Source organism: Lucilia sericata, unplaced genomic scaffold (assembly GCF_015586225.1).
Source record: "Lucilia sericata isolate MDLA Ls3-8-SP2 unplaced genomic scaffold, ASM1558622v1 Contig001325F_arrow, whole genome shotgun sequence".
NCBI lineage: Eukaryota > Metazoa > Arthropoda > Insecta > Diptera > Calliphoridae > Lucilia > Lucilia sericata.
Genome location: NW_023995270.1, coordinates 5 through 72,093, shown reverse-complemented (window position 1 = coordinate 72,093; position 72,089 = coordinate 5). Strand labels below are relative to the sequence as shown.

Genomic DNA, 72,089 nt, shown 5'->3' with positions numbered 1-72,089 from the left:
ATGGGTTTAAAGAAATTTAAATTTTACAAAATTAACATATGAATGCATGAGTGAATGAATGAAAAAATAAGCGTAACATATAATCAAATTTTTCTAACAAGCTCCAGGAATATACGTACGTATTTTATTTAAGAAGAAAAAGGTGAAATGTTTCATTCATTATTCACTTCATTCTTTTTCTTTTTTTTTTTTTTTTGTTAGAGGGTTGCTTATGAAACTCCTTTAAACATTTGCGACTTTAAAAACTGGTGGTAAAAATCAAAAGTCTTTTTAATACTTGCTACTCAGTTGTTACTTCATTTGAACAAAATTTATCAAGATGTAATGAAAAAATTCCTACAGTTCAAATTAATTGTGTATGATTTTTCGATTTTCCCCCTTTATTTCTTTATACGATTTGTATGAGCTATAAAACACTTTAAATTCAATTCATATTGATGGCACACATTTATGGAAATTTGTTTTAAAATTTATAGCCTTCTGTAAGAACTACGACGCATTTGCCATAATTGTTCAATTGTGTGCAAATAATTATTGTAGTTAAAAGTCAATCATTTTCTAATAACAATATAGTAAAGATCAGATGCTGCGATTTGACAATATAATATGCGCATTATGTGTGCTATCTATAAATTCATTTAGAAATCGATTAAAATAAATAAATGTGTTAGCAGAGAAGTTTTATCAGAAATTTACTAGATTTATTATAATAAATCTGGTAGTAGTTTTATAAGGCCTCTTTCGAAACTTTTTATAAAAGTTCAAAACAACTGAGTTTAATATATGGTTCTTAATTTTATAACAGACCTACAATTGGATATACATATGTATGTAGGTATCTGGTACATTTTATCACACAGATATCATTATTTTCAAAAATTTGTTCAGATGTTTTAACAAATCAGAGTACCTATAGGAGAGTATACAACTATTGCCGTCCTAACTATTTGGATATCAGTCGTTCATGAGGCCCCTATAAAATGAATCGATTAACATTCATTTTTAATCGAACGGCATCACATATTCTTGTCAAATCTTTTTACACTAATATTGATTTAAAGACTCATTTCCGAAAAATCATATTATACTCTTCCTTTTAGGATCAATACAAAACAGAACAGCTTATTTCATATGTGTAAAAATTAACCAATTATTGGTTAAAACCCATCCGGGAATTTTAAATTTTGTTGGCGAGACGTCTTGGGTTTACATCCACGCAGATGGGATGTCCTCTGCTGAATCGGCAACAGCACCTAGAGACGTAATCGGTAGACTAAAATACGAATCAACGAACAAATAGGCCGAGGACTTGTTCTAACTCACAGAGAACACACTGTGGTAAATCTGGTATGAACAGAGTAAACCCTGAACATGCTCGAACAAGGAATTCAATGGTATCACATGTATAAGATACCTTCCATCTATCGCCACTGAACCCAGCACACTTCTCATTCATGCGACACAGTCATTGAGAAAAACATACGACACACTTAGTCTAGATATAAGGATGACTGAGGCGCGCATATCCCTACATCCACCCGGTATCATATACACTTGACACTAATTCATTTCCAAATCTTAATCCCACAGTCACTCCTCTATGGGGTATATGTTGTCTCGGCAACAGCACCGAACTTATCCAGAATTATAGACTTTTACCGTGCATCAGTCTTTTAACCGACATTCTCTTCCAACGAATTAGGGTTTAAACCACAGCAACCACATGCACTCCGAAAAGACCTCTCCTATATCCGCGACAAGGCAAAGACCTAAAGTCTGCGCTGTGGACTACCGGTTCACGTGGTACCAGATTATGTGGCTTTCTTTTTTTCCCGGCAGACAAGAGCATCTCTTTTCTTCGGATTGCAATAACACAAAGATGATTTAGGATTATCAAGGTAACATGCCCCGGGATCTATTTCGTTGAAGTTGAGCCGTTACTACTAATCGTTAAAGTCCCCAGATTTAATTCACCGTTTTTTTGCGGTCATATTAGACAATCTTAAAGAGATCTAGAGACTGGACTTATCATAGAATATTTCCGAGCCAGTATCCGTGATATCCTAAAACAGTTTGAGTATATTTAAAATGTAATTCCATTAATTAGTTTCAATATACTTAAGCCCTTTTTAGATGAAAATTGTATTTTTGAAAGGAACTTTTTATAGGAACAATGGTCTAATTAAGACCGATATTCACAAAATGTACCGAACTTATCCAGAATTATAGACTTTTACCGTGCATCAGTCTTTTAACCGACATTCTCTTCCAGCGAATTTGGGTTTAAACAGCACATGCACCCCGAAGAGACCTCTCCTATATCCGAGACAAGGCAAAGACCTAAAGTCTGCGCTGTGGGCTACATGTCCAATCATTCCAAGAAACGTCTGAGAATACATTCGATCATCACCTGTTTGCAGTCCCGGCAGACCAGATAAGGTAACATGCCCAGTGGGTTCATCTATTTCATTGAAGTTGAGCCATTACATTAATGGTTAAAGTTTCGAGATTTAATTCTCCGGTTTTTTTTTAATGTGATTCCATTAATTAGTTCCAATATATTTAAGCCCTTTTTGGGTGAAAATTATATTTTTGAAAGGAACTTTTTGTAGGAACAAGGGTCTAATTAGGACCGATATTCACAAAATTTACGTGAACTCCATATTTATTTAAAAGTTTACATAAATATCTTTATATGTATCATAAGTGAATAATGACCGTTCAAATCATTAACTAAAGGGCACTTTCTATGTGTAGCATTACGAAAATATGTGTGGGAATAGTTGAAATTATGGATCAATTTCAGCATTGTCCTTAAAATAGAAGATATTGTACTAAATTTCGTCAATTATCTTCAAAATTTCCGTCCTCAGTTGGATAACAAGGTACAGACGATCGGACTAAGACCTATATATATTTCTATGAACTACAAACATTACCACAAAGTCACAATACCCTCCCTACTATAGTGGTGTAGGGCAGGGGTCGGCAAACTACGGCTCGCGAGCCAAAGGCGGCTCTTTGGATGTGGAGCTGTGGCTCTTTAGTTTCATAAACACTTTCTTATTTTATAAAAAAACATTTATATATTTTAAAATATTTCGGAATTGATTAACGAGCAGTGTTTGTTAAAATTAACAAAACAATTCGCAAACGTTTCTACAATATACACAACTTTTCATCTTTGTTTAATCGTTCTGTACGTAAGCAAAATAAAGCAAATTCTTTTTGGGCGAGAAAGAACGAAAACAAAACAATTAGTTTTCAGTCATTTCCTTGCTTTTATTTACCCTTGTGCCATTTAGAATTGGTACTGGATCTCTAGAAATGCAGTTGATCAATTTAAAAAGTAAAGCTTTGGTTGTGGAAAATTGTCAAAGTTTAAAAGACAGTTGATAGAGTTATGTAAAAGCCAACTAACAATTGAAAGTTTAGAGTCGTTTGTGAAACTTTAAACAACAAGTTGTGATCCAAAGTTTTTAAAGCCATATAAACCTATCTCTCCCACTGAATTTGTTCCATGTATAAGGTAGTATTGTAAGAAAATGTTTAATTCTTTAAATGTTTAATTGAAAAGTTCACTATAAACGAATGGGGCATCATGAGCGCTCCTATGAAGATAAGATGTAAATCATGATCATACATTCCGAAATTTTTATGTTTTTCGAATTAAAACATATTTTTTGGAAATTGAAAGTATCGTAATTAATTAATTAATAATGTGGAGAGTTTGGATACAGTTAAATACTAAAAAACTTGAAAACCTCAATATTTAAATATTGCATGTTTTAGAAACGTTTTACAGTGATCTATAAAAGATTTATATATTTTGCTACTGTTAAGTCAATTATGATCGTTAGTCATTTTCTGAAAAGGACCTTATATTGGGGTTGGTAAAATATGGTTCGATGTCCGCAATACATCACAATATAATTTCTGCATGCATAAAAAAACTTTATCTTGATTGCCGCCAAATTAATATATTACTTTATGCTGTATTATCTGCGTCATCAATTTTCGTTATTTTTACATTTCCTGATATGCTTCGAAAAGTCTTTTAAATTATAGCACTGTCGCCCTACTCTAATAAACTTCTATATTTTTATAAAACGAGTGTTTAAAAAATGCATTCGAATACACATAAAAATTCAAAAAGTATTTGTAGTCAAAAATCTATAAGAAAGATTCCTTGCATAATGTCCTGTAGATAATTAAATCAAAAATTATGTTTTTGAAGTGAATTCAAAAAGTATTTCGTCATATGAAATCCAAAAAGCCCTAAGTTACATTGAACAAATTTTTTAGGAGAAGCAAAAACCCGTTTTGCTTACGGAGATATGAAACATACGCCCTTGACAATTTGTTTTTTTCTTAAACCCAAAAGAGCGTAAGTTACATTAAAAATAGTAAGTTTTAACATTTTCAACTAAATTCAAATCTGGTTTTGTTGGTCAAATAGGCCGAAAAAATCATAAAGCTTCTTTGTTTTTATAAAGATTTTCGGGAATTGGAATTTTTCTTTGAAAAAATTCTAAAACTGTTAAAATAATCTCTATATTACAAGGATTCGCTAAAAGTGCCATTTTTGTTTAATTTGACTTATAACATTAAACAGTTTCGAAGTTAAAAATTTAAAAGAATTTTAAAATTTTCATGAATTTTAAGGTAATTTTAGAACATAACCTTTTAAAATTTCTTCGATAGGGACGCTGATTTTAATTGTGGGAGTGTAAAATTTAGCAGGAACATGTATTTTGATACGGTGCGTCATAATCAATCAAAAAGTCGATTTTGATTTTTTTGTAACTTTGGATTTCATATGACGATTTGTAAAGTTTTAATAAACAAAAATTTTGTGGCTCTTTTAAAACACATGTTTTGTAAACTGTAAATTTTGGCTCTTCCAACTCAAAAGTTTGCCGACCCCTGGTGTAGGGTATTAAAACATAATATCATAATTGGTGTCCCTTTCCATCTATTATTAAATTTGACAGCCTTGAATACCTAGTTGTCAAACTTGTTTCATTAATAAAATTAAATAAAAATCAACACGCAATAACTAAAATAAAGATTATAACAGACGATACTGGAACACTCCATAAAATAGGAAATAAATACAAGGAAAATCTTGAATTAATCTGACAGGACACTTCAATAGAAATCATAATGCGTGTACAACAAAAGATCAAAAAGATGTTTTTCTTTTTTTTGAAAAACTTGAAACTATTAAAAAAGCAAATAAAGAGATGAAGTGTGAAACTGGTATTGTTGTCCATTAATTACACACACATACAAATGAAAGGACTAAAGACACATGAAAAAACGCAATTAGTAGTTGATGAAATACTAACAGCAACAACCACAAAAAAACGTTGTAATAAAAATAATAAAAAAGGCACGTACGAATCAAAATAAGGACTAGGGAAATGTAAAGGTGTTCACAGGATTGACAAGTTTTGTTAATAACTTGATTAGAGATTAAATGCGTTCGCCCAAGTTGTTCTTGCTATAAATTCATTATAATTAAATAGGAAAATTTCAAGGGTTTCATATGAGGCTGGTCGGGCTAAAAACCCAAAATATTTTTACGCAAAAACTTAACACACAAAGTTAAATGTTTCTATGGTTTTTTATTTGGTTCATTTTGCGTATTTGGTATTAATGCACTCAAGCATATAGTTAATCGTTCATTTAACGGTGCGTTCGGACAAAAATGGAACTTAGGAATAATAATATAAAAAGGATAATATTACATACAAATAATGTTCCCTTATAACAAATAATATTCTTCTTTTTCTGTTAATTTTAGTTTTTTATGATGTGACTATCCATTACACTTCACTAAAGATGACCAAACTGAATGCTACCACCACCACCGCCGCCACTACCACCATCAACACATCACGACCACATTTGTTCGATTTTGAAAATGTACTTGGGTCATTTTGTCGGCCAGTCAGTTGCTCGGTGGTTTATCCTTCAATATCCCATCAATAGAGTAAAACATCAACAACAACATCATCATAATCATCAGCATCGTCGTAAAACTACTATAACAATAATAATTGTAAAAACATTCAATCAGCGGGTAAAAAAAGAATGAAAACATAAAGAGATTTTAATTTTTTGATTATTTGTTGCTACTTTCATCACATACGCTTAAATTCACATATTCTATCAACATTTTTGTATTGATATCGAAAACACACACACTCCTGAATGGAGAAGGGAGGGGTGGCTAAGCGGTCCAATGTAACTGATGACCGACCAGTCAGTCGATAATGTTTGAAATTTTTAGTGTGATTGCATTAGGGTGGATCCGTTGTATGGAATTAAACTTAAGTAGTGAATTTGAAGAGCTCATTTCAAAAGTTCAAATCTTTTAAAAAACAATAATTTAACTTTTACTTAAACTCCGTAGTCTAGTCTATAGTCTAGTCTATAGTCTAGTCTATAGTCTAGTCTATAGTCTAGTCTATAGTCTAGTCTATAGTCTAGTCTATAGTGTAGTCTATAGTCTAGTCTATAGTCTAGTCTATAGTCTAGTCTATAGTCTAGTCTATAGTGTAGTCTATAGTCTAGTCTATAGTCTAGTCTATAGTCTAGTCTATAGTCTAGTCTATAGTCTAGTCTATAGTCTAGCTATAGTGTAGTCTATAGTCTAGTCTATAGTCTAGTCTATAGTCTAGTCTATAGTCTAGTCTATAGTCTAGTCTATAGGCCTAGTCTATAGTCTAGTCTATAGTCTAGTCTATAGTCTAGTCTATAGTCTAGTCTATAGTCTAGTCTATAGTCTAGTCTATAGACTAGTCTATAGTCTAGTCTATAGTCTAGTCTATAGTCTAGTCTATAGTCTAGTTATAGTCTAGTCCTATAGTCTAGTCTATAGTCTAGTCTATAGTCTAGTCTATAGTTAGTCTATAGTCTAGTCTAGTCTATCTATAGTCTAGTCTATAGTCTAGTCTATAGTCTAGTCTATAGTCTAGTCTATAGTCTAGTCTATAGTCTAGTCTATAGTCTAGTCTATAGTCTAGTCTATAGTCTAGTCTATAGTCTAGTCTATAGTCTAGTCTAGTCTAGTCTATAGTCTAGTCTATAGTCTAGTCTATAGTCTAGTCTATAGTCTAGTCTATAGTCTAGTCTAAGTCTAGCTATAGTGTAGCTATAGTCTAGTCTATAGTCTAGTCTATAGTCTAGCTATAGTGTATAGTCTAGTCTATAGTCTAGTCTATAGTCTAGCTATAGTGTAGTCTATAGTCTAGTCTATAGTCTAGTCTATAGTCTAGTCTATAGTCTAGTCTATAGTCTAGTCTATAGTCTAGTCTATAGACTAGTCTATAGTCTAGTCTATAGTCTAGTCTATAGTCTAGTCTATAGTCTAGTCTATAGTCTAGTCTATAGTCTAGTCTATAGTCTAGTCTATAGTCTAGTCTATAGTCTAGTCTATAGTCTAGTCTATAGACTAGTCTATAGTCTAGTCTATAGTCTAGTCTATAGTCTAGTCTATAGTCTAGTCTATAGTCTAGTCTATAGTCTAGTCTATAGTCTAGTCTATAGTCTAGTCTATAGTGTAGTCTATAGTCTAGTCTATAGTGTAGTCTATACTCTAGTGTATAATCTAGTCTAGTCTTGTCTAGTCTATAGTCTACAGAAAATCAAACTTCATGTGACAGGCTATGTTTCTTATTTACTCTCTCCAGAAAAATCTACCACCCTAATGCACTTACACATATTTAACATTAAAAACGTGTGTGTCCGTTTTGACAAAACAAAAAAAAAAAAAACTAAATCCCCTTGAGATCTTGTCTTGTTTTCTATTTGGTTTGTTGGCTAAATCGGTAATCAATGAACTACTCCTCTTTATTGTTAAGCAGGAAGAGACCAACAAGCGGGCAGCAAAATAAAATGGGAAACCCTTGGTCACTTGCGCTTAGCATAATGCTTCAAATAATACAAAATAATGCGAATATTTTATTTTGCTTCATAAGGGATTTGAATCGTAAAAAAATTTTGAAGTCTATGATGTGCTGTTATAGAGTTGATTAAATAATGATGAACTTTACTGATGAAGACGACTAGACGAGATGAGCGTATTAATGCAGATGATTTTTTGTGTGACTTTACGTATTGATTTCTCTTAAATTGTCGTAATTTTGATAGATTTCCGTTTTAGTTTTCCTTCTGTGTTTTTCTTTTTTATTATGCATGATGGAAAACACGTTTGTTGGACAGATTTAAACGATAATTAAAGTTAATCATGTGAAAATTGTATGTAGGATATTTTTTGCTTAATTTTTTTTTAGCAATGATTTTGGTTACATGAATCTTTTTTATTTTTTTTAGCTTAAGGAGATTTCTTTTGTTAATATCTCAATATGTGTTTGACAGGTCATTGTTGTCCGACAATAATGACATTTATGTAGAACAATGAATAGGAAATTAAATATGTTAATCGGATGAGAATTTCATTAAATCACAACACAGTTTTTGAAATGCATTACTAACGAATAAAGTAGGCAGAAGTGAGTAATAATAAAATTTTCTAAAGAATTGAGCAGCGCTGAATCCGAGTATGATCTCAGTAGGGTGTGGTGTAGGGTATAAATGCCATAATTGAACTAAAAATACTTTATAACGTCTCATAAAGGACCATCATGGCCATATTAGATTCTGCTTACCTCAATCCTCTATAATAGCATACTTTGGACTCTGGGTTAAAAATTTGTCGGCCTGTGTTATTAAAACTAGCGATATCTGATTGGCCTTTAGGTTAAAGAAATTTAAATTTGATAGAGGCATTTTCTCCCCTACATATCGTTTACCAGTTGATACAAAAAGATACCGAAGAAAAAGAAAACTCAGAGATTAAACTAAAGACAGCCGATATGTGACATATGACTCAGTCAGGTCACTCTACCATGCCCAATAGTCTGGCAGAAATTTCGGACAGTATTATATATTTATATTTACATATTTATTTTGACAAAAACTTTTCCCTATTGATCCAATACAATCCAAATGTGGTGAAATCGATCTTTCGTTATGGATCTGAAAAGATCTATACTGACAGCTCCAAAACAAAAAATGGAGATGGCTGAAGCTTTATGGAATAGAAATTTCCTTAAAACTTCTCGACCAGTGAAGTGTTCTGTAGGATAAACTATCAGCCATTAAGCGGGATGCTAACATGCTTAGGTTCTACTGGATATAGGCATATATTCGAATTTACACCGACTGCCAAGCCGCCCTAAGGGGCTGTAAATGACGTTTCTATAACATCACATATGGTTCGGGAAACCCTTAACGAGATGGAGAAACATTCCACAATAGAACTGTTTTTGATTTTATGTTTATGTTTGTTTATATCTGATAATACCATTGCGGACCGAATATATATACTTTCTGCCATATACCGCTATCTAGATGGTCAATTCGTGATTAACTCTACGAGCTTGTGCAATCCAGGTGGTCAACTGAGGCTACTTGTAGAATGATGAAGATTTTGTGGCCATCATATAACCAAAGATCAAGCCTTGCTATAGAAATCACAACTACGGAATGCGTGAAAGACTTTTGGTCATCCTGCTAAAAGGTTGAAACTACCAAGCTGAAGAGAAGAATTCAGATTAAAGGATGCACTGATTAAATTAATTTGAGGTAAAATCCGAAATGAGGTAAAATCCGAATAATCGTCCAAAAACATGTAAACAGAGTAATTTAGTTCGAAGTGCATTAATACACTGACTGTTATCATAAAGGGATTAACTTGATGGACCCAGGTGAGTCTTTGGTGATGTGATGACATGGACAAACTGCTTAGCTATATTGACCCTTAATATTTCGAAAGGACAAAGTCTTTAAAAGTACATGGACAAACTGCTTACCTATCTTTACCCTAAATATTCCGAAAGGACAAAGTCCTTAAAAGTGCATGATGCTCTAGCATTTGAAAAATTACAATAAATTACATGCAATATTTAATAAGAAATATGTAGTTTTATCATGTTTCCCATCATTTCACAATTCCATTTCCCCCCTACGAATATTTCATTAAACTATCTAAAAAATTCTCACCTCTTACCTTGAAATAAGTAATATTCCTTTTATAAGTATAATTTCACATACCACTTCACCACAACTATTTGCACTTTCATTTATTAAATTCATAAATTTCCCTAATGAATAATCAACAGACAAGTAATTTTCTTCCTCCCCTCTCCACTATTCATTAAGATTTCTAGCAATATAAAATCAAACTTTAAATGACACTGTCATTACCTTATCAAAGTCATCATCGACATTGTCGTCATCCTCGTAATCGTCAACAATAGTGAAAACAAATAAAAATGTCTCATAAATAGTAACAAGTACGAGTCGAGTATCAGTTGGTAGAAAAAAAATATTTAATAACATTTTCTACGGCAAAACTTCTAAGTACTAGATAAACATTAGAGCTACAAAGAATCTTTAGCAAATACTACGTACATATAACGTGCTGGAGAAAAGCAACATATTGCCAAAATTGTTGTTTCATCTTTACATCACACATCCTTCCATCCCACATGACATTGTGATGTGATGAGAAGATGACTAAGCAAAGCGTTATGGCTTTAGGCTTAAATTAAACTCCACTAAAATGCCATGAAAACATTCATTCAAGAGCAAATAAGTAGTTTGGTCTAAAGACAAAAAAAAAAAATATGATGACAAACAAAATTTTTTTGTTTGCAGCAAATGTTTGCTAAAATCTAACAAAGTCTGGAGGGAAAGAAATGTTTATTTAGAATTTTCTATTTGTTGAGGGGTGTCAAGGAGTAAGATCATATAATTATAAAAATTTTGATAATACTTATTTTACTCAGAAAAAATTCTTTGTCTTTCAAGATCTGGATTGTCTTTAGATTTATGTCAATAACATTTTCTAATCAAATTTGTTAAAAGTACCGGATGGTTCCCTTGGCTCTATGGGAATAATAAGACGTCCCAAATATTTAATAGTGTGTTGGAATGTTCTCGATAATTTCGATTAAGAAAGTATATTTATGACAGTCTAAATAACGAAATTTTTCAATACGTTATTCCGAACTTGAGATACCCTTTATTCTAAGCATTTCTCGTAGGTTATCCTCCAGCGATTTTCCTAGTTGCTAAGGCAGGATCATGCATTATTGTTTTATATGTCGAATTTTGGTGGCACCTACTTCAAATTTACGATGCGTTTAACTCATATAGAGCGCCAAACTGGTTTGGGTCTCACTCAGGAGGTGCGTCAGTGTTTCTTATATAAAGTAGAGGTATAATCTGCGGAACCCTCAAAAGAAAAAGAAACCGACGAGAAGTTGCTAAATAGTTGAATGTGATCTAGTACTAGAACCTAGAACGGATTGTTGCAAACTATAATAGATTTTTATGGTATATTAAGTCGTTAAGTGCTAGAGATCGGTCTCCTTGGCTGCTAGGGATAATCGCGTATTAAGTAGTGAACATTGTGGATGTCGACCTGGACAAGAGCTAGAAAATATTATGCAAACATAAACAAATTCAAAACTTTACTTCAAATCTCCTAATGGACTCTAATTTTCCACCTGGAATATCGGGTACTATAAATGAAGCGAAATTGGAGGAAGTGGTGGCTAACACGGAAATAGTTATTACAACTGGCGTGGTTAATAGTTATTACAACTGGCGTGGTCCATCAAAAGCTTTGCGCCCTATAAAGCTGTAGGACCGGCTGGCAATTTCCCGGCACTTTTGCAAAGGGAGGCGGGGCTGGTTTCCGTACATCTGTCAAAGATTGGCAGGATGCAAGGGTAATATTTATACCCAAACCAGGAAAACCTAGCTATGCGACACCTAAGTCCTATCGACCGATAAGTCTTAAGTCCTTCCTACTTAAAATCTTGGAACGGATAGTCGATAGTATGGTTAAAAGCAGTATACCAGACACAAATTTAAAATATAAGCAGCATGCTTATGTAAAGGTAAGATCGGTAGAAACGACGTTGAATGAAGTTGTCCATTATATAGGTGAATCCTTCGAAAGCAAACTGTATACACTGTCGGTATGTATTGACATCGAAGGCGCCTTCAATAACGTACACACTGTTACTCTTATCCATTCCTTAGACCAGTTTTATGTTGAGCGGGTGCTCCGTAACTGGATCAACTACATGCCAAGGACCAGATGGATAAGCAGCGAGATGTACGAGATGTTTTCTGAACATTGCAAAATAATATACTCAGTGAACAATTTTTTTTTCATGAACAGGAACGCACAACAGTCTCGATAGAGTCCTAGGTGTATTTCATCGGATTTGGTGTACTATACATCCTTCTATCAACCTAACGTAACTTATACCTATATGAATTTCTATCGCTTTTCATTGCCGTATATTGCGACCTGGACATGTCAGAAGTATTTTTAATGCAAATTGAATATGTATATAGGTCTGCTCTCGTTAGGGTCACCTCATAGGATCTTTGTGGTTCTACCCATGGTTTCATTATTCCAAGAGACATTAAGAGTTTCTCTCACCTATAATTTTATTTTTGACCACGTTGCGTCTAATGGTTTTGCGTTCGTCAGGTTAACTAACTCGAGCTTCCTTCACTTTAAAGCTATAACATTCGCTCTTTTATTGGCGACTGCTCCCGAGTGGCCTGGTACCCATGTGATGTGAACCTTACCTCCGGGCGAGTATTCGGTTAGACCTTTTTTACAATCCAATCTTAGATTTTACTTTATCATCTGATATCGCCCTAATAGCCTTCTGGCTGTCGGCAAATTAATTCATTCCTTTAAGTAATGTCATAAATTTAAGAGATTTTTCTAAATAAACTAACAAAAAAATAGCATACTTTATATAGAATTTACCGTCTAAATGCAATTTGCAAAATAAAATAGCAAGAAAAAAATACAACTTGAAAATTGTATATATAAAACTTATAATGAGAGGGAGGAATTTACGCAAGAGTCGGGGGATGTTGTAATTGTCTCTGTCAAGTCATTCAAACAGTTCAGTTCATACATTAGTTCCTTCAGTCAGTCACTAGCGAATACTGTAATGAATTTAATGTAATGAAACAAAAAGGAAAAATGTACATTCGCTGCTAGCTGTTCACTACTCAAAAAGGAGGTAACAAAGTCAATAATAATGAAAATGATGAGAGGACGATGATGCCGAATGATGATAATCAACACATAGTAGTTTGTTGTACAGATTGTGTAGGCGTTTATCAACAACAACAACAACAGAAATTATGAACTTCAGCAAAAGGGGGAAAATGCTGCAGCGACAGGGTTTCATTTACAAAACAAAAACAACACAAATGAATAGGAATTATGATAGACCATCATATTTCCCATGATGAGCATGACATTGCTCGTATTGGCGAGTGTAATGAATTGTACTACCAACAGTTTTACTTTTGCTGAATGACTGACTGACAGACATACTGCCTAGCTGGCTCTCGAGCATATTAATTGCCAAAAATGAAATTTATTTCATTCATTAATGTTACGGATATGCCATGCAAAATGTCAAGTAATCAACTACATCCTGCACAAGGTCCTTTTACTTTCCAAAACTGACATTTAATTTCAATTCTCAACTATAGTCCATGATGTTGTTGTCGTCATCATCAGCATCATCATCATCGTCGTAGTTAATTCCATATTCATGTTGTTTTTATTAAAACACATAAATACTCGCAAGTTAAATACTTCTACTAGTTTTGTATAGTTGCCCATTTTTCTTTAATTCACTCCATTCCTGTTACTGTCAATGCTGTATCATGTCAGTCATTTAACTGAGTGACTGACTGTGTGTTTTGTTTTTGTTTGCATTAAGTAGCATAAAGTAGGAAACATAAATGACAGCAGGAATTTCCGCTGTGGTGACTGAAAAACATGTATGTATGTGTATGAAACAATAAGGACATTAAACAATAACTTTAATAAATTGTATGCAAGAAAGGATATTTACTTCATGTAGTGACTGTAAAGGAATCATGGTGATAAAAATATGAAATTGGATACATTTTGTTTATATTTAGGTGACAATTTTTGTAAAGACTCGAAAGAAACTGATATTCCAAAGAAACTTCATTTTCCTGTACTTCTGATAAAGCATGGATAACTCCCCAAATTAGGAGAAGTTTCCAATGTACGGTTTATGGACAGTTTTATGTAAGCAAATGGAGAGTCTACGCTTCCTCAGAAAGCAAACTAGGTACAAGAACAACAATTGAAGCTGTAATTGTGGATGTTTTCTTGCATCTGCTCCAATATTGTTATGAAATTTTCAGGGGTTTAAGCCGAATGGCATTAAATCATGACGAATAAATCATCAATATTAATATGAGCATCAGGACTATTTTTGGAAGAGGGCTAATATGAGTTCAATTATGAAATTATAGTTTTTTAGACAAATCCTAACTTTTGAACTATTTACTTGTTTTTCTATAAGAGGAGTTTATGAAGGTATGGTCAATTAAGAACCGATTGTCATAAAGTTTGGTAGAGATTTTGCTTTTATAACTTTTTTTTCAAGTTTATATGCCAACTGAAGAATGAATTTTCCATATAATGTTTTGTGCGGTCCATTGGCCAATCGACCATGAATGGGTGTGTTCTTGATGATAGACGTGTATTAAGTAAAAATATAAGGGTATTGGATAGGAGTTCCCTAATTTCAAAGGAACACATTCCATTATAGTAAAACAGTGAAATACACGCCACGTTGCGACGGTGCTCCTGTGAATCAATAGAGTTTAATACCCTACTGTCACCGATAAGTATCATCGCCCTCTCCTGTACGCGGTCGAGTAGCTTCAAAATATACTTCGAAACTCCAGCTCATATTGAGAGTTGTATTACATTTTCGGTCGTATATACACCACTTATAGTAAGAAGTTCAGATGGAGTGAAGTACGTCTTACACCATTTCAAAAAACCCAGACCTTTGTATGGTTCTTGTGACACTTGGAAAATGTGTTTAGTTTAGCGGACATCACACTGTATTTTCATGCTCAGAACATCACGAGTTTTCGATTCCTTAATATTTACACAGTCCATAAATATAGATGGAACAACAATATATGTCATACGTTTATGTTTTAAAAAACAACATAGAGTCTTCAGGGAGTTAAAATCTACTCTGTTAACACGACCCCTTTCAGAGATTTATTCTTATTCAATCAATTGTAGGCCAAGCCCTCAAGAGATTCGGGCAATAAGGCGCAATATGAATAAATCGCTCAATCACGACTCCGCAAAAATCTGTGAATCCCATCTATAACAACTCGTATAGTGCTTGAATATTGAAAATCTTGTGATTGAGCGATTCATTCATATTGCGTCTTATTGCTCCAATCTCTAGTGGGCCAAGCCCTACAATTGAATGAATAAGAATAAAAGATATTGCTGTCATCGGCAAAAGAGCAGATAGAGTTGGAACTTTGACATAGAAGGTCATTTCTGAAGATAAGAAATAGGCTAGGGCAAAAAACAGAACCTTACGGTACTCCTGAATTATTCTTTAACTTGCTCGATGAGATCCCATCTATAACAACTCGTATAGTGCTTGAATATTGAAAATCTTGTGATTGAGCCATTCATTTCTATTGCGCCTTATTGCCCCAATCCCTATATGAACAAGAATGCTGTCATCGGCAAAAGTGCAGATATAGTTCGAAGTTTGACATAGAAGGTCATTTATGAAGATAAGATATGGGCTGAATTATTCTTGAACTCGTTTGATGAGATCGTGTGATTGATATCCCCGTTATGAAGAACAGAGAGTTCTGCATTTATCGGGTTATTTCCTTTTCCCTTCCCTCTTCTTCTTTGTTCAATATTATAGTCCATGTTATGATATCAAATTGTTTCTTGAAGTCTATGAACAGTAGGCATTGGGGAGTATGCCATTCTAGGGATTGTTGTATTATAATGCGCGGGGTCTACCTGGTCTACCCAGCTCCTGTTTAGCCGGAAACTTGTCTGTAGATTGTTCTGTATATTATCTTGAAACCTTCCCTTGATTATAAATACTGGTATCTTATATGTATATTGTGTTAAGCAGAGAAATTCCTATCCAGTTGTTTAAAAATATTTTTAGCTGAAAACAGTTCAAGATTCAGAAAACATTCTATACCTTAAAATTTTCAATCTACGATTTGCGGTGATTTTTAAATAAAAAAAACTATTTGGACTGTGAACTTGGTATTTCATACTTAAATGAGACGATATTCCATGTAAGTTTTACCGTTTTTTACATGAAAAAAAAAAAAACAATTATGCCTTAAACCACAATTATCGCATATGAAAGTATGTAATTTAATATGAAGTACCAGCCTTCCATTTAACATTAATAATACTGGAAATCGTACAGCAAACAATCCCTTAAAGAATAATGTTTTTTAACAAAAAATTTACAAAAATATGTTTTTTTAACCTAATGACATCAGCAGTTACTAGCACAAACATAACAAGTAAGAGTGTTATATTCGGCTATGCCGAATCTTATATACCCACCATCAAACCTCGTTTGACTCGAATGAAACTTACTTATGTCGAATTTCATCTATATACTCGTATATTTAGGCCAGTTATAAGCGTTAAAGTAATTTTCTGAAGGGGACCTTATATAGGGGGGTAAGGTCAATTATGGGTCGATCCTCTTAAAATTTGGTAGACAGAATTTGGTTCGTATTAAATTTATTTGTGTCGGATTTCATGACTACACTCGTATTTTTAAACCATTAATGAGCGTTGCAGTCATTTTCTGAAGGGGACCTTATATGGGGGGTAGGGTCAATCATGGACCGATCCTCATAAAATTTTTTAGATAGTTTTTTACTAGTATGAAACTTACTTATGTCGAATTTCATCTATATACTAGTATTTTTAAGCCGGTAATGAGTGTTAAAGTCATTTTGTGAAGGGAACCTTATATGGGGGGTAGGGTCAATTATGGACCGATCCTCATAAAATTTTGGATCATAAGAAACTTACTTATGTCGAATTTCATAGCTATATTCGTATTTTTAAACAAGTTATGGCTGTTAATGCTACTTTTGGAGGGGCCACTTGTATGGGGTCTATCCGAAAACGTTAATCGATATTGCCCATTTTCAATACCAAACAAACCTTACCTATAAGAAATATTTCTGTGAAATTTCAACCCTCTAGCTCTTTCCATTCGGACTCTATCGTGCTTTCAACAGACAGACAGACGGACGGACAGACGGACAGACATGGCTAGATCGTCTTAGAATTTATTGAGGACCCAGAATATATATACTTTTGTGGGTCTGTGACCAATATTTCGATGTGTTACAAACGGAATGACAAAATCAATATACCCCCCATCTTTTTTGATGGTGTGTATAAAAATGGACAAAAGACCGACCACTGACACAACTACCAACCACCAGCATTGCGAAATATAAGAAAAATAGATCAAAACTCATGTTACATGTATGAAGTTATTGTTCATATCTGAACGAGTAAATTCTACTTGTATGATTCAATAATAAATGGTTGGTCACATGACCAATTTAATACGGACAATGGATGAATGGGAGAACAAATCAAATAAAGAAAAAAAAAAATTAACCATAAAAATCAAAACTATTACCGCAACCGATGAAGAAACAACGGAATACAAAACCCTATACGAACCCACAAATACTTACTCTAACAGGAGAACTGCAAAATAAACACAACAACAATAGTTCTTGCAATAATAACAACAATAATATAGAATTTGAAAGGTTTCATTTTAATTTTTATTAAAAATAGACAACCGAGAAATGTTAACGATTTCAATAGGCATGTGGTGTTTTTTGATTGAATTTTTGTAAGTTTTGTATTGTCCGAAAAAGAAAGACTGAAACCTCTGCAATTATTTAAGAAATGATTTAACAAAGAATACAAATAATTTCCCTTGGAGTTAGAAGAAGAACTTCAAACTTTATTTAGGTTTAATCAATTAATTTTAAGCATGTGTGTATTCTCTTAATAAGTTACAAAGATATTTTAACACATCTATATATTTAAGCTCCATATAACTCTTATCCCTTTTTCCTTCTCTCCCTCTTCTTTTTTTAAATTTTCATTTCCTTCAAATATGTTTCCAAAATTAATCCTAGTGTTGTTATACATATTGTATGAAAAATATTGACCACTTCAATATGTCAACAAGGAATCCAATTTGAACAAAAGTAACAATTGCAAAAGGACATGTTGCTTTTGGGTTGGTCCTTTTATTTGTTTGTTCAATCCTTAGAAATGATTTTGTTGTTGTTTGTGGTCAAATAGAAAATAGACATGAAATACAATAATATTCCTGGTCGTTGTTGTATTTATTTTAGCATTTAAGATTTATTGTTGAAATTTGGGTAATTTATTATTACAAATATTTGCGATTTATTTTCTTTTCTTTAAATTGTATGTTTTGGATTTTGTTAGCAGCAGATCTGTGAAATCTTACGTAATGTCCAGAATTTTGTATGGTTTTAAAAGTTTGTTTTAATATAAATTGGTTGGTATGGTTTTGATGGATGTTTGCTGATGAAATGTATTGCAGTAAAGATGAACAATATGGAAGGCTTCTTTAGTTAGCTGTTAAATAAATTCGATTTCTGTTTGTCCATCATTTTAATTGTCTACATTATATGGTTAGGCTTTAAAAATTCGACTATGTCCAATTTTGTCATATATCGATATTAATGTGAACATCAGGGCGATTTACTAAAGAGTTCATTTATGGGACTCTGGGTCGATCATGAACCGATCTTCAGTATTCAAGAGAGTGAGTAATTTTTTCTTGATTTTAAACGTTTTATTAAGAACCACCCAACACAAACTTAACTCCCAAAGTAATTCGAAAAGTAAGTAGAATTCGAAGGAAAGACTACTTCCTTTTCTACTACAAGATGTCCCAAAAGAATTCCTTTATTTTTTGGCTGCTGAGTTGAGTTATTTATAGAACTATTTATGAAAAAATTAACAAATAAAAAGTCGACACGGACAGGGGTTGCACTTGTAACCTTTCGTCTGCTATTATAATAAAGTACATTTTTGTCACTATAAAAACTATCGAGCTTTATGTACCAATGAAGTACGAAAAAGTTCCTACTTTTGGATTCTCATTTACTCATATACACATTAGAATATCCCGAGGGACAGTCTTTGTAAGAATTCCATATAGGAATAGCTCTCAATCGATGCTTATTATTTTACTGAACACAAGAAAAGTAAATAATATTTTTTTTGGAACAGTCTGGACGCTGATAGGGAACTGAGCCTCTTGTCAATTTGTATACCCTTCACCTTCGTGAGGTTTTAAGTTTGTTTTAAAATGTCTGTCCATCTGTCCGTCCGTCTTCTACCCGGGGGCATTTTGTCTTGGTGAAATCTCCATCTTGGTGTTATTGCAATATCCCGGGGAAAAGAGGTGCTACCAATACCTCTAGTCTGCCGGGACTATAAACTGGTGATGATCAAATGTATCCTCGGTCTTTCTTTGGAATGATTTGACATGGGGTCTAACCAGAGCACCATATAATCTAGCACTACGGGTAGCCCACAGGTCTTGTCCTGGCTGGTCAGTTGGCTGTGGTTTAAACGCAAATTCGCGGGGACAGAATGTTGGTTTAAGGACTAATATATCCAAATGCCATATATATCTGAATTCTCTTTACAGTGCTGTTGCCATCTCAACAGATGTCACTGGGTGATGTGATAGGGCAACTTATGCTGGATTCCTGAACCTGTTGAGTATCTCTTACTCTTCGCGTAGTAGGGCGTTGAGTATCTCTTACTCTTCCCTTAGTAGTATCACTGAGGAATTTTCAGTGACACTTGGCAACTACCAAGTGCCATTCCGTGGATCGTTCTTTATGGTCTGAGAGTGGGACTGATGTAAGTTGGTGAACGATCGGGAAATATCCTCAGCCCGTATTGATTTAGTAGGCCTTTTACTTCAGGGAAGTTATCGGTGCTGTTGTCATCTCAACAGGATGCATATTGTTTCATGCTACGCGACTTATGGTTGAGGCCCACCTCTCAACTATTGGGTTCGAATTGACGGCAATTATTGGGATCGAATTGACTTTGGAAATTCCTACATCCTTTGTCAAATTATCTCGACATACAGAGGGATCCTGATTTGTTGGCTGGGTATTTCGGACTACCAAATATGTCTCTAGGTGCCGTTGCCGAATCAACAGGGCCATTTCAGTAGTGTGGTTGCGCGGGCTTTAAGAGGTTAAGGAATGCACTGGAATGGGCCTTTATTTTATGAGGATTGCATTTTAAGTAATGCAATCGTTCATGTCATCTAGAGGGTGTTCAACTTCCGGTATACAGGAAGTTTGATTCAGATTTCACCTGATGTTGGGGTTGTCGCCAATTCTATTAACTTTAGACCAGTGATTGCTTTTTTCCTTGGCGGGGTATGCATTGGGATTGATCTCATGCTGCCTATCATTCCGCAACTGTGCTACAATGGCAAGAGATGAGATAGCTCGAGTACTTCAGCAAAGTGCTTGCACATGGACCGTCACAGCCATGTACAAAAATTGCCACCTGAGTCCTTCATAGAAGGATTCAGGGACACGTGGTAGACCGTTCTAAAGTGTACCCAGTGGGTGAAAAAGACCATCAAGGCAAAAATAAGAAATAAGGCCCTCAAGACAGGTGTTTACGTTAAGCACTTAGACATCTTGTCTGTCTGTCCGTCTGTGTGTCTGTTGAAATCGATTTTCTGAAGACCTCAGATATCTTCGTATTTTTGGATGTGTTTCGGTTTTATTGCTTTGTATATTTTGTTTTTTTTTTTTGTGTTTTTGTTTGCAAATATAAAACTCTTACTTGATTTTTATTTTTCTCAAATTTACTACCTTAATACGCATCGTTTGAGAGGTATTCTGAAAACGTCAAAACCTTCCATTATATATATTCTCATTCAATCGTGAAATCTTTTTCAATCTTTTAAATGAAGTACTTTTTCAATTGTACAATTATGGACATTAAAGTTATGTTCTATTGGGTGTCTTGTATAAGGGCTGAAGTCAAATATGAACATGGTTAGATCGTTTTAAAATCGAATAAACACATAGAGGATGATGCAATACTAAAAACTTACAAAGCTATAGGAAAGGAAGCTATCGGATCTGAAAGCAGAAACAAAACTACATAGTTAGTGAGTTAGTTAGTTAGTTAGTTAGTTAGTTAGTTAGTTAGTTAGTTAGTTAGTGTTAGTTAGTTAGTTAGTTAGTTAGTTAGTTTGTTAGTAGTAGTTAGTTAGTTAGTTAGTTAGTTAGTTAGTTAGTTAGTTAGTTAGTTAGTTAGTTAGTTAGTTAGTTAGTTAGTTAGTTAGTTAGTTAGTTAGTTAGTTAGTTAGTAGTTAGTTAGTTAGTTAGTTAGTTAGTAGTTAGTTAGTTAGTTAGTTAGTTAGTTAGTTAGTTAGTTAGTTAGTTAGTTAGTTAGTTAGTAGTTAGTTAGTTAGTTAGTTAGTTAGTTAGTTAGGTAGTTTTAGTAGTTAGTTAGTTAGTTAGTTAGTTAGTTAGTTAGTTAGTTAGTTAGTTAGTTAGTTAGTTAGTTAGTTAGTTAGTTAGTTAGTTAGTTAGTTAGTTAGTTAGTTAGTTAGTTAGTTAGTTAGTTAGTTAGTTAGTTAGTTAGTTAGTAGTTAGTTAGTTAGTTAGTTAGTTAGTTAGTTAGTTAGTTAGTTAGTTAGTTAGTAGTTAGTTAGTTAGTTAGTTAGTTAGTAGTTAGTTAGTTAGTTAGTTAGTAGTTAGTTAGTTAGTTAGTTAGTGTTAGTTAGTTAGTTAGTTAGTTAGTTAGTTAGTTAGTTAGTTAGTTAGTTAGTTAGTTAGTTAGTTAGTTAGTTAGTTAGTTAGTTAGTTAGTTAGTTAGTAGTAGTTAGTTAGTTAGGTTAGTTAGTAGTTAGTTAGTTAGTTAGTTAGTTAGTTAGTAGTTAGTTAGTTAGTTAGTTAGTTAGTTAGTTAGTTAGTTAGTTAGTTAGTTAGTTAGGTTAGTTAGTTAGTTAGTTAGTTAGTTAGTTAGTTAGTTAGTTAGTTAGTTAGTTAGTTAGTTAGTTAGTAGTTAGTTAGTTAGTTAGTTAGTTAGTTAGTTAGTTAGTTAGTTAGTTAGTTAGTTACTAGTTAGTTAGTTAGTTAGTTAGTTTTTGCATTTTAATCCCTTACTTTTCAATGTAAGTTTTTATTGATCAATTAAATTCTCAAATTTAAAAATCTCGCAAGATAATTATTTAAAAGTTTTATTGATTTTTTCTATGCTGGCTCTACGATTAACTTCCAAAACTACAAAATTCTTAGGTTAATTATGAAAATTTGTTTCCTTTTCCCTAAAGTTTGTCCATAATTAAGAGACATACAATATAGAACTTCCTAAACTTATATAATAAATAAGAATAATATTGATAAATAGTCGACAATTCGAAGAATTAAATGAACACAACAAATACTCCCTCCTACAAATAAATTATTTAAGTTAAATACTTTTTCTACTTCATTAGAGACGTTGCCCAGTGAAGAGTACCACTCAGTCAGTCTATTTCTAACATTATACAACTAGAGATGTGATTATATTGATTAATGAAAGCAATTATCGAATGTGAACAGTTTTGTGATTTCATTCATTTATTCTTTCTTACGAAAATTGTTAAAGGAATTTTATTAATGAGAAACAAATTTTGCACTAAGCGGCATGAAAATAAACTTGATTAAAACACACACAAAAAAAGGTCTCTAAGTAGTGGGAGGTTTTTCGTCTTCCCTTCCAGCAATTTTTTTTTAAAGATACTAGTGTTAGAAAGTGATTTTATGTTTGTGGTTTTTCTTTTCTTTATGACTTGACGTTGTCAGGTTGTTAAAGACAAATGCCTTGGGAGGCGTTTGATGCAACACATGTATGCTGCTACATGTGTGGTTTGTTTTCTAAATCCGCTTGACCAACCCACTCACTCACTTTCACATTCAGTCTAATGGGTATTAAGAGGGTTTAAAGAAGGGTTGTTAAGTGGTTTAAATACATCTTCATGTGTATTATGTGCGTGGTACAGTTGTGACATTCAGCTTTAAGGCATTCGACAAGTTTCCCTTTGCTACTTAGTAAACAAGTATTGAATGACAAATAAATAAACCAGCTATATTTGAAAGATATCAGGATGATGAAACCAGTATGCCAAACTAATCAAAACACATTATAGAATTTTATACATAAAATTCAGTAGTTTTGTTGCGAATGTTGACGAAATCAAATCCTCTAATATAAACCTATGGTTATTAAGGGTTATCTGTTATATAGCTAAATGTTAGTATTTATCTCCTTGTAGTGTTCGTAAAATGTGGGGTGGGATGGCCTTCTCAAATGTTTTAATTTGGTTACTCAACAGCTTTTAGCTTAAGCATTTAGCTGGCCAACCTTTTTGCTATGAAATGTTGCCCTGGCTTTTTATAATGAAATTAATAACCTTGGCAATAGTTGCTGTTGGAAATTCATTATTCATTCCCTTCTTCCATTAGAAATTTTATTAATTTCACTAATAATTCAAACTAATTACCCAGATTTGAAACATTTGGTGTTAAAATGATTTGTTAAATTTTTTGTTAACCTTCTTTTTACTTCCTTTTTTTTATTTGGTTATTAAACAGAATGTGGTGTAAAGTATGGTCCTTAATTATATTAAAATATAAATTTAATTGTATTGAAGGTTTTTTTTCAGTCACCCCTTTTTTAAGATACATATATTTCAAAATTTGTCATAAAATTTTAGCTCTTTTGTCCTTATTGCAGACAAGTTTATACACTTAGCAAAATTTGTTAAACAAAGTCGAATTATGCAACGTGCAACATACACATGAAAGAATAGATATTATTAAAACTGAAGTGCACATTAAATCTAGGGCCGTATTGGATTGTAAGAAAGCTTTAACTGAATATTCTCCCAGAGCTAAGGTTTACATCATATGGGTACCAGGCCACTCAAGAGTAGTCGGCAACGAAAGGGCGAATGTAATAGCTTTAAAGGGAAGTTAACCTGACAAACGCAAAACCATTCAACGCAACAAAAGCTGAATTAAAACAAGTAAGAAAGTATAGTCGGGCGTGGCCGACCATATGATACCCTACACCAGTTATGAATATTAAATGTGATTTATTTTTCATAATAAAGCATTTATCTTCAATATTCCCTTGTTCCGATACATTTAAGCATTTTATGGATGTAAAACTAATTTTCTGAAAGAGGCTTTATATGGGGGCTAGGGGCAAATATGGACCAAGCCCGATACAATTTTGTGAATATATTTATATTTACATAACATTTAAGTAATTTTCTGAAGGGGACTTTGTATGGGAGCTAGGGTCAAATTGGGCCCGATCTTTATGAAATTTGGCAGGGTCATCAAGACTTCTATAAAAATTAGTTGTGCCGTATTTTATCGATATATCTGTATATTTTACATAATTATGAGCTCAGAAGCCCTTTTCGGGGGGTTCAGTTCTATGGGGGCTAGATGAAATAATCGACCGATTTTAACCATTTTCAATAGGCTTCGTCCTTGAAAATTGCGACCTATACCTTGCGCACAAGGTTTACATGGACAGCCAGCCAGCCAGACGGACGGACATAGCTTAATCGATTCAGTATCGATTGGTATACTTTAAGGTGGGTCTAGGAGGAATATTTTTGTATGTTACAAACATTAGCACAAATCCAATATACCTTCCCCACTAAAGTGGTGTAGGGTATAAATATGGGTGAGAGAAGCCCATAAGGCTTCTTGGAATAATGGGTAGAACCACAAAGATCCTATGGCAAGTCTTAAGTTAGTATGATAGTATGTATTCTGAGTGGACACACAGGATTACGAGACATCTATTGATACAAAATTGGCCGTGCGGATTCAGACGAATGTAGAGCATGTGGAGAGGACAGTGAAACTCTGGAGCACTTTCTTTACCACTGTCTGGCATTCGTCGAAGTTAGATCCAAGTATATCGGAAGTGATGTTATTCCAGAAAAACATTTCCTGACTAACACTGATTGGAAAATTCTTAGGAATTACGTCCAGGAAACTGAGTTTCTGAACATTGAAAAATAATATACTCAGTGAACAAATTTTTTTTCAAGTAAAGGAGCACACAACAGCCCCTATAGTGACCTAGGTGTATTTCTTCGCATTTTATGTACTATACGTCCTCCTATCAACGTAAAACTGCACAAATAAAAACTATCTTTTTGGGATTTCCATATCGGGTAAATCTCCTTGAAGTTTCAAAATATATGTATGCTGTTATAATCAAATGAGATATCAACAGCTTCTCTTTCAACAGGTCAGTTTTTCGGATAGAGGGTGGTAATAAACAATTTTCCTCTCCCAGCTATGATTTCTCCTCAAATGAGGAAGTACAGATTACCTACCACCAATAAATAATGAGGGAGTTCTTCCAAACAAAAAACAAACCATGGAAAGAACAAATATTTATAGTAACTCTGCAGGGACTAAATAACCAAGTACCGGCGACAAGTGTTAATCTGCTTGTGAGTCCTGTTTCGGTGTCATTCTCCACTTGCGAGCAAAGACTGCTACAGAAGTGGGTGCTTTTGGCGGATAATGAGCCAACTGTACAGCATTCCATTTGCAAAGAGATGGATGTATTCAGTGGGATCTCTGCTTTTAAATGCAGATGATGGCTCCTACTCTGAATCCTCTGATGATAATAACAACATCATTACATCTAATCTCAACAAGGATGAAGTAGATCGAATGTTGGAGGAGGTGAGTAACAGCATAGCTAAGCTGTAGACACAGAGGTATAAGATAACGAAGATGCTCCAGAAAGTCATAAAGAATCAATCCCAGAACACTTCTAAATATATATCGGATTCCCTCTCGATTTGTGAGGCATATGCTCCAAAATGAGTTAAAGACTGAGAGCAAATCTAAGAAGAGAAAGTTTACCCTGTCGTCTAATATACCTACTGTCAATGACATACATATCTCAGGAGTCTCTAGTGAGAATCCAGCGAGTAAGGGAAACAAAGGTGATCATGTCAGCCAAAATAAACCTTGTAGCTAAGTGTGTTTGTAAAGAACCCTCTACAAACTCAAAATATCAAAGTAGCCAAAAGAAGAAACCGGAACAATCTTTTTTGACGACTCACCACTACCCCATTGTGTTTGTTACACGCAGGTGGCAATTTACGTATATTGATGTTCCGGTCCAGTATACGTAAACATTGCTCAAGTACTTGAGGTATCAAATCTCTGAGCATTGCTGCCCCGTTATTTAACTTCCGAGATGTAAAACATCACTTCCGTTTACAACCACGCAGATGGGATGGAGTTGTTGAGTTGGCAATAGCACCTAGAAACGTAACCTGTAGACCGAAGTACGAATCCATCAAATAAACCGAAACTTTGTTCTTACTCACAGTGACAAACTGTGGTAATTCTGGTATGAACAGAGTTTACTCTGAACATACCTGGTATCACTTGTATATAAGATACCTTTCATACATCAACATTCGACCCATCACACTTCTCATTCATCCGACACACTCATAAGGGAACAACATACGACACACTTATACTTGGTATATGGGTGAGCAAGGCCCGTATATCCCTACATTCATCCTGTATCATATACAATTGACACCAACTCATTTCCAACGCTTAGTCCCACAGTCACTCCTCTGTGCGGTATCTGTTGTCTTCGGCAACAGAACCGAACTTATCCCGAAATATAGACTTTACCTTACATCAGTCCTTTAACCACTACTTCCTCTCCCCGCGAATTTGGGTTTAAACCACAGCCACTACGTGCATCCCGAAGGAACCTCGACTAACTGACCAGCCAGGACAAGTCCTGCGGGCAACTGGCCACCCGTAGTACCAGATTATGTGGTTCTGTGGTTAGACCCCATGTCAAATCATGCCAAGGACTAGCCTCCTCGTCGGTAAAGTAACGTCGCCAGTTTATAGTCCCGGCAGACTGGAGGTACTGGTAGCACCTCTTTACCCCGGAATTGCAATACACCAAGATGGGATCTATCATCAAGAAACATGCCCAGGGGCCGGTGATTAAAATCAACCTTGAAACTCCGAATAAGCTAGACGCTGAAAAGGAAAAAATGCCGCAATCATATGTCAAAGTAACTAAAAGGAAAATAATAAAGAACTTGAGCAGCGATTGGCATCTTTATGAAAGTTTCCCTCTTACCTGGGACATACTAATATTAATTCGATGTTTATCCCGAGAAATACTTATATTGTAAAGTAATAAGTAAAAAAGCTAATGAATCCGGTTTCACTACTTACTCATTGGTATTTTAACTCATTATTTGAACAAGGTGATGTCAACGGAGGCAAGTACAAGTGCTTAGCACGCTCGCTTACAAATAGGAAGTTAAAGAAGTACTTACTAAGCTCGCTTACAAAGAGGTAGTTGAGTAAGCCGTTTTGTTTTTTTTAATAAGAAGAGCCAGCGAGTATACGTACCAGGGACTTCGTGTTTGTTCTACTCACTGCGCCACAGCTTACTTACGCGTCAAATAATGGGTTTTAAAACCAAAAACAATAAAACAGAACAAACAAAATGGCAAATCCGAAAAAAGGTCATTATTAGACTCCTTATAAGTAATGTAGATGGTATGTAGTTGTCATTAAAAAGTATGTTGTTGAGTAAGTACAAAGCATTACTAGGTTTTTGTTAGAATTGTACTTTTATTTTCAAAAAACCACTTTTAATAAACTATATTTTCTCACAGTGTCCTTCACTTAGCACTTTCACTTATTTAGCATTTTTATATTTTGGAAAAAAAAACTAAAATAAACTATTATTTTTAATACAATCACATCTTAAAATAACAAATAAAAATACATTTTTTATACAAAAAAAACTCTCCCTCAAAATAATTTGGTAAAAAAAAAAACGAACGAAAAGAAATCCATTTTCTTTATGAGGTGATAAAATTTTATGGATGCAATTTGTAGTTTTTATACATACATATGTACTATTTTCTGTTATTTGACTATAACCAAGTAATAGTGTATGTCTGGTTAAAAGGATTTGAAAACATTTAAAATGTATTAGAAATGTCATATCAACACATGTGTTTTTATTTAGATTTTGGGTGAAAATTGTTATTGTCACATTAGTGACAAAAAAATTATATGCATTTTGTTGATTATAGAGGTTTACTTTGTCATGAGGACATAAAAGTAATAAATAGAATATTTATTATAATATTAAGTAGATTAAATGGAAATAATAAGAATTTTCCATAAAAGGGAAAACTTAAAGTATTCTTTAACAAAGATTGGACTTACACTTTAAAAAAGTTTTAAAATTTAAGTATTCTAAACAAATTTGTTTAGTATTAATAGTTAAAAATTTATAAAATTGTCAGTCATTATGTTTTCTAAATTGAATTAATAATTTTCCCACCACTTGCTTTAGGAAAATCTCTGGTTGTTTAAAATTTAAAAATACTTCAGGCATAAACATCAAATTAATATTTTGGTTGCTACTTTAACTTCAAATTTTCCATGACAAATAATTGAAATCAATCAAAATTTAAACTCTGTCAAACCTAAACTCCCAAAATGAAAAAAAACTAATCAAAATTCAATTTGTCAGAAGTGTTACAAAAGAAAAGCGCCTGAGATGAGAAAAACAAGATAATGAGGGATAAAAAATAGACTTGTATTTTTTTCATTAACTCATTAAAAAATCAAAATTCTTAAATGAGGCGCAAAATAGCATAAAAACAAAACTACAGACGACAGCATTTGAGGACACACCAACGGCAATTTCTCATCAAGTCAAGCGAGTAGCAAAATACAATTTTTTTCAATTTTATTATTACTTTTAAGGGCAGACAATTGATGAATCAATTTTTGCAAAAAAAAAAAGATTTTGCCACAATGACAATTGAAAAATCTGTGGGCTTAAAACCAAAATGTGAACACACAAAACCCTGGGATTTGCAATGTTTGCAAACAAAATGACACACGGCGGAAATTTTTCTTTTTTATAAATATTTTCTTAGTCTAACGAAACCAGTAGAATGTTTTTTGTTTAAATTAGCAACGCACGGGTATTGCAAAAATTTTAACACGGAAGGAAAACAAAAAATATAAAAAACTGGCAGCCAGTTAGATAGACGTAAATTTGAGGTGGTGCGTGTTTTGTTTAGCAATTTTTCAATGGGATTTATTAGGACAAACAATAACAACATCAACATGAAAATAAATTGCCAACAAACATTGCAAACGTTTATGGTACAGTATTGTCAACAGGATGGGAATTTTGGCGTTTTATTAGGGAGAGAGTGAAAAAAGACAGTTAAAAATAGTAAATACTTTACACAGGTGCGTAGTATTTAAGGGGGGAATAGTGACTAACTAATTAACTAACGAACTAACGAAATAACTAACTAACTAACTAACTAACTACTAACTAACTAACTAACTAACTAACAACTAACTAACTAACTAACTAACTAACTAACTAACTAACTAAACTAACTAACTAACTAACTAACTAACTAACTAACTAACTAACTAACTAACTAACTAACTAACTAACTAACTACTAACTAACTAACTAACTAACTAACTAACTAACTAACTAACTAACTAACTAACTAACTAACTAACTAACTAACTAACTACTAACTAACTAACTAACTAACTAACTAACTAACTAACTAACTAACTAACTAACTAACTAACTAACTAACTAACTAACTAACTAACTAACTAACTAACTAACTAACTAACTAACTAACTAACTAACTAACTAACTAACTAACTAACTAACTAACTAACTAACTAACTAACTAACTAACTAACTAACTACTAACTAACTAACTAACTAACTAACTACTAACTAACTAACTAACTAACTAACTAACTAACTAACTAACTAACTAACTAACTAACTAACTAACTAACTAACTAACTAACTAACTAACTAACTAACTACTAACTAACTACTAACTAACTAACTAACTAACTAACTAACTAACTAACTAACTAACTAACTAACTAACTAACTAACTAACTACTAACTAACCAACTAACTAACTAACTAACTAACTAACTAACTAACTAACTAACTAACTAACTAACTAACTAACTAACTAACTAACTAACTACTAACTAACTAACTAACTAACTAACTAACTAACTAACTAACTAACTAACTAACTAACTAATTACTACTAACTACTACTACTATCCAACTAACTAACTAATCTATCTATCTATCTATTAATCTATCTATTTATCTATCTATCTATCTATCTATCTATCTATCTATCTATCTATCTATCTATCTATCTATCTATCTATCTATCTATCTATCTATCTATCTATCTATCTATCTAGCTATCTATCTATCTATCTATCTATCTATCTATCTATCTATCTATCTATCTATCTATCTATCTATCTATCTATCTATCTATCTATCTATCTATCTATCTATCTATCTATCTATCTATCTATCTATCTATCTATCTATCGATCTATCTATCTATCTATCTATCTATCTATCTATCTATCTATCTATCTATCTATCTATCTATCTATCTATCTATCTATCTATCTATCTATCTATCTATCTATCTATCTATCTATCTATCTATCTATCTATCTATCTATCTATCTATCTATCTATCTATCTATCTATCTATCTATCTATCTATCTATCTATCTATCTATCTTCTATCTACTATCTATCTATCTATCTATCTATCTATCTATCTATCTATCTATCTATCTATCTATCTATCTATCTATCTATCTATCTACTATCTATCTATCTATCTATCTATCTATCTATCTATCTATCTATCTATCTATCTATCTATCTATCTATCTATCTATCTATCTATCTTCTATCTATCTATCTATCTATCTATCTATCTATCTATCTATCTATCTATCTATCTATCTATCTATCTATCTATCTATCTATCTGTCTGCCTGCCTGTCTGTCTGTCTGTCTGTCTGTCTGTCTGTCTGTCTGATAGATTTTTAAACTTACATAAATAACGTGATCCATTTTGTATACTACAACTCGTTTAATACACTTTCATCTTTAAAAACTACGCTACTGCTCTTTGTTAACACAAAATATTACTGCGGTTTAAATATTTCCTTCAATGTTGTATGATTAACTCTGCTTTTTCCACTTTTTCCCAAAAACACTTCATTTTTAAATTGTAGTTGACGTTTTTTTGTCGTACATTCTTAAAAATATAAATTACAAAAGAAAAACAATAACTCATAGACTCTCCTCCCTCTTAGTAAATATATATATAGAGTACATATTCCCAATTGCCATTATTAACAATGTCGTTATTATACCTTCTGTGCAGAATAAATATCTATCTGCAATGTATTGAATTTTTTTATGCTGAAAATATTTATGAAAAATTGGCCACGTATGTAACTGATACTCAGCGAATCTAGCTATTTTGTGTTTTATTTTTCCTTTGTTTACTATTATAATCTAATGGAATTATGTTTGGAAATTGGTTTTCAAAACCTTTTCAAAATCATACAAAAATTATATGTAACCCTCGAAAATGCACACACACACACACTCACACAATATAATCGCAGCAATTTAAAATGTAAAATCAAAGTAAATCAATTGGCTTTTTCGAAATAAATATGTAGAAATGTATATGAAATGTTTTAAATTTCATAGAAGAGGGGTGGAATAGAATGTACTGCCACTATATAGAGAGTATAAATGAAAATTTAAATTTTTCCTAAAACTGAAAAATCCCGCACGTTTTTCAACTTGAAATTATGGTAATAAATCACATTATAGTCATATTTATAAATATACAGACATTAACTAACAGATACAGATACAATTTCGCTCACATATGACTATTTTGAAATGTATATTTATACTCTATATGTGCCTGAAAATGTCACTTTAAAGTCCCTTAATAAAGAAATTTAAATAAATTTTCAATTTAATTTTGTAATGTTTAGTTTAACAATTTAAAATATTCTAAACATTTGCAAAAGTTATAAATCTATAAGATGTAAATTACTTACTCGAGTGTGTAGTTGTGTAATTTACACATTTACACATTTACACTATTGTTTCATTTTCTCTTGTTTGCTAATGTTGAGAGGATCCTTTTGTATCCTTGTGTATTTTATTACTTAATTCGTTGTGGATTTTAAAATTGTTTGAAAAAAGAAAACCGCAACAATGATTTTATTTGTTTTTTATGTTAATTTTAGTGTTTTTTAAACTATAAAATGTGTCATCATATATCATGGAGAATATTTATGATACACAGGTTAAAATTATGAGCGCGAATGTGAAATCGTGAAGCTGTGATTTTACCTAGTACTTTCATAAGTTTTGGTACAATGCTTTTTCAAAAAAGTAAAATCATATTTTATATATATTCCGAGTAATTATAGATAGCGGAGTCGATTTAGCCATGTCCGTATGTCTGTGTGTGTTAGAATTCAGATGACCCGAGATATCTACAAGATCCGAATCTTCGGTCCATATATGTATATAAAGAATATATGAGTAAAAATCCGAGATAAACTCCACAAATTTCCTAAAAAAATTGCTTTGACAAACTGGAAAATAAAACAACAACAGCAACAATATGGTATATTTTTATACCCTACAGTCAGGAGGGTATTATGCTTTTGTGCTGATGTTTGTAACACTCAAAAATATTGGTCCTGCACCTACGCCTGTCTGTCTGTCTGTGTGTCCATGTCATCTTTATGCTCACGCTACAGGTCGCTATTTTCAAGATTATTTGATGAAATTTGGCACATACTTTTCTTTTGACCCGAGGACAACCGTACACCCCGAATATGGCTTTTATGCTCATAGTTACATATGTTAAATGTTCTAGTATCTCAACAAAAATCGGCACAACTTAGTTTTATACAAGTCTATATAATACAGCCGATTTTCGTAATGACCGGGCCTAATTTGACCCTAGCCCATGTCATTCCGTTTGTAACACATCGAAATATTGGTCATAGATCTACAAAAGTAAATATATTCTGGGTCCTTATTAAATTCTAAGACGATCTAGCCATGTCTTTCCCTATGTCCGTCCGTCTGTCTGTCTGTTGAAAGCACGATAGAGTCCGAACGGAACGAGCGAGATTGAAATTTTCCTCAAATATTCTCTATAGGTAAGGTTTGTTTGGTATTGAAAATGGGCTATATTGGTTCACGTTTTCGGATAGCCCCCATACAAGTGGACCCCCTGAAAAACAGCTTTAACGGTCATATCTGTTTTAAAAGAACGAGTATGGCGATGAAATTCGACATAAATATCTTTTATGTATTAAACTTTATGTGTATCGGTCCATAATTGACCCTACTCCCCATATAAGGTCCCCTACAAAAAAGTACTTAAACGATCACTACTGGCTTAAAAATACGAGTAAAGCGATTAAATTCTAGTAAGTTCCTTGCGAACCAACATCTCTTAGCCAAATTTTATGTGGATCGGTCCATAATTGATCTTACCCCCCTATAAGATCCCCTTCAGATAATTTATTTAATGATCATTACTGCCTTGAAAGTACGAGTAAGTAAGTAAGTTTCTTACGAGCCAGAACATCTGTACTGACTTTTATGAGAATCTGAATATGATTGACCCCCGTATAAGCTCCCCTTCAGAAAATGACTTTAAAGCTCATTACTGGCATAAAATTACCAAAAAAAAAAAACGATGAAATTCGACACACATATGTTTTATACGAGTTAAAATCTCTCTACCAAATGTATTGAGGATCGGCCCATAAGAAAATTACTTTAAAGATCATTGATGGTTTGATGGTGAGTGTATGAGATTCGGCACAACCGAATATAACACTCAAATTAAATGCTTTGTTATTAAAAAAAAAAATCCACATTTTTAACATACTCACCGGTGTAGGCTATGCCCGACTATACTTTCATATTTGTTTTAAATTTAATTTAAACGACCCTTTTGCACGGACTTACATTATTAAGGGTCGATCCTTTGGTCAATTGCTACTGTGATTTAAATATTTAGTAGATTTATGCTGAATAGTATTATTACATATCTACTATATAAATATGAAAGTCAGCTTAATTTCAGACTTGGGTTAAAAATGGACCAAGCGCTATGGAATTTAAAAAAAGTTTTAAATATATAATTTTGTTGAAATTTATAGTACTACTATAATTTTTGAACGATTTATGTATAAAAAAAATATTTTATGTAAGAAAGGTTATATGGATCAATTATGAACCAATCTTTAACCGATCCGATACTTATTTGAGAGAGATTGTGAGACTTAAAGGGATCTTATATTGGGTCTTGGGTAAAATATGTACCGATATACGACGTACTAAACATTATTGTATAGTTATATGGGTCAATCAAGAACCGATCCTTAACCGAACCGATACTTAGTAAAAAGAGCTTATGGAACTTAAGGGGACCTTTTATCAAGATTGCTGTATAATCTATATAAATACAAATATGTTAGTGGTATTCTTGGCTAGGAGAAATCGTGGACCGATATTATGTATTTTCAACTTTTAACAAATATAAGCCCCCTAACTCTTCCGGTCTAAATAAGATGAGAACCCCGATCCAAAATATAATTTTAATTTATTTTATTAATAATTAAATTAATTATTTAAATTAAAAGGAGAATAATTTTTGGAATTTATTTTTCAAATTTAAAGGGGATTTTTTAATCTTAGTAATTCTGTGTAAAATCTAAAACTAGAAATTTTGATAAGAATAAACCACATACATACATATTTGTTTTTGCACAAGGTTATAGTATAGAATTTATTAAGGGTATACTTTTTGATTAAAACTTAAAAGTTTATTCACATCATTAGTTTAATAAAATCACTCAGTTTTTATTTATATTAATATTTTTAAACTTTATTTCGTGCAATATATTCTAAAAGAAGAGCAGCACCCCTAATACGTACAATTTTTATATATAAAGAACTACAAAACATGTAGGGGATATCAGTTACATTCAAAACTTTTATAAATCAATATGAAAATTTTAAACTTTTTAAAACTTATGCTGTTACTCTCGGCTTTGGAACAGGTCTGGTCTATTACACAGGAAAAATTGTATAGCGCTGATGGTAAAAAATTCTATTACATAGAAAATGAGTATAAGGTTAGTAGAATTTTATAGGAAAATATGAATTTCCAATATAATTTTCAATACTTTTATACTAATTCATTTTAGTATGATTGGTTTGAATCCCTAACGAAGTGTGCAAGCATGAATATGACTCTGTTGACAATTGATTCCAAACCCAAATCGGAGGAAATCAATAATGTTGTAAAGAAGGCCTTTGGTAATTTCATGTGAAACTAAATAATATTTTTAATATTTTAATATTTTTACTTTCATGTATCAATTTTCTAGGAAAAAATATTATTCTCTGGGTGGGTGGCTATGCTGTTGGCTCAAATCGCCAATTTCGATGGGTATCCACTGGCGAGGAATTTACTTATACTTATTGGCATGGTGCAAACCCTGACTTCACTAACAGTGAGGAATATTGTATGCAAATTGGTTGGTCTGCCACAATGGCGTGGAACGATAATAAATGTACGAAAAAATTTGGTTTCATTTGTGAGTTTAAACCACAAGAATGTTCGGGCAATACAGATGATAAGAATTATAAATATCATAATATTATAATAAATAATTTGCAAAAATATTAAGAGGAAGTTGTTATTTTTGTTATGATATAGAAGAAAAAGATATACAGTGAGACATTATAGCCGAACATGCCCAACTATATTACACTCTACACTACTGTTTTACGGAATAAGGTTTTTAGATTTTCAAAAAGGCTGATCCAAGCCGTGGACCAATTACGGATCGTATTGGATCGTATTGAATCGATTATAATTTATTTGTTAGAACGAATCCATATATAGAGGTCGAATATTATTAGATTTACTTTACAGTAAAACCATGTATGGATCCATGGTTGTCAGAAAATTGTTCAGAAATTTCTGACAACGTTGTCAGAAAAAGCATTGTCAGTAAATCAATAATATTTAGTCAGACATCTGACAAATGTATAAACACATTACGTTGCATGATTAATATGAAATAATTTTGTGACAATTTAAATAGAAATTAAAAATTGTCAAGCTATTATCTTACAATGATCTGGTAATGGCAACGTAATGTGTTTACACGATTGTCATTTGACAATATTATTATTTTGCAATGATTTTTCTGACAATTTTGCAGGACAAAAATTGTAAGTTCACTCGGTTATTAGGCATTTGTTGGACATTTCTCCGACAACCGGGTATACATAACTTCTGATGTGCAAATTTTATGAATCTGACAATGACAGATAAATTATTTCTAATGGCAACATTGTCCATTAAAAGAAACAAACAAAAGTGTAGTAAAAGTGAAACAGTTCTGTTAATGTCTAAACAAGGATCTGACAAAAGTTTGAACTTAAAAATTTTTGTTGACAGATAAATTTATTGTCTGACAATTATCTGACATTGAGATTTTAAGATTTTCTTACAATCGTCTGAACAGACATTGAAGTCGAAGTACTTTACGTGAGTACCAGACGTGTTGGCCTATCTCACGGTGATCTTTTTCAACTACTGGGTGAGCTTCGTGACGACTCTCGACCGCCCCTTCAATCTTTAATAAAGAAATCAGGTCGCAATTTCTGTACAGGTCCATGTATAAGCACTTTGCTCATGTCCATGTATAAGCACTATGCTCAAGTGTTCGAGCTATCTAATCTCTTGCCATAGTAGTCCCGTTGAGAAAGAACAGGTGTCATAAGCAAGCTTAATCTAACCCCGACAAGGTAAAACCTTATATGTCGCTCAACCACACTACCGAGATGGCTCTGTTGATTCGGCAACAGCACCTAGGGGACGTAATTGGTAGTCCGAAACACGGATCATCTTAATAGACAAGACTCATTTCCGTGGCCACAAAGACCCACTGTGACAAGTTGAGCATGTTTTAGAGTAAACTCTAACATACTCAACCATGAAAGGAAAATTGCCGAAAAATTAAAGAAAGGTCAGTGAAGGTTTACACCACAACTTCTCCTCCATCCTGCCAAAACATCTTTCAGCACATCATAAGCGATCAAAAATCACTCCATCCGTCAAATACATCAAAACATCAGTACACCAGAAACTCTACATCGTATATCCCATCTTTGCATTATCAGCTCAAATCCAACATTTTATTAATCCACAGTCATGCTCTGTAGTTTGTACCGATCCAAGCATCTGGGAGCGATAACAGAAATGTATCTTGAAAATTGTATTTCACCGTGTATCAGTCTTTTAACCAAGCGATTTTGGTCTCAACCACAGCCACTAAGTGGATCCTGAATGAACCTCAATCAACTGAACAGTCAGGACAAGTCCTGTGGGCAACTGACCACTCGTAGTACCAGATTATGTGGTGCTCTGGTAAAACCTCTCTTCAATTCATGCAAGGACTAGGCCAAGCAGTGAATTGTAAACACCAATTTATAGTCCCGGCAGACTAGAGGTATTGTTAGGACCTATCTACCCCCGGATTGCAATACACCAAGAAGCGGTCTATCATCAAAGAAACATGCCCGGGGGCGTCTGAACAGACAATTTATCTGTTGCTAAGAAAATTGAATCATAATTACAGCTTAATAAACATATTCATGGGCATTCAAACAGTGGAGAATAATACGAATTGGCCGTATCTGCATGGAGTATTTAGGGGAAATTTTAACCCTCACGCTTTCAACAGACAAACGCAAAAACTACATTATTATATTCTTGTTTTTGGAAGTTGATACCCGCAGCTATGAACTTATGTTTTTTGGAATGTGGTCGGTCCTTAGTTATCTTATAAACCGATGACTAGGGCACAAAAACAAATATTTGTTAAATAAATTTTCACAACAATTATATAATTCTCACTTTATTCACAAATTTTCTAATGTTTATTAAAATAGAAATTATAATTTTGAGTTATTTTATCACTGTAGTAATTCTTGCACTGTTGCTCTTTGAACTCACAAATAAAACCAAATTTTTTGGTACAGCTATTATCGTTCCATTCGTAATGCGGACCATTACCAATTTGAACACAATATTCCTTCTGCTCAGAAAAATCTGGATTTCCAGTGGTCCAATTGGTAAATGTAAATTCTTCACCCGTTGTCATCCACATAAATTGACGTTTATCACCAACTGCATAACCGCTAGTCCATAAAATAAGTTTTTTTTCTACAATAGACATAATATAAACTTCATAGTTTTATATAGTTTAAAAATATACCAAACTGTTTTTGTATCATCGTAAGTACATCATCCCATTTGACTTTGGAATCAAAGGCCGTCAGCGACATATCCATGCGAGCACATTTTGCCAAAGATTCAAACCAATCATACTGTATATTCCAAAAAACATTTTATTGAAAATAATAATATATTTCCGAATTTTTGCACCTACCTTGTGTTCATGATCAATATAAAAAATTTTATTTCTATCCGAGGTGAATAGTTTTTCTGGTGTAATAGAAAATACCCGATGTTTGAAAGTCAGCAGGAATAAAATTATGAACAGTAGTTTCATATTGATTTGATGTTTGTGGAATGTGAATTAAACGAAACTAAATGTTATGACCGCATATTAAATTTATTTTATAAATATTATTATTTTTTAAGAAAAACCTTATCAACTGCTTGAATATGAAATTATTACCCAGCAAAAGCTTCGTTGTGATTTTCTTTATTTTAAAAATTATGAAAATTTTCATAATAGACATTACAATTTTTCGACCCTATAAAGTATATTATGTATATCTCGAGCCCCTATAGATAGTGGAATCGATTAAGATATGTCCGTATATCTATCTGTATATCCATTTGTATGTATGTTTGTTGAAATCCATTTCCGAAAGATTCAAATTTTCAACAATTCTATCAAACATGCTCTCGAGAAGTGTCTTATTTAAAATTCAGTCTGTAAATTACGGAAATATGAGCAAAAATCCGAGACACCCACTGAAAATGTAATTAAAGCAGGTAAGATTGTTATATTCGGCCATGTTGAATCTTATATATGTACCCACCATCGAATTTTATCACCATATGTCGATATTAATATGAACATCAGGGTAATGAGGGCTTAAGTATGGACCGCGCTCTTCCGAATTAAAAATGTAATTTTTATTGGTCCAATTTTTAAAAACCATAAACTGTTTCTGTTAAAGTCGTTATATGCAGGGTAGAGTCAATTATGGACATATCCTTATCGGTTTATACAATAAGTATTTGTATCGAATTTCATCGCTGTACTAGTATCTTTAATTCAGTCATGAGGTTTAAAGTAATTTTCTGAAGAAAACTGATATTGAGGGGTTGGATCAGTTATCGACCGATCCTCATCAAATTCAGTTGAAAAATGTCAGTTCCTATAAAACTACCGTAATTTGTAAGAACTTTTGAGCAATAGATGAGCGTTAAAGTAATTTTCTGGAGTGCATCTTATATAAGGGACAATTATAGGCTGATCTTCATAAACTTTTGTACATAAATTATGTTTCGTAAAGAAGTTGTTTATATCGAATTTCATCGCCTAAGTCGTATTTTAAGTAACTAATGAGTGCTGAAGTAATTTTCTGAAGTGGTCATTTATCGATCCATCCTCATCATATCCGGTAGGAAGATTTCAGTTCCCATAAAACTTGTTTATTATACTCGTATTTTATTGCCAGTAATGAGCGTTAAAGGCGCCCTTATATATGGACCGATCCTCCTAAAATTTCGTAGAACAATTTTTGTTAATAAAAATATTGTTTATGTAATGAGCGTTAAAGTAATTTTCTAAAGGGGACCTTATATGGGGGTTAGGGTCAATTATAGACCAATACTCATAAATATCTGAAGAAGACATTTTTGCTCATACAAAACTTGTTTATGTAAAATTTCATCGCTGTAGTCGTATTTGAGCGTTATAGCCAGTAATGAGAGTTATAGTCATTTTCTGAAGGGGACCTTGGGGTCAATTATGGACCGATCCCCATAAAATTTGATAAAAAGTTTTTGGCTAGCACAAAACTTGTTTATGGAGAATTTCATTGCAGTAATCGCGTTTTTGAGACAGTAATTAAAGATTAAGTCATTTTCTGAAGGGAACCTTTCAGAAATAACTGATCCTCATAAAATTTAGTAGAGAGGTTTTGGCTCATATAAAAATTTCATCGCTGTACTCGCAGTTTTAACCTAGTAATGACCGTTAAAGTCATTTTCCGAAGAGGACCTTATATGGGGGGTAGGGTAAATTATGGACCGTTCCTTACAAAACTTGATAGAGAGTTTTTGGCTCGCAGAAAACTTGTTTATTTCACCGCTGTACTCGCATTTTTGAGCAAGTAGTGAGCGTTAAAGTCATTTTCTGAAGAGGACCTTATATGGGTGGGGTCAATTATGGACCCATCCTTATATTATTGAAAATGATTTTAGTTGCTATAAAACTTATTTATGTCGAATTATATGGAGGGTAGGGTCAATTATACACCGATCTTTATAAAATTTTGAAAAGATATTTTAGTTAATATAAAATATGATTCTGTCGAATTTCACCGCCATAGATGCTTCCTTTAGACAGTTACGAGCGTTAAAGTCATTTTCTGAAGGGGACTTTATATGGGGAGTTGGTTCAATTATGGGCCTATCCTTATAAAATTTGACACAGAGATTTAAATTCCAATAAAACATATTTGAGTTGAATTTCACCGCAGTAGATGCTTCTTTTAGCCAGTTATGAGCGATAAAGTAATTTTCTGAGGGGGCCTTATATGGAGGCTAGGCGAAATCATTGACCATTTTCAATACCAAACAAACTGCATCAACTAAAAGTATCTGTACAAAATTTCAGCTCTCTAGCTACTTCCATTTGGACTCTATCGAGTTTTCAACAGACAGACGGGCATACGGACGGACATGTCTAGATCGTCTTAGAATCTAATAAGGACCCAGAATATACATATATACTTTTATGGGTCTTAGACGAATATTTCGATGTGTTACAAAAGGAATGATAAAAACAATATACCCCCAACTTTTTTGATGGTGGTGGTAAATAAAAAACCTAAAAAAGAGAACTTTTTGGTACTTTTTCGTTTTTCAAAAGGTACTATTTGAAATTTCTATCATTTTAAACCTAGAAACATAAAACTAAGCATGAAGAGCACGGACTAATTGTGAACCTGGTACTTCAAGTGGTATAGATTTTTCAAAAATATGTGAAATTAATTTTTTTTTTAATGGAAGTATATTCGAAAATCTGCGACATGTGTAGGTTTTTAATAGAACGTCTCTTATTATTCTTCCTTTAGATAAGTAAATAATTACTTTAAAGTTAAATGATAATTGGTAATATCTTACAAATATTTACAAATATACATAAATAAATTAATAATACTAATTATAATTACAACATTGAACGATAATTAATTTGTATTTAAACAAAATGTTTGTAATAAGCAAATTAAATTAAATTAGTTTTATCTGTAAAGCGTTAACCTTTCTAAACCCATGCGTTATTACTTTATAACGATTATTAACATATAATAGTAAAACTTTTACAAAATTGTTGCAATTTATGGCACTGTTACACGAAGGTTTATTAAGATTTAGAATAAATAGAATTAGCAATGTTTGTAGCAAATTCAAAACTAATTAGTTCTATATAAATCGAGAAGTGAAATTAATTATCCCACAATCTTGAAAAGTACAGCGAATTAGCAAGATGAGAGAAACCTTTCAAATATTTACTATATTTTCAATTTTAATTATCAAAACTCTAGCAATAGAATCAACTGACAATTTGTTTATATCGGAACAGAATCAGACCTACTATATTGAAAATGAGGAAAAGGTAATTCTTTATAAAAAAAAATATGCAAAATAATAAAAGTAATTTTCAATCAATTACAGTATAACTGGTTTCAAGCCTTAACCAAATGTGCCAGCATGGATATGAGTTTAGTAACAATAGATTCCCAGGAGAAATCTGATGATCTAAATGCATTATTAACTAATACATTTGGAACAATAAATCCTTTATGGATTGGAGCCTTACTGAACGATTTAAGTCCACGCCAGTATTCATGGATATCAACCGGTGATAATTTAACCTACACTAATTGGGCCGATGGACAGCCAAATTTTTTGGCTCGTCAAGAATATTGCATTCAGGTCACTTCAACAGAGGATCCAGATCATCCTATTCAATGGGATGATGAAAAATGTTCCAGACCTTATGGTTTTATATGTGAATATAGTCGTTATCATAATTTGGAAGAAGAAATGAAAGAGCAATTAGCAGAGCATTTGGCTATAGAACAGCAATTGCAATATGAATTGGATAAAAGTAAACTTTTTATAAAATTTCTGTTGGATTACAGCAAGCCGGAACATCCTTTGTGCGGAAATAAGACAATACGCGATATTATTTTGAATATAAATTGAAATTATAAATTTCATAAAATATCTAAACATGTATCTATATTATATTAAAGGTAACGGGAATAAATATTAATTACTATGGTTCTAATTACTTTTCTTAATTTTTGGACCCAAACAAAATTAGTGAAGTTTTGAAATTGTTTACAAAATCATGTGGTATAACTGGAAAGACTTCGAAACTGGTTTAATAAACAATAAAGATTGTGGAAAATACTAAATATAAAAATCAGTCACATATTTTAAAATGTGTATATATCGCAAGAGATAGACTCTTCACAGGAATATCTTCAATACTAAAACTAGAATGTTCTTACCTTTGCCAATATAAAATTTTATCACAATCGGACAAGTCGTTTTGGGTCACATGGATCAAGAACTATGATATCTCGTTCCATCATTGAGACAATTGAGTTGCTATTGTGGGAGCTGAGGCAAATTAATCTATAGCGCAGCTGAACGAACCAATGTAATGAACATCAATTCGGAAAAGATCTGTTAAGTCGTGCAGAAGGAGAACGTCCAATCGAATATCGGAAATTCGTCCGTAATGACATTATAGGAACAACAGAGGAACCGGGAATACCAGTGCAACCCAAAGCAGAGCTATCGAAGCGAGCGATCTAGCGAGGAGCGAGCGAGCGAGCGAGCGAGCGAGAGCGAGCGAGCGAGCGAGCGAGCGAGCGAGCGAGCGAGCGAGCGAGCGAGCGAGCGAGCGAGCGAGCGAGCAGCGAGAGCGAGCGAGCGAGCGAGCGAGCGAGCGAGCGAGCGAGCGAGCGAGCGAGCGAGCGAGCGAGCGAGCGAGCGAGCTAGCGAGCGAGCAGCGAGCGAGAGCGAGCGAGCGAGCGAGCTAGAGCGAGCGAGCGAGAGAGCGAGAGAGCGAGCGAGCGAGCGAGCGAGCGAGCGAGGAGCGAGCGAGCAGCGAGCGAGCGAGCGAGCGAGCGAGCTAGCGAGCGAGCAGCGAGCGAGCTAGCGAGTATAGCGAGCTAGCGAGAGCGAGCAGCGAGCGAGCTAGCATCTAGCGATCGAGCTAGCGAGCGATCTAGCGTATCGTCTATCTATCTATCTATCTATCTATCTATCTATCTATCTATCTATCTATCTATCTATCTATCTATCTATCTATCTATCTATCTATCTATCTATCTATCTATCTATCTATCTATCTATCTATCTATATATCTATCCATCCGTACATACAACTAGTGAGTCATTTATTGTTTTATTAGTGAATCTTTTGTCAGAGAGGAGGCATGACCAAAGTCAAAGCGGCTGTCTTCAGCCTAACCATACTTTATTTGAATGATGTCGGCAAGCTCAAAGGGAAAACATGGTACGATCCGTACCTCTATAGTTACCATAATCGATTAGTTGCGCATAGTTCTCATGCTACAGAAGATGGATTTGTCAAGTGCCCCCCAACATACAAGTGTCGATTAGAATGGGCTTATATAATAGCTAAGGTCTTCTCAGAATTTTACAATTATACTGAATATAAGACAGATATCCTGATAAGTTGCAAATTATAATTTCTTGTTTAAGATTGGGTCCAAATATTACAAAAATTAATATGGTTCACAGTAACACCAAAATTCATTTAGAATTTTTGGGATTTTGGAAAACTAGAGGCTAGATTCGTAAGTTATGTATAAAATGGATTTAATGTGAGACACCAGGGAAAATCTTTTTGGTAGAGTTTAGGTTTTTTTATAAACAAATAAATAATAAATGAAAACATGTTTTCAGTTAAAACAAGTAAGAAAGTATAGTCGGGCGTGGCCGACCATATGATACCCTACACCAGTTATGAATATTAAATGTGAAATATTTTTCATAATAAAGCATTTATCTTCAATATTCCCCTGTTCCGATACTTTTAAGCAATTTATGGATGAAAAAATAATTTTCTGAAAGAGGCTTTATATGGGGGCTAGGGGCAAATATGTACCAAGCCCGATAAAATTTTGTGAATATATTTATATTTACATAATATTTGATTGTGCTGAATTTCAACGCGATATTTGTGTTTATAAGTTAATTTGGGACATTCAAGTAATTTTCTGAAGGGGACTTTGTATGGGAGCTAGGGTCAAATGGGGCCCGATCTTTATGAAATTTGGCAGGGTCATCAAGACTTCTATAAAACTTAGTTGTGCCGTATTTTATCGAGCTCAGAAGCCCTTTTCGGGGGTTCTGTTCTATGGGGGCTAGGTGAAATAATGGACCGATTTTAACCATTTTCAATAGGCTTCGTCCTTGGGTCAAATAAAACGTGCGTGCCAAATTTCATCCAATTATCTTGAAAATTGCGACCTGTACCTTGCGCACAAGGTTTACATGGACAGCCAGCCAGCCAGACGGACGGACGGACATAGCTTAATCGACTCAGAAAACGATTCTAAGCCGAATGGTATACTTTAAGGTGGGTCTAGGACGAATATTTTGTATGTTACAAACATCAGCACAAATCCAATATACCCTCCCTACTAAAGTGGTGTAGGGTATAATTAAGAAGAGATGTACTTAATAGATTAAAAATATTATTATTATTGTAAAACATCAGTAAGTTTTTAAAATTAAAGTCTTTATTTGTTGTTTCTTAACTCTCAATATAAAAAGATTACGAATGACAAATATTTACAATAAATAATACTATTCAATATGAGTTTACTTAATTTTGTATTTTTATTATCTAATTAATAAATAAGTTAATATTTTCATTGTTAAAGAAAATGTAAAATAAATATATTAACAGCTGCTTATTAAAATGTAGGGATTAAGTCGGCAATCATTGTAGCGTTTGTATTAATATATTTTACTAATTACTTGTTAATTAGTTGGTATAATTAAATTTTTAATTAATTTAAATAATAATATGTTCCTACAAAGTATTCAATTACATATACACATGGAATATTTAATTTTAAGATATTAGTTTTTAGTTTTGATCTTCATCTTAATAGAGATGAATCTCTGGATCGAGAACTCTTTAAATGAGAGTAAATACTATGCAATTATTTAAATGTTGCTGTTGGGACAGAGTTTGAACTTCATGTCTTAATATGTTGAAGACCCGTAATTTCAACATGATAATACTCTACTTTTGTTTGACAAGCGGACCAAACGTTATAACGCTTTAAAAACATCGTCAATATATTGCTGCAAGTTATCATGTTGTTTCAACAGTTCGTGTTGTATTCGTAAAGAGCCGATTAAATATCGTGTTGTCACATAATATTTGGACTTCGTTTGTATATATGTAGGATAACTTTTAATTGTAACATAAAAAAACGAGGTCTGACAACTTAATTGATTTCCATGAAAAGTCCATAAACGGATCTTATCAATATTTTCAATGTGGCGTTAGTGCAAAGTTAAATTAGAATAAATATGTTCAAGTATTTTAACCGATTTTATCAATTTCGAAAAACAAACATATAAACAATATAATCAGAGCCTTTTGCGATTAGATTCAGATATCTTAATCTTAGAAAATTAACAATGTTGACAAAGAAGAAGAATTTATCTTAGATTTTGCTTTACCAAAATTCCCTTCTGATGCTAGATCGGAAGTCCATCAAGGACTTTGGGACCTTTTTTTACATTTCATATATCCTTTGGATAGCGAGTTTACAAATTCATAAAATTATATTTAAAAGTAAAATATAGTATTCAAATCAAACCTAACGACAGTAGGGTATCTGATAACATAGTTATACAATGTACCAATTAAATAAATAAAAATACTTTCTGAAATTCCCACATTATTTTTTCATATAAATAGCCCCAAAGGACTTGAAGTTATAGATAGTATTTCAAATACTAGTAAATATAAAATGGTAAAATCGCTTCAGCTATTTGCAATACTTTTAATAAGTTGTATAAAAATTCAGTCAATCTATTCGATTGACAATTTATATACATCGAAACTGAACAATGTCTACTATATGGATAATGAACAGAAGGTAAAAAGGTTATCAACGGAATAAAGAAGAAACACTAATAATAAATTACTAAATTTCCATAGTATACCTGGTTTGATGCTTTGTCAAAATGCGCTAGGATGAACATGAGTTTGGCAACTATTGATACGAAGGAAAAATCCGATGATATAACTGATCTAATGAAAGCCACCTTTTCCAATCCAAATCCTCTTTGGATTGGTGGTGCTGCTACCGGTAGTGATCACCATTATGTTTGGATATCCAATGGGGAAAAATTCGATTTCACTAACTGGAATCCAGGGGAACCAAGTTATTATTCTGAATCTGAACTTTGTCTTCTAACTGGCTGGAATGCTGAACTTCGTTGGAACGATCATCAGTGTCATAAAACATTTGGTATGCTCTGTGAGTTGAGTCAGTACTATTATTGGGAAGAGGAAATCCAAGAGGAGTTGCAGCGAGAAGTTGCAGATAAACAACAACTTCAAAATAATCTAGACAAAAGTCAGCTTTTATTGCAATTGTTGTTGGACTATAGAAAATCTCATATCAGCGACGGCAAAGGATATAATACTATACGTGACATATTTTTAAATCTTTAAGGACTTAATCACTAACATTGATGTATAGGGTAAAGGACAATAAATGCAAATTAAAAAAAAGCTAAACTCGCTTTTTAACTGTTGACAAAATCACCTTAGAAAACTAAATAGAATCACGTCATAATTAAGGCTTCAAGTAGAGATTTATAAATACCATGAAATAAAGGAGAAATATAAAAAAACCCTTCACGAAGGGTCGCGATGTGAAGACTTAAGTGCAATGAATCTCATGAGTCATGCTGCTCAAGCTAGCTGCCTCCAAGGGGTCACCCTTTTCAGACGGGTCATGAGAAGAGCACTAAACTAAGAACTACCCCTCCCACCTGTCAGACGTCTATTTTCCCATATTGGGCGGTCTGTCAGGAATCACTCTGCTAATTACTTCTTCTGTCACTGTGACAGGGCAATCAACAGAGTAGTCCCACTGAATTTTCTATGAATTCCGGCACTTCGATGTGCAAGTCCGAAATCCATCAAGTGTCTATCCCATATTGGGCGGCTTGATGGTCTGTTTGCTCTCTGTGGGACGGCAGTTTATTTGTCCTGGCAGTAGGCCAAAAATGCACAAACCCCGCAGTATCCTCTATGCTGAAATAACAGCGATCAAGATGGCTTCGAATTGGCTGAGGTGCTATCGGATATCCAATATGAATACGAGAATTTATACTGATAGTCAAGCTGCTATTAAGTCCCTGATTGGTGTTTTCTCAACATCACAACTTGTCCATGATTACTAAACGAGATGGCGGGACATTCGAACATTACCCTAATATGAGTCAAACGACTCACTACATTCCTGAACTTGTCAAAATGGTTGTAAACTACAATTTCACACTAAGCTGGACCTATGTTTCTAATATCATTATTCTAGGGCTCTCTTCACATTTTCCTTCTATCTCTTTCCCATTCACTATCTCTATTCTTCGCTTCTTCTTACAGGTAAAATTACAAAGGGATCATATTGGACCCAAGTAAAACTGCAGCCACCTGTCAAACCTAACCTAACCAAGAAGATAAATTTACATTCTGCCAAAATTTTTGTAAAAATCATTTACCCCTTCAGAGCCGTGGTGCCACCAGTTAACGTGCTCCTATCGCGCTATTTTTTTAGAATGCATTTCTATAACTCAATGTATAAGAGCTGAGAGACAGAGAAGGCCAATATCCGCAACCTCAGTAATATTACAGAATTTTATATTTGGGACACAAGTATACAGTCAGAAGTACTAAAAAATGAAAATGTGGAAAATTGGTGGTTTATAGGACACGTCATAAACATATTTTTATTATTATAAACATATATATGTACATATGTACATTATTAAGACATATATATCTTTTATATTTCTATATAATCTAAATGATAGAAGGTGTGTGAATACAGTTGAAAGCCATTACCAAAGTTTTTGCTGGGGGCTTATCAATTTGGTTTGTTTATTCAAAGTTATTATTAAGAGCCTACTGTAGTACATTGGCCGGAAATTATATATTAAATTCATTTAGTTTTTAAATGTTTATATAAAATTAAATATTAAAATTTTATACCTTTTGAAGGTTATCTAGATTACACAGACCGGCAAATTTTTAACCCAGAGACCAAAGTATACGTTTCTAAAAGATTGAGCTGATGAGCTCTAAATCCGAATCTCACCTCAGAAGTTCGAAAAATACCACGACGTTATAACAGCCCCATAACGACTTTATTTATAAAAAGTTGTATACCATTTGAAAGTCCATTCTGCCAGCTATCTATTATCCTCGAGATATCTTCATCTAAAGCTTGATACAGCAATAAATTGATAAAAATTTAATTTACAAAAAAAAAACTTATATATTCCAATTTTTCAAATTTTTTTCCTATTCAATTTTTTTTTGTTTAAATCTACTGTAATTTCTTAGATATCATCCCTTGAAGTTGACGTATGGTCTGACAATGTTAAATCAAATTAGAAAGTGATTTTGAGTCGATTGGAACATCCTCAGGTAGGTGTGGAACCAATATTTTTGTTCGTTATAAACAATATTTACAAATCATAATACCCTTCGTTCTAGTAGTAGTGTAGGGACGACCGGTGGAAACCGCTTTAAACGAAGTTGTTCACTATATAGGTGAATACTCTGGGTTACCGCGATTAATAGCCTCCTAAGAACCCTAATCGAAAAAAGGACTTATGCCTGGAAATAATCCAAATTACTTATGTAGAAGAGCTGAGGAGGCTCTGAATACGGCCTTGAGCTGGACTCAACCGAGAGGCTTGAATGTTAACCCGGCAAAACGGAAATCTGTCTTTTCACAAGAAAGACAAAACTTTCTACGTATACTGAACCTTGCTCCCTGGGCAAGAAGATACCGGTGACAAACAAAGTTAAGTACTTCGGTGTAATCCTTGACCGGAAACTAAAATGGAGACACTACATAGAGGATAACATCAACAAGGCACATCGGTGTTGGGCGATATGTAGGGAACTATAGGCATGAACTGTGTTCTACTATGACAAGAGTGTAATTAGACCAATTCTAGCTTATGCTTCAATGTGTTCTACTTCAACCAAGGCTCTGGAACATATTTAAGATATGAGGCGGTGCTTACAGGCGAACGGCTCTTTACTATAGGCGAACTGGCCAAAAGTCATCAATGTATACTGGACACATTGGAAGGTTATACACGATCATCGTATTAGCCTGATCGCATACCAAACACAGAATATGTCGGAAACTTTGAAACGCTGATCCCAGATAGAATGTCTTGTTTTAGCGAAACATTAGAGCAAATACCAGTAAGAATCCGTGGGTCTGGGGTTCTATATTGAAGACCCAGAAAGAGAAATATACCACAGTTTACCTAATCATAACACAAGCTTCCAGGCAGAAGTCCGAGCAATGACGGAATGTGGTAATTGGATTAGAATAAATGTGACGCCCATAGCCCTTAATATAGCCAGAAGGCAATTAGGGCGATATCAGGTAATAGAATTAAATCTAATACCGTATTGGATTGTAAGAAATCTTTAACTGAATACTCTCCTAGAGGTAAGGTTTACATCATATGGGTACCAGGCCACTCGGGAGTAGTCTTCAACGAAAGGGCGAATGTAATAGCTTAAAAGAGAAGGGAGTTCAAGGTAGTTAACCTGACAAACGCAAAACCACTCGACGCAACAAAAGCTGAATTAAAAATATGGGTAAGAGAATCCCATAATACCTATTGAAATAATGAAAAGGTGGGTAGAACCATAAATTATTTTGCAATTACTCTTTTATCAGGCGATTTTATTTATTATATGGATTAATATTTAAAATTATATCACGAAATGTTCGACTTTCACCATCAATATTTTTAAATTTTGGCAGCATATCCTCTACAATTTTTTTCAACTCAAAATGCTGTTGATTTTTCATATCCTCCTGCAATTTTGTTTGCATTTCCTCCTGACATCGATGATAGCGGCTGTATTCACACATAAACCCGTACTGATTAGAGCAGACATGATCGTTCCATTCCATAGCATTAGTCCAGCCAGTTTGAGCACAATATTCATTATTTCCAGCAAAATCTGGTTGACTAGGACCCCAATTGGTATAAGTGAATTTTTTACCAGTTGCAAGCCATACAAATTGTCTAGGATTGTTTCCGTTGACAACACCACCAATCCATAGGGGTATTCTTTTGCCAAATATATCCGTCAATAGGGCGGTAATGTCTTGAGATTTTAATTTAGTGTCGATGGTTACCAAACTCATGTTCATGCTAGCACATTTCGCCAGAGCATCGTAGAAAGTGAACTGTAATTTGAATCATTTAATTATAGAATTTCTTTGATAATTAAACATTTTTACCTTTTGTTCACTTTCTATATAATAGACATTTTTTAGACCCGATATAAATACATTCTCATTACAATTTATATAATAAAGTTTTGTCAAGCAAATTAATAAAATCACCAGAAATTGTAAAGATTTCGCCATGTTGTGTCTAGACTTTATTTAATTTTGACGACTACTGAGGAATTTATTAAATTCTCAATTATTTATATTTAAAAATTTTATTTAAAAAGAGCAACTTAAATCAGAGAATTTCAATTGGTTATTTGGTTGTAGTAATGAGTCGGCAATTTCGATTCATAATTGATTTATTACAGAAATGCTACTTTTCATCATTTTTACCCAAACCCAAATTTATGAACAATATAACATACCTATTTTTATTGTAGGGTATTATTTAGTTGATAAAATATTTGCGTTTAATGTTTGTAGATTTTTAATGTGAAAGAGAGTATTTTATGTGGTTTCCAGTTTTAAGACGCATGAACTCAGTTTGAAGATAAAATTTTTAAGTTTTTAGCTTTATATGTAGTTGCATGCTGTAGATCAGGGAACCCCCTTGAGTATTGGACAAACCACAAGTTTAAAAAACTACACATGACGTTTAATTAATTTCATTCTTATTATTTCTTTCATTGTTATTATTTCTTTTATATGATAAGCAAAATGTTGTTATAGAAAAATATTTTGTTAAAAATGTTCGGGGGTTCTTTAAACATATATGTCAATTGTCTGGAGCGAATTAGTTAGTGGTTAGTGTTATAGTCTGGTAGACCGGAGATGGTGGGTTCGATTCCCACCTGAGGCACTGGATAAGGAGAGCACAACAGGCCAGATAGAGGCCTAGGTGTATTTCTTCGAGTTGGATGTATATACATCCTCCTTTCAAACTAACTAACTAACTAACTAACTAACTAACCTAACTAACTAACTAACTAACTAACTACTAACTAACTAACGAACTAACTAACTAACTAACTAACTAACTACTAACTAAACTAACTAACTAACTAACTACTAACTAACTACTAACTAACTAACTAACTAACTACTAACTAACTACTAACTAACTAACTAACCGAACGAACGAACGAACGAACGAACGAACGAACGAACGAACAAACGAACGCGAAACGAACGAACGAACGAACGAACGAACGAACGAAACGAACGAACGAAAAACGAACGAACGAACGAACGAACGAACGAACGAACGAACGAACGAACGAACGAACGAACGAACGAAAAACGAACGAACGAACGAACGAACGAACGAACGAACGAACGAACGAAAACGAACGAACGAACGAACGAACACGAACGAACGAACGAAACGAACGAACGAACGAACGAACGAACGAACGAAACGAACGAACGAACGAACGAACGAAACGAACGAAGAACGAACGAACGAACGAAGAACGAACGAACGAACGAACAAACGAACGAACGAACGAACGAACGAACGAACGAACGAACGAACGAACGAACGAACGAACGAACGAACGAACGAACGAACGAACGAACGAACGAACGAACGAACGAAAACGAACGAACGAACGAACGAACGAACGAACGAACGAACGAACGAACGAACGACGAACGAACGAACGAACGAACGAACGAACGAACGAACGAACGAACGAACGAACGAACGAACGAACGAACGAACGAACGAACGAACGAACGAAACGAACGAACGAACGAAACGAACGAACGAACGAACGAACGAACGAACGAACGAACGAACGAACGAACGAAAACGAACGAAACGAACGAACGAACAACGAACGAACGAACGAACGAACGAACGAACGAACGAACGAAACGAACGAACGAACGAACGAACGAACGAACGAACGAACGAACGAACGAACGAACGAACGAACGAACGAACGAAGAACGAACGAACGAACGAACGAAACGAACGAACGAACGAACGAACGAAACGAACGAACGAACGAAAACGAACGAACGAACGAACGAACGAACGAACGAACGAACGAACGAACGAACGAAACGAACGAACGAACGAACGAACGAACGAAACGAACGAACGAACGAACGAACGAACGAAGAACGAACGAACGAAACGAACAGAACGAACGAACGCAACGAACGAAACGAACGAACGAACGAACGAACTAACGAACTAACTAACGAACTAACTAACGAACGAATAACTAACTAACTAACTAACTGAACTAACTAACTAACTAACTAACTTACACTAACACTAACTAACTAACTCACTAACTAACTAACGAACTAACTAACTAACTAACTAACTAACACTAACAACTAACTAACTAACTAACTACACTAACTACTAGCTAACTAACTCACTAACTAACTAACGAACTAACTAACTAACTAATAACAACTAACTAACTAACTAACTAGTAACTTAGTTAGTTTGAAAGGAGGATGTATATAACTGAAAATAACTGTAACGATGGGGAAGTCGGGTTATTTTTTTTTAACATGGTCGAATAAAAGTCGAACCTAAAAGTGCCATTTTTGTTCGACGATTGATTGATTGATAGAGGCATTACGACCTGAGATAAGATCTTTTGTGCAGCCCTTTAGTTCACCATTGAAGATTAAGTTCACGTATGAATCGTAATGTTTTAGACGGGCGATACAAATGCACCTCCCAGAATACTCGTTCTGAGAGGCCATAACCACAAAGTACATTTTTGGAGGTTTCGTCTTGAAGTTCACAGAATCTGCATGACTTCGTCACATTGTTGCCAAGAATGGTGGTATTGTTGAAATACTATCCACTCTCTGTGACTCAAATGGTTTTGAATCTGTCAGTTTATCTTTTAAAATATCTGAGGAGGACTTACCTATGTTTAAACAGCATAGAGTGCCTTTATATTTCTTGACCGATTTAACATCATAAGGCTCTTAAGTGGTTGTTGAGACTCCACACAATTTTTGTGGTTCTATCCACCGTTCTATGTACATGCTTTTAAATCCGCTCTCTTTGACTCAAAGGGGTTTGAATCTGTCTGTTTATCGTTTAAAATATCTCAGGGGGGTTTACCTATCGTTAAACAGCATAGAGCTCCTTAATATTTTTGGACCGTTTTGACAATATAAGGTTCTCAAGTGGTTATTGAGACCCCACACAATTTTTGTGGTTCTATCCACTGTTCCATGTTCATGCTTTTAAATCCACTCTATTTGACTCAAATGGTTTTGAATCTGTCAGTTTATCTTTTAAAATATCTCAGGGGGGTTTACCTATCTTTAGACAGCATAGAGCTTCTTAATATTTCTGGACCGATTTGGTATAATCATCATAAACATCATATAGCCTCTCATATTGTTATAACCTCCCGATCGCTACTCTCAAGGCCATTACTATGAACCAATTAAATAAATTCTGGAGAAAGATATTGGTTCGTTGTACATATGTATTTTATAGTGGATCTTGGATTTTTAGTTGTATAGGGTATTAAACTCATTGTTATCAATTGTATTGAAGAAAATATTTCGCCTTATAAATTATTTGAAAACGAAAATCCTTGCAACTAGAAAACTTACAAAATGTCCTGTAAACAAATGATAACAGCAGGTAAGACAACAAATGCCTGAAATAACATTAAAATATATAAATAAAAACAATATTTCAATGATTATGATTGAAAACCATAAACATGACGGCAATGGAATGACTGACTGCAACAAGAAAAAGTCAATTTCCAAACAATTGCTCAAGGACCAGAAGAAGCAAAAAGGGGAATGGGATGTTTTAAATACAAAATAAACACCACAAAACACTCGTATCACTTAAAGATTAATGGAAATTGTAAAATATTGTATGAACAATACAATCAAATACGTTTTTTTCGCTCTCTTTGTTAAACAATAAAAATTTAAATAACAACAGGAATCAATGGGGGAAATCTATATTTTCAATATTGAAGAAATTTCTTGGGAGTACAGTTGATATTGCGCTATAAGTGGAAATCTTAGTGGTCTGTCGAAGCGTAAAATATTTCATGTCATTATCACAAGCGTAACATAGTATTCGTACTTAGAATGAAAAAAAGTAAAAACAGTCAAACAGCGACAGGACAATAATAAAATTGATTGATATAAGAGTAAGTTAAAAAAAATAAACAGAAAATAGTCCTTGTTACAAAAATGCCACGCAACAAATGTAATAAAAAACGACACCATGCATTGTGTCTAAAACAACGTCCACCATCGGCAGTACAAAGTATTTAAATTTTAAAATTTCAAATCTGTTTTTTTCTGCCATTTGTGTGAACGCATGTCTGTCTGTCTATCGGCCTGCCTGTCATAAGATATTCAAATGATTCCTTTATTATTTTTTTTTTTATTTCACAATTAGCTTTCCTGTTGCTAGTTTTTCAAAGAATATGATGTATTTTTTTTTCATCGTTTTATTTTTATGAATTTGATTTCCTGTGGTGTTACCAAGGTATTGAAAATTGATAAAGTGTTGTTGTTGGACAACAATGAGTGTGAGTTTTTTTATTTTAGTCCTATAAATATGAAAGGTGATTTAAGCTTCGCTGAATCTTTTGTATGAGTTTTTAATCCGTAGTAAAATACCACCGTTGGAGTTTTTAGTTTATTCTTATTTTAATAACAAAAAAAATCGGATTGTCTAAACAATGAATGGCAATAGGATGAATGTAGAGAAATATCTTGAAATATGAGTAGAATCTAAGGAAACGGAAACTGTTAATGACATCCGTTAAGTATGTGCGTTTTAAAACTTATTTTTTTTAAGAAATTTTTAAAAACTTGATTATCTTTAAAATTTTTTTTAATATAGAAAGTTTGAATTTTTAAAAATTACACTTTAAAATTTATAAACTTCACACTACAATAACTCCTAATAAAATAATGTTAGGTTAGGTTGATAGGAGGATGTATCTACATCTTTTCATGGATAATGAATGTTGGTAGTATTCACTATATGTATTATCGTCCGATGTTTAGAAACTCAGTTGTCTGGACGTAATTCCTAAGAATTTCAAATCAGTGTTCGTTAGGGATGTTGAAATAATAACACTTTCAAGATATTTGGATCTAATTTGGGCGAAAGTCTGACAATGGCAAAGAAAGTGCTCCAGAGTTTCACTGTCCCCTCTACATGGTCTATATTTGTTCAATTTTGTATAGGTGCGGCCGTAATCCATGTGTTCCAAGAGACCTTATGGGTTTCTCTTACCCTTAATTTTAATTCTGCCCTAGTTGCGTCAAATGGTTTTGCGTTCGTCAGGTTAATTACCTCGAGCTTTTACATTCGCTCTTTCATTGCCGACTACTCCCGAGTGGCCTGGTACCCATATGATGCGAACCTAACCTCTGAGAGAGTATTCGGTTTGAGATTTTTTACAATCCAATACGGAAGCAAAACTTCTCAGCAAATAATTGTAATGCCAGTGAAATGAACATTTCATCAATATGAACTTTAGGGGGAACAATGGAAGGACTAGTAAAAAGGGGCGTGGTACCTACCATATGAATTAAATATAAAAATTCGTTTATCGGCAGAATTATTAGAGTAGAATCTTTAAATTTTGAACGAAGAACTTTGACATCCATTTAAACATTTGGGTAGTAAATTGGAGGACTTGCAATAGAGGGCGTCGCACCACCCATATGAATTAAATAAAATTTTACATCCATTCGAACATATTTTGGAGAATGGACTTTTATTCGGCGGGCTTTGAACCTCTCATATTAATTATGTACAAAAATTCGTTTATCTGAGAAACTATAGAGCTAAAAGCCTCAAGTTTTCCAAAAATAACTTTGACATTCATGTGAACATTTGGGTGAAAATGGGCTGACTTTTTTTGCCACCTCCCATAAAAATAAGTACAACAATTCGTTTATCTCGGAAACTATAAAAGCTAGAATCTTTCGGGGTTTTAAGCCCGATTTCCGCAGCAACTCACTTACGGCATAGGATGCCGTACTTTTTGAAACTAAAATAAAGTTATTTACTTTAATATTTCGGTGAGAATATCCTAATTTATTCTCATTTCATTGGACCCTGCAAAATATAATATAAGTAAGACATGCCAACTTTTATAAGATTTCAAATATAATATCTCAAATCGAAAAAGAAAGAAGATATGTCAAATGTTAAGCCGTTATTTTAAAGCTGACAGAATGGGCTTTCAGATGACGTATAAATAAAGTTGTATTGGAACTGTTATGAAGTCTAAAAAAGGGCCAAAAATGGCGTTTTGCAAAAAATCAGAACACGATGTTTCGAATCTCAGATGTAATGGAGAAATTCTGAGACTAAATTGGGATTACTTAGAAGAGTAAAACTTGGTCTTAAAGTTTCATGTTTTTCCGCGCAGCTCAATTCTTTAAAAAAGTATACTGAAGTCTCTGGCATAAATATTTGTCGACCTGTGTAATTAACATCCCTTTTTACACTATGCACCACTATTGTGGGGAGGGTATTATGTGTTTGTGCTGATATTTGTAACAAAAATATTGGTCCTACCAATCAGCTCAGCATCACTTTCTGAGTCGATTAAGCTATGTCCGTCTGTCTATCTGTCTGTCCGTCTGTGTGTCCATGTAAACCTTGTTAAATTAATTATAACATCAAAAAATCATAAATATATTTAAAATAGAAAAAAATATTAACCCCTATATTATAGTCCACTCTTTGAAAACTAAAACTTAATAACAACAAATCATATTTATGTAAATATTTATGGTTAATAAACCACTTCCCACACACTTGCAATATTACAAGACCTAAAAATCATATAAATATTATTAATGTTTATGAACTATAAAACATAAGTACTTTTTTCTATAAAACTATGAAGCCTAGTATATATGTATGTTTATGAAATAAATATTTTTATGGCTACATACCCTGCCAGCAATTTTGTAGTCGACTACGAGAAAAATTCACTTCTAGTTTACTTTTACAGACTGACTATAAGCTAACTACAATGTAATGCAGAGCTGTCCCGAAATTTTGTATTTGGCAACGTAAAGAACCGACTTTTAAATACTAACCACAAGCTAACTATAATGTAATGCAGAAGTGCCTCAAAATTATCTGGAGAGAATTAATTGTATTTCAACATGTTTTCTCTTGTTTCTCTATTATTATGATTTTATTTGTTAACTTTTTTAGACTGACTATAAACGAACAACAATGTAATGCAGAAATGTTCCAAAATTTGGTATTTATTAGCGTAAACAACCGACTTTTAAAGACTAGCTACAAGCTAACTATCATATAAAGCAGGAGTACCCCAAAATTATCGGGAGAGCATTTTGTTTCGACATGTTTTCTCATGTTTCTTTATTATTTGGAATTTTGTTTTAAATTTTTGTCATTTTCTTGTATACGTTGTGAAATTAGTCAGTAAATTGGAAAAATTAATTATAAAAGGTTAAATATTTCAAAACTCGGTCCCTAAATTCTAAATTCTGCTGATTAATACTGTAAATATAATACATTAACAGTTAACATTACACATAACATTTTAAAATTTATTTTAGATTTGGATCAATGGGAATCATGGAAATAATGAACAAATCATTCATAATTTTATGTATGGATGCCGGTGTTATTATTAGTTCCCTTGCAGAAAACTGATGTCTATTAATTTTAACGAACTAATATCATAACTTGTATTAAAGCGAAATGTAATTTAGATAACTAGTAGTTAAATTTTAAATATATTTAATTAAAATGTAATTAATTAATACAGTAGGGAATACAAAAGAAAACTATTACTTGACTTTTCTGCAACTAATTTTAAGTTAGTTAATAAAGAGTTACCTTTAAGCTAATTTTTTAGTAACTAACTTTAAGCTAGTTGCAAAGTCATGCAGAGTCGGACAATTGACTACTGCGTAGGACATCGCCATGTTAAAATAGTCAGTTCGCTCCATTAAAAATAATCCAAGAATCAACCATAACTAGTTGATGAAAAAGTCGGCTTTTAATTCATTTAAAGTTAGTTGAGTTGCTGGCAGGGTATTTACAAAAACATAATGACAATATTAACATGTAGTAGTATCGATACAAGTTATGATACAGGACACTCAGGAGTACACACACAAATACGATAAAATACATAAAAACTTACGGAAATTTTTGTCATAAATAATATTTTTCATATAAATAATTGTTTCCCTTTTCTTCTCTGTTACATAATATTTTGATTTTTTTCTTTTGCACAAAGCCCTTAGAAAATAAAGTGGGAAAATAATTTTGCCGAAAAATAAATAAAAGAAAATAAGAAAAAATATGTTAAACTAATCACCGTAGGAAAGGATTTTTATGGCTTTTCATTTCCTTATATAATTGTCTTCCTTACATACTTGGCAAATATTTCATATGGAAAAAGGGACACTTTCATACTTTCTCTTGTGGGAGTTAAGATTTTGAAAATAACTCCTGAAATTATAACACAAACCATTCAACAGGAAAAACCAAAACCGGATATAAGGAACGTTAACGTTAATATATGAGGGGGTCAGAACAGAGGGATAACAATTTAAAAGTCAAAGGAGAGAGAAAAAGAGTGATTTAAGGTGATAGATGACACTTGATAGACTTACGATAAATACAATAAGTAAGATTTTTATTTTTTTCAGAAATGTTTATTTCCTTTTTTGGCAATAAAGGAAATACTTTATAGTTAGGAGAAACTATGACGCCATTTACATTTGATCATATTTAAAACAGTGATGAGCATTATAATGGATGCAATTTTCTCTTCAAGGCTTCTATTGTCAAATATTTCAAGGCTAGAAACACAATTTGATGGAAAAGAGAATTCAGGAAGATTATTCAGAACCATCTAAAGTGCAGTTAAAAACGAATGATTAAAAAAGATTGGATTTTTCTACCCTTCACCTTCGTGAGTTTGTCCTTCTATTTGTAATTCCTACAATCTAATTATTGACTCTACAAAATATATAGCTGCTATATATAGCGGAGTCGATGTAGTCATGTATGTCTTTCTGTTTGTCCATATGTATGTAGAAAGAAGTTTTCATATTTCCCATATATCTGCAAATTTTGAATATTTACATCTGGGATTCGAGATGTCGTGTCCTGAAATTTGAAAAAACGTGCTATGTGGCCCTTTTTGAGACGTAATAATAGTGCCAACAAATCTCTACTTGTATGCCATCTGAAAGTCCATTTTATCAACTTTAAAATAAAGGCTTAACATTTAACATGTCTTCTTTCTTCTTCGAGATATCTTCAACTAAAACTTGAAAACTCATGGTTTTTGGTATATTCATGGTTTCTATACCCTGTACTACTATAGTGCGGAGAGTATTAGCTTTGTAAATATTGTTTATAACGAAGAAAATTATAGAATCCACAGCTATCCGACGATGTTATAATCGTCCCAAAATCACTTTCTGATTCGGCATAACCATTTATGTCAACTTTAAAGAACGATATCTTAGCAACTTCAACAGATTTCGAAGAGGAAAGAGAAAAGTTATTTTAAAGCTGAGAGAATAGACTTTCAGATGGCATCCAGCATTTTATAAATAAATTTGTCTTTGAGCATTTATAACGTCTTAAGAAGAGCCATAAATTGTGTATTTTCAAACTTCAGGACACGATATCTAAAATTCCACATGTGATGGAGAAATTCTGTGGCCAGAATCGGATACAATCCCTTAGAAAAGTATACTTTTGTCTCTGGAGGAAAGGTATTAGGGACTAGATTTTCGCCAATGTTTACCTGTGTTTCCAAATGCTCACAGAGCGACAACATATCGTTTCAACTTTTACCTTTACAGAGATTGACTGTTAAAGATGGACAATAGGACGCTAAGCACAGAGTTTAGAACTGATGATATTCAAATACCCAATGAATACGCTGACGCAACATTCCATTGTCAAAAGTAGGATTTTAGGATTTGGTCTGGGTATTTTACTATATTCATACCAATTTTAAACTTTCTGCATAGACAAACAAGTAAGAATTTATAGTCGGGAAAATTGACAAAGTTAAGTACTTAGGTGTAATCCCCGATCGGAAATTAAAATGGAGACACCACACAGAGGATAGGATCAACAAGGCGCATCAGTGCTGGGCGATATGTAGCAGAACTATAGGCATGACATGGGGTCTTAGTCCTACTATGACAAATTGGCTTTATAAAAGTGTAAATAGACCAATTCTAGCTTATGCTTCAATAATCTGGTGTACTGCTTTGGACAAAAAGTGTAATATCAAACTACTACAGGGAGTTCAGCGTACATGCTGCTTGGGTATAAGTGGTGCTACTTCAACCAAAGCTCTGGAAACGTTGCTAGATATTCGGCGCTTACAGCCGAACGGCTCTTTACTTTAGGCTAACTGGCCAAAAGCGGTTATAGGGCACGTGATCAATGTACACTGGACACATTGGAAGGTTATACACAGTCATCGAACGTGCCTGATCGATACCAGACACAGAATATGTCGAAAACTTTGATACGCTGATCCCAGATAGAATGTCTTGGTCAAGCGGAATACTAGAGCAATTACCAGTGGGAATCTGTTGTTACACGGATGGCTCTAAATTAGGGGAAAAAGTGGGCCTGCGGTTCTATATTAAAGACCCAGAAACATACCAGCGTTTACCTAATCATAACACAAGCTTCCAGGCAGAAGTCCGGGCAATAACGGAATGTGTAAATCGGATTAGAATAAATATGGCGCCCACATCCCGTAATATATTTACCGACAGCCAGAAGGCAATTAGGGCGATATCAGGTGATAGAATTAAATCTAAGACCGTATTGGATTGTAAGAAAGCTTTAACTGAATACTCTCCCAGAGGTAAGGTTTACATCATATGGGTACCAGGCCACTCGGGAGTAGTCGGTAACGAAAGGGCGAATGTAATAGCTTTAAAGGGCAGGGAGCTTGAGGTAGTTAACCTGACAAACGCCAAACCATTCGACGCAACATAAGCTGAATTTAAAATATGGGTGAGAGAATCCCATAAGGCCTCTTGGAATAATGAAACGGTGGGTAGAACCACAAAGATCCAATGGGGTGAGCCTGATGAGAACAAGTCGAGAAATCTCCTCAAAATGAACAAGACTTTCCAGCATATCTACACAAAATTGGCCGTGCGGATTCAGATGAATGTAGAGCATGTGGAGAGGATAGTAAAACTCTGTACCACTTTCTTTGCCACTGCCAGGCATTCGTCGAAGTTAGATCCAAGTACCTTGGAAGTGACGGTATTCCTAATTCTTAGGAAATACGTCCAGGAAACTAAGTTTCTGAACTTTGAAAATAATATACTTCATGAAAAGGAGCGCACAACTGCGCACAACAGCGCACCTAACATAACTTAAGCTTTGCAGATTTCTGGAGTGAAACAAGAACATATTTATGAGCACAAAAGCCCTATTCGGGGGATACGGTAGAATGGGGGCTGTATGAGATATTGGACCGATTTTAACCATTTTCAATAGAATTCGTCATTGAGTCAAAAGAAAAGCCAACTGTAGCTAGCATGGTGTACATGGACAAACAGTCGGACGGACATAGCTAAATCGACGGACATAGCTAATTCTGATACTTTAAGATGGGTGTAGGACCATTATTTTTGGGTGTTACAAACATCAACAAAAACGCATAATACCCTCCCCACTATAGTGGTGTGTAGGGTATAAAAAGAGGAAAACGCAAATTAGAAAATTATATAAATATTTTGTATAATGTATATTACACAAATCATTCTGCGAACTTTTTTCGGATCGGTTCACTTCCCATAATAACTTAAATACATAATTCATAAATTAATTATCGGGATAAAATTCTACACGAATAAGTTTTGTATATATACATATATGATATATTAGTCCTAGCTGTTCAGTAGATTTCATTGTATTTCACATTAAGCCTGAGACCAGGACACTTTAATATTGAAGGGACATATTAAAGTCAATAATAAATATTGCTTTGAAATTTCCTTTGAAAGTTTTCTTACCTCACACCAACATTTTTCTCCTCCAAAAAGGGTCATTAAAATTTATGGTTATTTGTATCCTTAATGGAAATTATAGTTTTATAAAAACAAATTCGATTAAAAATATATTTTATTCTCATAATTTCTTTAACGGCTTAAAACCATTAAAAGATTTAAAGTAAGATAAATGATGAAAACAAAAACTTTTTCGAAAAAACAACCAAATAACCCCATATAATCCTTTCGTTTAAATCTTAAAATTAAGTAAGTTTTTCATGAAAAAGAATAAAAAGCAATAAACCTCTTAAAAAAGCCTTTTAGAAATTCTTTTGAATTTTTTTTTCTAACAAATTTCCAAACAATATTGGCAAATTTTAAAAATTCAAAACATGTTTTTGCATGTGGCATTTGATGAAAAACTACTTATTTGTTTGTTTGTGTTGTTATTTACCTAGCGCGGGTACTTGAAATCCTTTCTTCCTTTCCATACAAAACTTCTTCAATTTTCTAATGATCAAAGACAAAATTTGCAAAACAAATAATAGATAACAGCGATGTGTGTTGTGGTAGCAGTCGAGGGTTTGCTAAATGAAAATCCTTTTCATTGGAAACTTAATAAATTTGAGGAAAACATAAAGAAAATGTAACCTTAATTTGTTTAAATAAATGGAAAAAAATAAGAAATGCATGAAATGGAACCAGAACAACGACATACGCAAAAAATTTAAATCTAATTTAAAATGAAAAGGAAGAAAAAAAGAAACAAACCGCCAAACTCGCAACCCCCTCTCCATTTTTTTCATATGTAAGCGCAAGCAAACACACACTCCTGTTCATTCACTATTAGGGAAATTTACATACAAACACATGTGAACATGTTTGTCTACACATGTCCTTTATCCTGTTTTCTTTGACTTGTATATGTGTGTTTTTTCCACTCTGCTTGCCGTTGTTTATTGATGACATTGTTATTTGTATGGTTAGAATATTATTTGCAAATTAGCCACTATAAGAGCACCACCACTAACATCATCATCATCATCGTTGTAGTCATCATCTATTTGATCCTTGACTGTTTTTTATCCTTTCTTTTTAATGTTTACTCATACATGTACGTGGTTGTCAATATGTTACTGCTGCTGCTACTCCCCTCCCGGCTAAGAAACAATGAAAAACCAATAAAGCGTTAAGCCTACCAAACTACAATAACTCAATACATCTTTCACGTCCTCCTTTAAAATGCCAAAGTCACACATCACTGCCCTTTTATGAAGATGCTATAGAAAGAGAAATCGGAATGAGTTTGTTTTCGCAATCAGTTGATGAAAATCTTTTACCGGTACTGGATATGTATGTATGTTTTCTTTAAAGTTTATTTTACATTTGACAGTTTTTTTTTTCTTTGTCGAGAAGATTTTAAAATTGGCCAAAGGGTGTAATAACGTTGTTGTCATGATAAAGCTATTTTTTGTTTTTCTAAACATGTCCTTTTTAAGCAAACAAATTGTTGATTTGCTTTGACTAGTTGCGAGGAGTTTGTTGGATGGTCCTTTATTGATTTGTTCCAAAAAAAAAAAAAAAATGCAGAATAATAGCAAATATTACTAATGAGATGTTTAAGATTATCGTTGAAAGGTACTTTTTGACAATCTAAAAGTGTATTATAAAAACTTGTTTTGTTGTTCTCTTAAATAAGTCTCTTCGAAAAAAAGCAATCGAAATTCAGCAATTTACTCTTGACTTTACAATATTTATGTGAATTAACATGGGAACGCTCAATGACAAGGTCTAATTTTGATGACATATTTTCACACTTTTGTGATCTATATGTATTTCTTATTAATATCTAACGCTAAGGATTTCTTACAAATTTAACAAGTAAGAGTTCTATATTCGGCTATAACGAATTTTATATACCCTTTACATAGTGTATTAAAACAAGTGAGGGTGTTATATACGGCTGTCGCGAATTTCATATACCCACCATCAAACCGTATGCCCTAAAAGGAATGCTCCCCTATAAACATCAGGTTGATATTACTCATCAAATTAACTGAAGAGGACCTTATATGAGAGATAGGGCTAATAATTGACTGTTTTTCATAAAATTTTTTAGACCAATTTGGTACATACAAAACATCTTTACATCGAATATCACTTCCCGACACTTTCAGCATGAAATTCGGTAGGAAGATTTACGTTCCTATAAATGTTTCTTATATAAAATTTCATAACTGTTCACGTATTTTTAAGCCAGCAAAGATCGTTAAAGTAATTTTCTTATGGACCGATCTTCAATGCATTTGGTAGAGAGGTTTTAACTCGTATAAAATTGTCGAATTTCATCGCTTTTCTGATATTTTTAAGAAAGTAATGATAGTTTAAGTAATTTTTTGAAGGGCACCTTATATGGGGAGTAGGGTCAATTATGGACCGATCCACATAAAGTTTGTTAGAGATATTTCAGCTTCATTTAAACTTATGTGTGTCGAATTTCATCACTATACTCGTATTTTTAAGCCAGTGATCAGCCTTGAAGTCATATTCTGAAGGGGACCTTATATGGGGGGTAGGGTCAATTATGGACCGATCAACATAAAATTAGGTGGGGAGATTTTGGATCATATGAAACTTATGTGTGTTCAATTTCATCACAATACTATAGACTAGACTATAGACTAGACTATAGACTAGAATATAGACTAGACTATAGACTAGACTATAGACTGGACTATAGACTAGACTATAGACTAGACTATAGACTAGACTATAGACTAGACTATAGACTAGACTATAGACTAGACTATAGACTAGACTATAGACTAGATTATAGACTAGACTATAGACTAGACTATAGACTAGACTATAGACTAGACTATAGACTAGACTATAGACTAGACTATAGACTAGACTATAGACTAGAATATAGACTAGACTATAGACTAGACTATAGACTAGACTATAGACTAGACTATAGACTAGACTATAGACTAGACTATAGACTAGACTATAGACTAGACTATAGACTAGACTATAGACTAGACTATACACACAGAAAACAGATCGATTGGAAATCGGTTACCATGATAAATATTTAGTTAAATTAATTAAAATTGTATCGCTGTTATTGAAAAACTGTATAATTAACCGATTTTCTATACTCAGTATTAAAAAACCATAATAATAATTGAATTGTGGTTTTAACAATTTCCAAATCAATAATTTGAACTGAATTGTATCGGTTATTAAATTCTTTTGTTAATTCAGTAAATGCAGCCGAATTTTATTTAGGATTAAAACTTTAGAACGTCAAATATTAGTCGCTGTAACCGAAAATCAGTAGAAAGTAAAAAATATTGATCATTGCAACCAATTATCAATTGGGAAAATTATTTAAAAAACTATTGCGGTTAAAGGAACCAAATTCGGTGTTCACAACCGATTATTTGATAATTATAGTTGACGGTAACAAAAATAAATAAAATAAAACGAATTTATAATTTAAAAAAAATCTAATTACATTTGAAGATAACTTAATGCTGATAAAAAAGGTAATGTTTAGTCCATTATATATCTTAAAATCTATTGTGGTTATTTTCAATAATTTTTAATCATTTTACAGCAGCGGAAAAGCGTGAAAAGGTAGCTGTGGAAATGTTGGACAGTATGAAGAGCAAAATCCCAAGTACATACCATCAAATCTCAAAACAAGATGGAAAATGTTGCTGGTTTATAGTTATGAAGTTTGTATTTACATACATAACAGTACAGACAGACATACAGGCAGACAGACATGACATACAGACAGACAGACATACAGACATAAGACAGACAGACAGAAGACGACAGACAGACATACAGACAGACAGACAGACAGACAGAAGACAGACAGACAGACAGACAGACAGACAGACATACAGACAGGACAGACAGACAGACAGACAGACAGACAGACAGGACAGACAGACAGACAGACAGACAGACAGACAGACAGACAGACAGACAGACAGACAGACAGACAACAGACAGACAGACAGACAGACAGACAGACAGACAGACAGACAGACAGACAGACAGACAGACAGACAGACAGACAGACAGACAGACAGAACAGACAGACAGACAGACAGACAGACAGACAGACAGACAGACAGACAGACAGACAGACAGACAGACAGACAGACAGACAGACAGACAGACATACAGACAGACAGACAGACAGACAGACAGACAGACAGACAGACAGACAGACAGACAGACATACAGACAGACAGACATACAGACAGACATACAGACATAGACAGACATACATACAGACATACATACAGACAGACATACATACAGACATACATACATACATACAGACAGACATACATACATACATACATACATACATACATCAACATACATACATACATACATACATACTTACATACATTCAAATAAATTCAAATAAAGTAAAATACATAATGTAAAGAGTATTGTATGATATGAGTATTGAGAGTGTTTTTGTGTTTCAAATCGAGTGCAAAACAGCGAGTGAATCGAATTATAGAAGGATTTATTATGTGTTTTAATTAGAATGCAATTCTTTGAACGAATTACCGTTCTTATGAATTTCTATAGCGAGATTACAAATAAAATGCATTATTGTTATGTATATATGTATATTTTATTAATTTAACTCATGTAATAATTATATTTGAATGTTATTTAGAGATGTAAACAAAACTACTGTAAAGTGAAAAAATATGAAATATAAGGATTCTTATAATTATATATTAGCACTGAGAGCACCTTCTTCTTGTGGAACAGCGTATTTTTTGTGATTCATGTGTAAGAAAATAATTTGATTTACAGCAATATCATTTGAGGCAATGGAGCATCTTTTTTCAGAAATTACGTTGCGGGCACAAGAGAAAACCCGTTCTGAAGGTTCGCTACTTGCTGGTATTGCTAAGATTCGGCAGCTTAATTTGTGTAAAAAGGGGAACTCGTTCTTATGCGAATCCCACCACTTAAGTGTGTCGAAATCAGCAAAAAATGACACTTCTGTGTTTTCGTATCGTCTCAACTCTGAGGCCACTAAATCCTCGTTGGTTTGAAAATCAGATGATCGAATAAAATCTGAAAACAGCTCTAAATTTTTCGATGAGATTGAGGCTACTGACAGTTGTTGTGGTTCTGTTATAGGCTCACAATTCTGTACTAGGCTTTGTATCAACTCGATACATTTTAATTTTATAAGATTTCGATCTTCTTCAGAAAAACTTAGCAATTTGTTTGCAGGGGGGAACAGGAATAGAGCAACTCGATGCCAGATGGACAAATTAGAAAAAACTACAGTATCCAAAGCCTGGGCAATACTTATATCCTCGTTGTTTTCAGCGCATTTCTTTTGAAGGCTGTTTACATAAATGTAGACCAAATGAATTGTTGGATATTTCTCTCCCTCTAGTATCTTCGAGGCTTCTTCAAAGGGTCGAATTATATCCAACACAGCAGTTATATTTCTTAAATCAATATTCTGTATACGATGGATTTCATGCCTTTCTTGTAATATGAAAACAACTTCGTCCCAGCTGCTTTTTAATGACGACAACAGATAATAGAAAGTATTCCATCTTGATGGACAAAAGCTTTTTAAGGACTTTCTTATATTTGAATTTATCCCAGACTTTTTAAAGTACCCCACTATATTGGTGGCTACATCGCAAATAAATTTTACTTCTGGGACTGCATCTATGGATTTCTGAATAACATTATTCAGTAGATGGTTAATTCAATATATATGGGCAGTGCTGCGGAAAGCAGCAACCATATTTGATCCTCTGTCCGTCACGACGGTAACATTTTCAGTGAATACACAATCAAATTCGCTAAGTATGTTACAAACTTTGCAGTATATGTTATCACCTAAAGGATTTCAGAATAATTAATAAGAAATCAGTGGCCATTAAAATTTTATAATGGTATATACAACTTACTAGTACATTTTTCGCCATTCATGCTGCGTATTCCCAACAAAACGTTATTCAATTGTGTATCTTTTATATAATGCATTGTTATTGCCAAAAATGATTTGTGTAAATGGTGGTTAGAGCGAACCCAATGTCCTTTACTTTAGTGATGTCGGATTTTATCTCAGAAAATGCTACATCGTAAAGCTTACAAACATTTCTTCCTACTGTTGTTGAGTGTGGAAGTAATGATTTTACATCGACGTGCTTACCATATTTTGAGCCGATGGACAAAACGAAGCTAACAAGTTCATGAAGACCGGAATCTTCCACCAATGTAAAAGGTCTGCAGTTTTCAATAATCCATTTGGTAAATATATACAATGCTTTCCTTTTTGTGTCACTATCCACTAAAACGTTGTATACGTTATCCCGATCTTTTGTGGCGATGTAGCATTTATGTCTTACCAAGTTTGTAGTAGATTTACTGTTATGTTTATACACGCTAAAGCAAAATCGACACGCGACTACATTTAACAATTCTTTACCTGAGTCGTTTATAATAATTTTCCATACATTACTACGTCCCGTTTTATTGCTTAATTTATATTCTTGGTTAATTATTTTTGTTTTTATTATATCATGGCTAGTTCCACTGGAAACGGATGCTGGGCTATCAACGGCGTCGCTAGAATTCTGTTCCAATTTACAATAAAATATAATATAAATTAAAAAATTATCATACGGTTTAGTATTTATTAATTAGATATACCTCATTGTTTTCATTTTTAAATTAATTTGCGATATCATGTTTTTTTTATTATTTTTCTTTTTAAATTATTTTTCTTTTGGCATTTAAAACTCGATTCAGTCGATTCAAAATATTTATTTGTATTCTTTTAATATACGTAAGTTGTTAACTTACTCGATTTGAATGTAGACGTACACTTACACAAAAAATACTCGCAATGATTGAGTAAAACAAAATTATTGAATTATTAAAATCAAATGTACACACTCTGTGTAATAATATTCAAAATACAAAATGAGTTGAGGTGCAATGCAGTGGATTACTCATTGGGGGTGACAAATAGAGTCACTCATGGCAGGGCTCTAATACATACATACATACAGACAGACATACATACAGACAACAGACATACAGACAGACAGACAGACATGACAGACCAGACAGCAGTACAGGACAGACAGACAGACAGAGCAGACAGACAGACAGACAGACAGACAGACAGACAGACAGACAGACAGACAGACATACAGACAGACAGACAGACAGACAGACAGACAGACAGACAGACAGACAGACAGACAGACAGACAGACAGACAGACAGACAGACAGACAGACAGAATACAGACAGACGACAGACAGACAGACAGACAGAACAGACAGACAGACAGGACAGACAGACAACAGACACCGACAGACAGACAGACAGTACACGGACAGACAACATACATACATAAGTACATACATACATACAGACAGACATACATACAGACAATACAGCATACATACTACATACATCCATACATACATCATACAGTACATACATACAGCCATGACAATTACCCATTTAACATAACATACAATACATACATACATACATACATACATACATACATACATACATTACAACATACATACATACATTACATACATACATACCTACATACAATACATACATCATTATTGTAAATGTTTTAAACAAAATAAAATTTATTTTAAAATACACATAATCCACAAATTGGTTTTCAATAAATAATATTTCAGTTGCGTATACCGATAATTTCAATCCAGATTACCGAATAATAGTTTAAAATAGTTGTGTACACCATATATTCAGTAATAGTAAACGAATTTTACAGTAATTACAATCGAATTATGGCATAGTTGTGAGAACCGACTGAATTCGATTGGAAACAAATTCGGTTGTCACAATGAATCTGTTTTCTCTGTGTAGACTAGACTATAGACTAGACTATTGACTAGACTATAGACTAGACTATAGACAAGACTATAGACTAGACTATAGACCAGACTATAGACTAGACTATAGACTAGACTATAGACTAGACTATAGACTAGACTATAGACTAGACTATAGACTAGACTATAAACTAGACTATAGACTAGACTATCGACTAGACTATAGACTAGACTATAGACTAAACTATAGACTAGACTATAGTCTAGTCATCAATGACATATCAAAGATCCATACACATACATCTTATATAATATATCTTCAATATTGGGTAAACTACTTTTGGCGATGTCATATAAGTATGGCCAAACATCAGCGCACCTATAATATCTGTGAGCATAAGATCTAGGACAATATGACTTATTTTGTTTGCAATCTGTCTGGAAAAGTAGGAGCAATATAAGTCATTATGATATATAATGTATATTATTTTATCAAAAATGTCAACATCCTTTCGTAACAATCGATATCAAGAACTTTTAAACTTTGATATCTCTGCGTACATTTCAAAATTCCAGTTCAAGTATTTTTCAATTCTTACAAAATTGTTTGTGTTAATCAAACACAATCCTTTTGAATTTCAAAACCCAAATTGTCCATATCCAATGATTTATGTTTAAAAATATAGACCTAAATATGTTAATTAAAAATATTTGCTTTGAAGTCATTCTGAGTTTTAATTTCCTTAACAACAATTTCAAAAAATTAAACCAGCTTTTAATTGTGACACTCTTGTGCCTTAACTAGTCAATACATTTGCTCTAATACTTTTGATATAATATTATGTAAAATACCCAGAGATATTCAACTGACCAGTTGCCCTTACAACAACATTGTAACAATTTTAAAATCAACCCTTTTTTACACCAAAGATCAAAGTAACACTTGTGCAGTTAAAAAAAAAGTTATTAAATACTAATTGAAATTTCTATGTTAGAAAATTGTCAAATCATTGAGTGGAAATTTTTGTAACTTATTTGTCGTTACATTTTTTTAAATTATTGTCAAATATTACGCCTTTTATAAGAGTGTAAATTTTAAACTGACCGACCATCTGCCGTAAAATGCGCATTAAATTGTAATAAATTGTTTTATTGAAAATAATTTCCATATAGAAGGCTGGTAGTTATGTAGTTGGTGTTGCTCGGATACTGGTCAAGCTGGTCAATTATTACACATGACTT

At 33.2% G+C, this 72,089-nt stretch overlaps 5 protein-coding genes across 5 annotated transcripts; 3 read left to right on the top strand and 2 right to left on the bottom strand.

Annotated features, from left to right (window-relative positions):
- Nucleotides 1–35,080: 35,080 nt before the first annotated feature.
- On the top strand, nt 35,081–35,792 carry LOC119610963 (lectin subunit alpha-like). Its single transcript, XM_037966389.1, has 3 exons — nt 35,081–35,235; nt 35,308–35,419; nt 35,491–35,792. Exons 1-3 carry the CDS (start codon nt 35,107–35,109, stop codon nt 35,790–35,792), a joined length of 543 nt encoding a protein of 180 aa, XP_037822317.1. The 5' UTR covers nt 35,081–35,106.
- A 2,210-nt stretch (nt 35,793–38,002) lies between these two features.
- On the bottom strand, nt 38,003–38,718 carry LOC119610964 (lectin subunit alpha-like). The gene is made up of 3 exons (XM_037966390.1): nt 38,569–38,718; nt 38,395–38,506; nt 38,003–38,342 (listed from the first exon to the last, which is right to left on the bottom strand). Exons 1-3 carry the CDS (start codon nt 38,689–38,691, stop codon nt 38,050–38,052), a joined length of 528 nt encoding a protein of 175 aa, XP_037822318.1. The 5' UTR covers nt 38,692–38,718; the 3' UTR covers nt 38,003–38,049.
- A 3,095-nt stretch (nt 38,719–41,813) lies between these two features.
- Nucleotides 41,814–42,678, top strand: LOC119610962 (lectin subunit alpha-like). The gene is made up of 2 exons (XM_037966388.1): nt 41,814–42,000; nt 42,060–42,678. The coding sequence occupies exons 1-2, from the start codon at nt 41,872–41,874 to the stop codon at nt 42,591–42,593; spliced, it is 663 nt and encodes a 220-aa protein (XP_037822316.1). The 5' UTR covers nt 41,814–41,871; the 3' UTR covers nt 42,594–42,678.
- Nucleotides 42,679–46,380: 3,702 nt separating this feature from the next.
- On the top strand, nt 46,381–47,199 carry LOC119610967 (lactose-binding lectin l-2-like). Its single transcript, XM_037966393.1, has 2 exons — nt 46,381–46,552; nt 46,615–47,199. Exons 1-2 carry the CDS (start codon nt 46,424–46,426, stop codon nt 47,131–47,133), a joined length of 648 nt encoding a protein of 215 aa, XP_037822321.1. The 5' UTR covers nt 46,381–46,423; the 3' UTR covers nt 47,134–47,199.
- Nucleotides 47,200–50,372: 3,173 nt separating this feature from the next.
- Nucleotides 50,373–51,136, bottom strand: LOC119610960 (lectin subunit alpha-like). Its single transcript, XM_037966386.1, has 2 exons — nt 50,972–51,136; nt 50,373–50,917 (listed from the first exon to the last, which is right to left on the bottom strand). The coding sequence occupies exons 1-2, from the start codon at nt 51,098–51,100 to the stop codon at nt 50,405–50,407; spliced, it is 642 nt and encodes a 213-aa protein (XP_037822314.1). The 5' UTR covers nt 51,101–51,136; the 3' UTR covers nt 50,373–50,404.
- Between the last annotated feature and the right edge of the window lie 20,953 nt (nt 51,137–72,089).

Coding starts and splice junctions, on each gene's coding strand:
- LOC119610962 (XM_037966388.1), top strand. CDS start 41,872: ATGAGAGAAACCTTTCAAATATTTACTATATTTTCAATTTTAATTATC. Junction 42,001..42,059: donor ATATTGAAAATGAGGAAAAG/GTAATTCTTTAT, acceptor AATCAATTACAG/TATAACTGGTTTCAAGCCTT.
- LOC119610967 (XM_037966393.1), top strand. CDS start 46,424: ATGGTAAAATCGCTTCAGCTATTTGCAATACTTTTAATAAGTTGTATA. Junction 46,553..46,614: donor ATATGGATAATGAACAGAAG/GTAAAAAGGTTA, acceptor AAATTTCCATAG/TATACCTGGTTTGATGCTTT.
- LOC119610963 (XM_037966389.1), top strand. CDS start 35,107: ATGAAAATTTTAAACTTTTTAAAACTTATGCTGTTACTCTCGGCTTTG. Junction 35,236..35,307: donor ACATAGAAAATGAGTATAAG/GTTAGTAGAATT, acceptor AATTCATTTTAG/TATGATTGGTTTGAATCCCT. Junction 35,420..35,490: donor TGTTGTAAAGAAGGCCTTTG/GTAATTTCATGT, acceptor TCAATTTTCTAG/GAAAAAATATTATTCTCTGG.
- LOC119610964 (XM_037966390.1), bottom strand. CDS start 38,691: ATGAAACTACTGTTCATAATTTTATTCCTGCTGACTTTCAAACATCGG. Junction 38,507..38,568: donor ATATTGATCATGAACACAAG/GTAGGTGCAAAA, acceptor TGGAATATACAG/TATGATTGGTTTGAATCTTT. Junction 38,343..38,394: donor GATGATACAAAAACAGTTTG/GTATATTTTTAA, acceptor TGTCTATTGTAG/AAAAAAAACTTATTTTATGG.
- LOC119610960 (XM_037966386.1), bottom strand. CDS start 51,100: ATGGCGAAATCTTTACAATTTCTGGTGATTTTATTAATTTGCTTGACA. Junction 50,918..50,971: donor ATATAGAAAGTGAACAAAAG/GTAAAAATGTTT, acceptor TTCAAATTACAG/TTCACTTTCTACGATGCTCT.